General features: G+C 33.9%; 5 protein-coding genes and 1 pseudogene across 14 annotated transcripts; 3 read left to right on the top strand and 3 right to left on the bottom strand.

The window, feature by feature from the left end:
* Positions 1–19,405: 19,405 nt before the first annotated feature.
* Positions 19,406–19,885, bottom strand: LOC129877115 (60S ribosomal protein L27-3-like; annotated as a pseudogene).
* Positions 19,886–24,365: 4,480 nt separating this feature from the next.
* LOC129877103 (stigma-specific STIG1-like protein 1) lies at positions 24,366–24,923 on the bottom strand. Its single transcript, XM_055952588.1, has one exon. It carries the CDS (start codon positions 24,840–24,842, stop codon positions 24,366–24,368), a length of 477 nt encoding a protein of 158 aa, XP_055808563.1. The 5' UTR covers positions 24,843–24,923.
* Positions 24,924–34,623: 9,700 nt separating this feature from the next.
* On the top strand, positions 34,624–45,644 carry LOC129880743 (uncharacterized). 4 transcript variants are annotated; one of them, XM_055954924.1, is made up of 7 exons: positions 34,625–34,765; positions 35,901–36,014; positions 36,112–36,224; positions 36,547–36,686; positions 37,540–37,621; positions 37,981–38,066; positions 45,183–45,271. In XM_055954924.1, the coding sequence occupies exons 2-6, from the start codon at positions 35,975–35,977 to the stop codon at positions 38,020–38,022; spliced, it is 417 nt and encodes a 138-aa protein (XP_055810899.1). In that variant the 5' UTR covers positions 34,625–34,765; positions 35,901–35,974; the 3' UTR covers positions 38,023–38,066; positions 45,183–45,271. The 4 variants fall into 4 exon arrangements, with proteins under 4 accessions (XP_055810897.1, XP_055810899.1, XP_055810900.1 ...); XM_055954925.1 differs by lacking the exon at positions 37,981–38,066 and adding an exon at positions 43,873–43,911 and having other exon boundaries at positions 45,183–45,265; XM_055954922.1 differs by lacking the exons at positions 37,981–38,066; positions 45,183–45,271 and adding an exon at positions 37,792–37,973 and having other exon boundaries at positions 34,624–34,765.
* A 2,399-nt stretch (positions 45,645–48,043) lies between these two features.
* On the top strand, positions 48,044–49,903 carry LOC129880741 (lecithin-cholesterol acyltransferase-like 1). 2 transcript variants are annotated; one of them, XM_055954919.1, is made up of 2 exons: positions 48,044–48,354; positions 48,957–49,903. In XM_055954919.1, the coding sequence occupies exons 1-2, from the start codon at positions 48,162–48,164 to the stop codon at positions 49,862–49,864; spliced, it is 1,101 nt and encodes a 366-aa protein (XP_055810894.1). In that variant the 5' UTR covers positions 48,044–48,161; the 3' UTR covers positions 49,865–49,903. The 2 variants fall into 2 exon arrangements, with proteins under 2 accessions (XP_055810894.1, XP_055810893.1); XM_055954918.1 differs by having other exon boundaries at positions 48,044–48,538; positions 48,946–49,903.
* Positions 49,904–50,461: 558 nt separating this feature from the next.
* Positions 50,462–51,904, bottom strand: LOC129880742 (receptor-like protein 35). Its single transcript, XM_055954921.1, has one exon. It carries the CDS (start codon positions 51,865–51,867, stop codon positions 50,632–50,634), a length of 1,236 nt encoding a protein of 411 aa, XP_055810896.1. The 5' UTR covers positions 51,868–51,904; the 3' UTR covers positions 50,462–50,631.
* A 4,495-nt stretch (positions 51,905–56,399) lies between these two features.
* On the top strand, positions 56,400–60,542 carry LOC129877070 (uncharacterized). Of its 6 annotated transcripts, none has more exons than XR_008763469.1 (7): positions 56,400–56,564; positions 56,764–56,845; positions 56,945–57,008; positions 57,221–57,294; positions 57,533–57,635; positions 57,776–57,848; positions 58,169–58,402. XR_008763469.1 is itself a non-coding variant. In XM_055952572.1 (7 exons), exons 3-7 carry the CDS (start codon positions 56,974–56,976, stop codon positions 58,281–58,283), a joined length of 372 nt encoding a protein of 123 aa, XP_055808547.1. In that variant the 5' UTR covers positions 56,400–56,564; positions 56,764–56,845; positions 56,945–56,973; the 3' UTR covers positions 58,284–58,402. The 6 variants fall into 6 exon arrangements, 4 of the variants coding, with proteins under 4 accessions (XP_055808547.1, XP_055808541.1, XP_055808534.1 ...); XM_055952572.1 differs by having other exon boundaries at positions 57,221–57,266; XM_055952566.1 differs by lacking the exon at positions 57,221–57,294 and adding an exon at positions 60,365–60,542 and having other exon boundaries at positions 56,402–56,564; positions 58,169–58,229.
* Positions 60,543–72,089: the final 11,547 nt, after the last annotated feature.

The raw sequence follows: 72,089 nt of genomic DNA, 5'->3' as shown, positions 1-72,089 counted from the left end.
AGCACATAGTGGCATTTCTCCCCCTTATCCGTAGGCGTATTAATGCACTATGATTCTTTGTACTTTGATTTATGGTATTTATGCTACTATCTAATAATACCTACTGCTTTTTGTGCTTTGATTATTTCGTTATCTATTTATCTACTTTTAATACTCTTGTCTGACCTTTTTTTTAATGCTTTTATGCTTCTATTGAGCCGAGGGTCTTTCGGAAACAGCCGTCCTACATTGGTAGGAGTCAGGTCTGCGTACACTTTACCCTCCCCAGACCCTACGATGTGGGATTTCACTGGGTTGTTGTTGTTGTTGTTATTATTGTGTGAATATGCCAATTTGCATTTTGTTCTTGAATACTATGATAAGATGGACATATGTGATGCTGAGGTCATTTCTGGCGAGATTGTGATGTCGAGGTCATTTTCGGTGAGCTTATGATGTCGAGGTCATTTTTCTCGAGATTGTGTTGCCGGGCTTATTTTTGATGAGATTGTAAAGCCGAGGTCATTTTCAGCGAGATTGTGATGCCGAAGTCATTTCCGACGAGATTGTGATATCGAGATCATTTTCGATAAGATTGTGATGCCGAGGTCATTTTCGGCAAGAGTGTGATGCCGAAGTCATTGCCGACGAGAGTGTGTGATGCCGAGGTCATTTTTGGTGAGAGTGTGATGCCGAGGTCATTATCGATAAATGTGACTGATGTTCGGCTATTGATTGTGCATGAGTATCCTTGCATATTTATATATGGTGTATTGACTTTTGTGTATGATTCGTATGATACTTGTGACTTCTGTCTTGTGATGACACAACTGTAATTATGTGACTTATTTGAGCGGTGTGTTGGGAACTCTAGGTTGAGCTGATTTTTAGTGCAGGTTGTAGTTATGGAGGTTCGATTGGGATGAACGGAGCTCCCAAATTTTATTAGATTTACCTAATTTTATTAGTTGGTTTAATGAGTACTGTTTTATTTGGTACTTACTCCTTGCTTCTACACTTGTGTAGGTTCCGAGTCTGGACAGTGAGTTTGAGTTATCCCTTATCCTACGAGGCTTTGATGTGACTTTAAGAGGTAGTTGATTGACATCCGGCGATCTTCCTTGTCCCTTTTACTTATGCTTTATTTTATTTGAGATACAAAGACATTTGAGACTTGTATTTATCTTTCATTTTGTATTTACTAGTGGCTTGTAACATGACAATCATATGTTGGGGGTTATTCGAGATTATTTAAGACTTTCGCTTTTGTTTATATGATCTATTTAGTATTTTGGCATTGTTTTTCATAATAGTTTTTGGTTTAAGCTGACTTGTCCTAGTGGGATACGACGAGTGTCATCACACCTAGTTTTGAATCGTGACATCCACGCTAAACAGCAATAGCAATAGCAAGAGAGTAACGACGATATCAAATATTATAACAGTGTAAATATGATACAATAATAGTGATGACAACTTGATAGTATCAAAAGACGACTACTCTTTTATTTCACATAACTCACTAAAATATTTGTCACACACTATTTTTTCACAAACTAAAAAATAGACAGTGAATTACTTTCAATGTTCTCTATTGCTCTCTTTATTTTGTTATATCTTCAAATGAGCAAAATATGCTTCTATTTATAGCGAAATTTTATCCCACATTTAAGAGCAACAATTCAAAGTGGTAGATTTATTAAATCCGCCTTTTGACATTTGTTACAAGATCCCTTTTGACATTTGTTGTCTTGCAGCAATTGGAGACTTTGTTGCACTTGCAACAATTTGAGATTAAATACATAAATGGACCCACAATTTCTTAGTCACTTGTTTCTTGCTTACTTTCTTTCTTACTTTGTTCATTATTTTCTCATTGATTTGCCAATCGAGAAGAAGTTATGAAAAATCAATACTCTGATATCTTAAACATTTTATGACAGATTTCAGAACAGACAAGTGCTTCTTTTTTGCTTCATTCACGGCGCAACAAGTGGACCTTATAATTTTTTCTTCATTTTAGCTCTTTAGACTCTCGTAAAAATGATATCACAAGTTTCTAAGGGTTAAATTTATCCTCAATTTCAAATGTATAGGCAATATTAACCGCCTTAATTTTCATATTTCCTTCTTCAGAAAGATCAGATTCTGAAGATGGTTTTGGCTTTGGTGTTGCCGTTGTTCAAATCATTTCTCAGGATTATACATCAATTAAAATAAATAATAAAGTAAAATACTTATATTAGTTATTATTATGTATGGTGCGTGCAAAGTCTAAAGTAAACAAATAAAAATGAATAAAAAAAGTAATTTAAAAAATATTTTTAAAAATGTGGGCAAGTAATACAAAACAGCGCAGTAATACTTTAAAATATTCACATTTGGGAAAATATATTTCTAAACCATGTAAACCTAAGCAGTAGCGGAAGAAGTATCACCTACATTTAATGAATATGTTGATTTTTTTTTATTTTATATAATTTAACTTTGCTTATGTAAAATAAAAAATAATAATGAAAGCAATTCTAAATTTTCGTGGATGATTATTCAATTCTGTGTTAATTAGGCAGAAGTGATTTTTCTTTTTTATATTATATAAAAATCATATTACATTGGTCTGATCATCAAAAAAGTCACATTAATCAAATTTTATAAAATTCCTACCTAAATATGATGTATAGCCTTAATTAGTATCTGATTTTAATTAAATAAACTTAATTTGTTAATACATATTTTTACCCATTATTAACATATGATTCAAATTTTTAAATAGATTAAATAATAGTAGCACCTTATTTGTATATCCTTTGTGTTTCATCAAAAAACAAAATTGAGGTCAATTTTGTTCCTTTATTTATATTGTACTGAACAACCTAATCCCTTAAAATTACTATTAATAAAGAAAATTATTTTTAGTTATTTTAATTTTTTAATAAATTTTTGCCTAATTAATAAGTATTGTTAGACTTATAATCTTATATTAGGTTAAAGTGTCACGACCCAATCCATCGAGCTATGCGGGCACCTATTCTAAGACCTAGATAGGAGAACCGTTAGACCCATTTTGAAAACAGGTAATGCAAAATAAACAGAAAAACAATGTTTCCTCATTTTTAACAATAAAGAATATCTCAATCTTGATTTAAATAAAACACCTTTTATGGGTTAACGAAAACTTCTTTTAAAACACCAGCACAACCCTTCCAAAGAACTAATCTAAACAGATACAAGAGCTACTAAGAGAGTATAATATACGAAAGATAAGACACAACTCCCACTATAAGGAAAGGAGTAGAAGCTGTCGGAGATCATCATCGTCTTCACCTAAGAAACATCACTGATCCTGCAACTAGACTACGCCAAGTGGCATATCAAGAGTAGTATTAGTATAAATAACACGTACTAGTAGACATCATCAATCGACCCAAAACCCAACACATAATATAAAGTAAATATTCAGAAGAACACATGCAATAAGAAAATGCACAGTCCAAATCTTTGTCCACATGCTCTTATCATCCTGATTACACTAATCGTAACTAGTATATTTGATTCCATCCTCCTATTCAATTCCGCTGTCAACTCTACCATTGATCATTCCACTCTTTTATCATGCTAACGCTTTCCAAGCCTATCCCTTGATCAGATCATAACCTAACCCTTCTATCACCTAAGGGATTTCCCCAATACACACCACCACTAACTCTATCTAACCAGTCTACCACTTTACCTCAAGTTCTTACCTCAACACCCTGGCCCTTGACTACTTATTAAACCACTTGTAAGATTGCATAAATAAAACAATTTTGGAACTTTTTTATATTAGATCCGTGTCTAGCCCGCTATAACGACTCCCAATCCGCTATAGCAGCTTTGCCATAAAGGACTTTACCTCGCTATAGCAGCATTGTCACGATCCTGACCTGCCGTGATTGGCACCACTCTAACCCTCCGGTGGGAGAACCATTACTATAACCCAGACTAAGCAGCAATAACAAGAAACAAATAATTTAAGATGTGGAAATAGGTTAAATAAAAGAAAAGTGCCGAGTTTCCATAAAACTCAACCAACAAAACTAAAATATGTGAAAATACCTCTAGAACTTGAAAGACATTATACCAAAACTCTTACTAAACAACAAGTCTAAAGAAAAGGGAGTGCAATCCTGAAAGTCATAAAATAATATGTTTGAAAATCTAAGTCCGGATAAAAGGGACCAAGATTAAGAAGAATTCATGGTAGCCTGAAAGAGCTGGTTCACCCTTGAATTTTGTAAATCAACGATCGTCTACTCGAGGTCTCTCAACAACTACCTGAAAATGCCCTGTAATCAACAAGAAAAGATCAAGTGCAATATTAGTACACAAAATAATAATGTACTGGTAGGATCACACAACTATTTCTATAAATAAGATATATAATAGGTAACTACAACACAGTAAGCACACAAATATAGAATACTTTACCTCTTGTCATCTCTAAACAGTACACATATGTATACCCAAGTCAACAGTCTCAATTTATATGCAAGAGTCAAAGAGCGGTTCTCTCATGGAACCCACACTTCACATGTTAGTATGTCAGAATATGACACTCGATCCAATGTTGTGTCGGAATGAGACACCGAATTCAAATACGTGTCGAAATATGACACCTGATCTAAATACGTGTTGAAATATGACACCCGATCTAATTATGTGTCAGAACATGAAACTCAATCTAATCAAACACAACACACATAATCACAATTACAATTAATAGTCTCAAACAGTTACAAATACCAAGAATAGGTTCATTGCATGCAATTGATCCTAAACAGTCATTTCATCTTTCCCTATTCACATACATATATGCATATAGTAGAGTGGCTAACAAGCACATATGACATAAATGGGAAAACAAACCATCACATACCTCAAAATCAAGACTTGAAAACTCTAAGCTGTTGGAGCTTTCCCTTTTCGAAGCTTTTTAATTTGTTCTTGGTCTAAAAAAATCTCACATATGCAAAGGATTAATAAAATAATCTATTTTATCCAGATCATAACAAAGTATGAACTCTTGGCCAAATCCATGATCCTAATTCCCAATTAGAACTTTTTTCACTATTAATTTCAAGCCAAAACCTTCCCCCAATGATAACCAAACATGATTCTAAGTTCTAATGATCGAAATACGAATTTGAGGAGTAATTAACTTATCTTTGGCAAGAGAATTCGTGGAAAATAGATGGAGAACATCCCTAAGTTGCCTCTTATCTTTTAAGAACCGCTTTTTGCAGAAAGATAACATTTATGGGTTTTTTCCCCATTTTTTCCCTAACTAGCCCTCAACGGCCGGCCCTATTCCGCTACAGCGGCGTCGCCCTAGCGGTGCCGCCCTAGTGGGAATAATCCCAATCTAGCAGGATGTGCAGAGATAGAACATTGGGATTTGAGTTGCATGCTCCTATTTTGCAACACCTCCTAACCCATGACGTTTTAAATTTAGACATTCACGCCATAATCAATTACGAAAGTTCTACTCACCCGAATTCGATTTCATGAAGCCGTACAGGCTCCGTATCGTCTTGGATATCAACTCTAATGATAAAACTTAGGATTCAATTCCCTATCCATTACCAGATTACCTTAGACCTCGTCTCACTTAGATTTCATCCAATTCTGACTTAGGCTCAAATTTTCCAAGTTACTTCTCAAAAATTTTCTGGCCCAATATCCTTTCCTATTGGCATATCCATAATGACAGGAACAATTCATTATAATAGATACCAATTTACCAGTCACTCATGCTCGAGTGACCAAACTAGGAAAACTGGGCTAAGGTAAAGATAGAGTAGTACCTGGTTCATCGAATAACTGGGGATACTTGTCTTACATGTCCTTCTTGGAAGAATGCTTTCATTGAACTTTTACGGATTTAATCTCTTTGGTCCCCAGCTTCCGGATATCACGATCTAGAATTGCAATAGGCTCTTCTTCATACTGAAGATCTTTGGCTAACAAGGCTGAGTCCCACTTGATGATATAATCTCCATACCCATGATACTTCTTCAACATGGACACATAAAACACTGGATGGACTCCAGATAGGTAGGAGGTAAAGCCAACCTATAAGCCACTAGACCTACATAGTCAAGTATCTCAAAGTGGCCAATGTAGCGAGGATTGAGCTTGCCCTTCTTGCCGAACCTCATCACCCCCTTTATAGGTGATACTTACAAAAAAACTTGCTCACTAATCTGAAATGTCATGCCCCTTACCTTACATTCAACATACTCCTTTTGTCGAATCTAAGCTATTTGAAGCTTGGCTTAGATGCTTCTTACCTTATCTTGAGCATCTCTTACCAAATCGACCCCCAAAGGCTTCACATCTCAGTATCAAACCACCCTATTGACGATCTACATCTCTCTTATAAAGAGCTTCGAATGTTGTCATATCAATGCTGGAGTGATAGTTATTATTATAGGAGATCCCAATGTCCTCCAAAATCAATCATACATGCCCTCAACATGTCTTTCAACACTTGAATAGTCCTCTCTGACTACCATTAGTCCGTGGATGAAAAGATATGATGAAAGTAAGTTGAGTGCCCAACTCCTCATGTAATTTCCCCTAAAATTTAGACGTGAAATGCGTACTACGGTTAGAGATGATAGAAAGAAAAACCATGTACAGCCTTACTATCTCCTTCACATAAATCTTTGCTAAATGTTACGCATTATAATCTACTCTAACTAAAAAAAGTGGGCTAACTTCATTAATCTGTCAACCACAACCTAAATAGAATCATACGTTCCCAAGGTCTTAGGAAGACCCACTACAAAATTCATGGCTATCCTTTCCCACTTCTATTCAGGAAAAGACATTCTCTGAAGTAAACCTGCAGGCCTTTGGTGCTCATATTTTACTTGATGACAATTCTGACACTTAGCCACAAACTTATCTATGTCTTTATTCATGCCCAACCACCAATAAAATCGCTTCAAATCTTGGTACGTCTTGGTCACACCTCGATGAATAGAGTATCGCGAACCATGAGAATCGGCTAACACTTTCTGAATTAATTCATTTACTCGAGGAACAAAAATCCTTGACCTAAAGCTGAGCACTCTACCTGCATTAAGGACTGTATTCTAGGCCTTGCCCAACAAAGTCTTATATCTGATCTTAATGAAGTTTGTATCCTTAAACTGTTTGACCTTGATTTCTTCAATAAAAGCAGGTCTTAGCTCAACACTGTCCAGAACCCTACCTTTTTCCGAGATGCCTATCCTCATAAAGGTAATGCCGTCAAATCTTTAGAGCAAACACTACCACTGCCAACTCCAAGTCATGTGTCGGATAGTTTCTCTCATGAACCTTCAACTGCCGCGAGGAGTAGGCTATAACATTTTTATACTGCATCAACATAGCACCCAATCTGGAAGTGAAGCATCATAATATACAATAAAATCTTTACATTCAATTGGCAGGGTCAGAATAGGTGCCGTGGTCAGAAGAGTCTTGAGCTTTTGGAAGCTCTCTTCATATTTATCAGTCCACTCAAATGGTACCTACTGATGAGTCAGCCTTGTTAAATAGGTGGAGATAGAAGCAAAGTTCCTGACGAACTGGTGATAGTAACTGGCAAGTCCCACAAAACTTTTAACTTCAATCACAGAGCTGGGCCGGCCTCAGTTTTTGACTACTTTAATCTTTTGAGAATCTACCATTACCCCTTCTTTTGAAATCACATGCCCCCAAAAGGCAACTGAAGATAGTTGTAATTCACACTTAGAGAATTTTGCATATATTTTCTACTTTCCTAGAACACCCAGAATAATACAAAGATGATCTGCATGTTCTTCCTTACTCTACGAATAGACTAGAATATCATATATAAAAACAATTACGAAGGAATTCAAAAATGGCTTGAACACCCATTCATCAAACGCAGAAGGCTGCAGATGCATTGGTTAACCTAAAAAATATATTATTGAAAACTCATAGTACTCATACCGGGTTCTAAATACATTATTGGGCACATCCTCAGATCTAATCTTCAGTTGATGATACCTAGACCTTAGATCAATTTTTAAAAAGACCGACGCATCCTCTAACTGGTTAACAAGACCATCTATGCGAGGCAACACATACTTATTTTGAATGGTGTCCCTATTCAGCTTCCCGATAATTTATACACATTCCCATACTATTATCTTTTTTCTTAACAAACAGGACTGAATCATCCCATACGGAGGAACTAAGACGGATAAAACCTTTATCAAGGAGTTCTTAGATTTGATCTTTAAGATCTCTCAATTTTTCTGAAGCCATGCAATAAGGAGGAATAGAGATTGAGCGAGTGCTCCGCTCCAATTCAATATAAAAATCTATCTGTCTATCAGGAGGCATACCAGGCAAATTAGTAGGAAGCACTTCCTTAAATTCAAATACTATAATAATAGACTCAATAAAAGGAGACTCGGCATCAACATCCTGAATATGAGCCAAATATGCCAAACAACCTTGCCCCACCATTTTTCTAGTCAGGAGAAAGAATATGATCTTAGTTGGCTTAGGCTTGTACACTCTTTCCCACTTTAATATTTCTCTACTCTGAATCTCTAAAGTCATAGTCTTAGCACTACAATTAAGCACAACATAGTAAGGGGACAACCAAGTCATGTCTAAGATCACGACAAAATCAATCATATTTAGAATTACCAAGTTAGCCCAAGTTTGAAAAATCATAAACAGAATAAGACATGCACGATAGGCATGGGTGACTATAATAGACTCTCCAACAGAGGAAGAAACATGGATGGGGGAATCAAGCACATCATAAACCGCCTCAAATTCCAAGGTAAATTATACCATCACATATGAATAAGTAAAACCCGAATCAAATAAAATAATAGCCATTCGGTCAGAGATAAAAATAGTCTTTGTGATCACTGCATCAGATGCCTCAGCCTCAGTCTTGCCTGAAAAGGCATAAACTGAGCCATGTCATCGTGGTGGTCAACCTCTCTGCCTGGATACACTACTCCTCGACCTATATTACCATTTTCTTGTCCTCCACGACCTTTCTAGTTCCCTACTCGCCCACCTTGTAGACGTCCTCTACCATTATTACCTTCCTCATTGTTACTTCTACTCTAGTCTAGTTTGCAGCGGTGCAAAATCAATCACGCAAGGGTGGGGATTCTTTCTTTATATGACCTATATTTTCACAATTAAAACAACCATGCTAAAGGGATGACTTACTATCAGGCGTGAATGAAGCTCTCTGGTCCTCTGATTAGGATTTTGCTGTGGAGTACCTAAGTAACTGCCCGTAGAAGTGGGCATAGCTGACTGAATTGGCTAAACTATACCGGCCTGCCTAATCCTCTGGAATAAGAGTCATAAAAGTTACCCGCATTTTTGGGCTTCTTATCCAAAGCCTTGTTCTGCCCGTCTTGTTGAACTCCCTCCACCTTTTTTACAAAGTTTGTCACTTCGTTAAAGTTTTTACCTGCAGAAGTTATATGGACAAAAAATACCTGCAACTCGATATTCAATCCCTTCACAAAAAATAGTATCCTCTCCTCTTCTGTAGTCACCAACAGAGTAGCATACCTGGATAAGACATAGAAATTAGCCTCATAAGTGGCTACTATCAGACCACCCTACTCTAATGACACGAACTCATCCTTCTTGGAATCCCTCAAGGTCTAGGGTACATACTTCTCCAAGAAAAAAACATGGAACTGAACCCAAGTGAGTGGGGGAAAAACTGATAAGCGACATTCCACATTGGCTCTCCACCACTGCTTGGCTTTGCCTTGAAGCTGGAAGGTCATAAATTCAATCCCATGTGGGTGGAATATACCCAACTTATATAGCCTCTCATAATAGTCAATGATGAACTCATAGGCATCCTCGCTCTTAGAACCTTGGAAAGCTAGAGGCTTCAATTCCAGGAACTTAGTCAACATGTCATGTTCAGTGCCAATCATCACTAGGCCTATAAGGGATGGAAGAAAACATTAGTACCCAATATTCCATCCATCTGAGGAACTATAGTAGCAAATAGATGAGCAATCAGAGCATGGGCTACATGCATTATGGGAATGGCTCCAGTGCCGACTAAACTATTCAAGAAAGTCATGATCTGTTGAGCTAAAATCAGGTCTAAAAGGAGAAGTCCTGCAACCCCAGCCTGTGCATCCTCCACATGTTTAACATCCTCTTCTACCTCAACCTCCACATCCTTTTCGGCCTCTGCCTTATCTCTTTCTCTTGCTCCTACCTCAACCATATCCTCTAACGGCTGGCTCCTTCTCTGGATCAACAAGAGCTATGGTCTAGACATCAATATAACGCGTAATAACCATCTGCAGTCAAGAGAGTGAAAGAGGTTAGATACCAATTGAAATCAAGTTATAGAACAAAAGGAGAAAAGATATAATATTTTTTTCTAAAGCCCAGTAGCATTTCAAAGAAAAGTATAGACGTCTCCGTACCATTCCGCAAGACTCTACTAGACTCATTTTGGTACAATGAGATCAACAAACCTAGGACTCTGATACCAGCTTTGTCACGGTCTTAATCCGTCATGATTGACACCTACTTTAACCCTCCGATGGGAGAACCACTATTGCAACCCAGACTAAGCAGCAATAATAAGAAACATGCAATTTAAGATCTGAAAATAAGTTAAATAAAGAAAAAGTGTTGAGTTCCCATAAAACTCAACCAACTAAACTAAAACATAAGGAAATACCTCTAGAACCTGAAAGTCATTGTACCAAAACTCTTGCTAAATAACAAGTCTAAAGAAAAGAGGGTGCAACCCCAAAAATCATAAAATAAATAATGTCTAAAAATCTAAGTTCGAAAAAGAGGGACCAAGATTAAGAAGAATTCATAATAGCCTAAAAGAACTGGCTCACCCTTGAATTCTGTAAATCAGCGATTGTCTACTTGAGGTATTTCAACAGCCGCCTGAAGATGGCTTGTACTCAACAACAAAAGAACAAGTACAGTATCAGTATATAAAACAGTGGTGTACCGATAGGATCACGTGGCTATTTTAGCAAGTGAGATATATAACCGGTAACTACAACACAGTAAGCACACATATATAGAATACTTTACCACTTGTCATCTCTAAACAGTACACATACATATACACAGGTCAATAGACTCAAATATTATGCAAAAATCAGAGAATAGTTCTCTCATGGAACCCACACTCCACTTGTAAGTATTTTGAAAGGTGATACCTAGTCCAAGGTTGTGTCGGAATGTAAAACTTAATTCAAATACATGTCAAAACATGACACCCGATCCAATTATATGTCAAAACATGACACCTGATCCAATCAAACTCAACACAATCATAATTACAACGAATGTTCTCAAACAGTTACAAATACCAAGAATAGGTTCGTTAAGGAGATTGCTTATTGATTCTTTGTAATTGTTGATTCTTGTTAGATAAAGAACAATCCGAGAGACTTCAGAAAGGAAAACTCTAGATCTTTAAAGTTCCCAAAGTTTGGTTTTGAGGTAGGTGGTCGTTTATTTCCTGCCTGTGAATTATGTGCCTGTTAAACTACAATTGGTAGTATTAGCTACATACATGAGATTAGGAAAAGATGTACTCAACTAAATGAAATGACTACTATGATCAATTACATACAATGAATCTGTTATTTGATTGTGCAAGTGTGTGAACTACTTATTGTGATTATGATATTGGATTGGTGTCATCTGACACATATATTAGATCGGTGTAATGTTCTGACACATATATACTATATCGAATGACACATTTTGACACATATATTGGATTGGGTATCATATTCTGACACATATATTGGATCAAGTATCACGTTCTGACATATATATAGGATCGATTATCATATTTTGACACATATTAATAGTTTGAGTATGGGTCCTATGAGTGGACTATTATTGACTGTTGTGTTAAGATTGACATTGTAAACTGTGTAATACTTATGAAATGATAATTGATAATGTGTTTCCACATATGCCTGTCTTTACTAAGTTATAGTAACTTGTGCATGTTTCACTTACTAGACTGGCCGCGTGATCCTACCAGTACACTATTATTTTTGTGTATTAATACTGCACTTGCTTTTTCCTTATTGAGTACAAATATTTTCAAGCGGCTGCTAACAGACCTCAGCTAGAAGACCAGTTATTATTCAGAATTTAAGGGTTAGCCGGTTGTTTCAGGCTGCCACAAATTCTTCTAGGATCTTAGTCCAATCTTTTTGGACCGGGACCTTTTAGACTTTATATTATATTATTGTTTTTGGGGTTGCATCTCAGTACTTTTCGACTTGCTATGTAGTAGTTTTGGTACATTGACTTTCAGGTTTTAAGGGAATTGACTTCTGCATGTTTGACTCTTTTATGACTATGTTGAATTTATTTCTGAGTTTATGGGAACTCAGCTTTAAACTGTTATAAAAATTGTTTCCACATCTATTCATGCTTACTTTTGTATTAGGATGCCAGTTTTAGGTGTAGTTTGGTTCTCCCACCTAAGGGGTAGTATGAGTGTCACTTACGACCCAATTTGGGTCGTGAAAAAATTGGTATCAGAGCATAGGTTTGTTGATTTTGTTGTATGAAAGCAAATCTATTAGAGTCTTGCAGAACAGTACGGAGACCTTTGTACTTTTCATTGAGAGGCTACAAGCCTTTAGGAAATATCTCTTTCTTCTTCTCCCTTCGTGCTATAATTTCATTCCAATTGATATTTGGTAATCAAAATTGATATCTAACCTCTTTCGCTCTCTTGTCTGCAAATAGTTAACATGCGATACAATGGTATCTGGCCTGTATCTCCTATCAAGCCAGAGGAAGAGGCAGTAGTTAAAGGGCATGGCCGAGGTAGGGACAAAAAAAATGATGCGGTAGAGGCCAAGGAAAGGAAGCACCCATCAGAGGTGAGGCTCAAGCTGATAATGTCCCATAAGAAGAGGCCCCTCCTGCACACCAGGTGGAAGTAGATGAGAATGTAGAAGTTGAGGAGGTTGTTGAGCAAGAGGTGAATGCAGTGGATGAGGCTACAAGACTTCTCTCTTTGGACCCAGCTATAGCTCAACTAATTGTGACTTTCCTAAGTAGGTTGGTTGACACTAGATCTATTCCTACAATGCTTATTTCTCAAGCCTTATTTGTTCATCCCGTTGCTGCTACAGCCCCTCAAATGGATGGAGCATTGGAAATTGATGCCTTTTTCTGTCCACTTTTGGACCCGATGATGACTGGCATTAAGCACAAAATGCTAACCAAGTTTTTAAAGTTGAATCATCTAGTATTTCAGGGTTCTAAGAGTGAGGATGCCTATGAGTTCATCTTGGATGCCTATGAGTTCATCTTGGATTTCTATGAGAGACTTCACAAGTTGGGCATAGTCCACTAGCATAAAGTTGAGTTCGTGACCTTCCAGCTTCAATGTAAAGCTAAACAATGGTGGAGAGCCTTTGTAGAATGTCGATCACTAATTTTTCCTCCACTTAGTTGGGTTCAGTTCCATGCCCTATTTTTGGAGAAGTATGTGCCCAGAACACTGAGAGATCAGAAGAAAGATGAGTTTATGGATCTTGCACAGGGTGGCATAACTGTATCTGCTTATGAGGATAAGTTTTATGCCTTATCCAGATATGCTACACAATTGGTGACTATAAAGGAAGAGAGAATCTGTTTGTTCGTCAAGGGATTGAATCCTAAGCTACAGGTATTGCCTGTTCACATGACCTCTGAAGGTAGAAGCTTCAATAAAGTGACAGACTGCGTAAAGAAAGTGAAAAGAGTCTAACAGAATAGGTAGGTCAAGGCTTTGGCTAAGAAGACCAAGAATATAGGTAACTTTAATGGTTCTTACTCTAAAGGTTCAGGTAGACTGCATTTACAGGCCGGCTAATTCAGTCAGTAATGCCTGCTTCTTTTGCATCAGGCAGTAGACCATCCCTTGACCAAAGTTGTTATAATTATGGGAACCAGGGCACATGAAGAGAAATTATCCCCTCCACCATATGACTGATCTCGCGCATCAACAGATTAGAGCAGTGGTACATGCGAGTGGAGGTAATAATAGTATAGGACGTCTATAAGGTGGGCAAAGAAAAAATTAGAAAGACCATGGAAATGGTAATGTAGGTAGAAGAGCAGTGCAGCTAGGCAGGAAGGTTTTCTTTCATGATGACAGGGCATAATTTTATGCTTTTCTGGGCAGGACAGAGGTTGAGGCATTTGGTGCAGTGATCATAGGTACTATACTTGTCTGTTATCGGATGAATACTGTCTTGTTTGATCCGGGTTCTACTTATCCCTATGTGTCAGTATAGTTTGTCTTGGATTTTTATGTGATTTGTGATATGCTAGATGCCTCATCCAAGTTTCTACCCCCATTAGAGAGTATGTTGTAGTTACTCATGTTTATTGTTCTTATTCTATTATGTTTATGGGTTTTTAGACTTGGGCTGATTTGGTGATATTGGATATAATTGATTTTGATGTGATATTAGGCATGACTTGGTTGCCCCTCTATTTTGTTATGCTTGACTGTAATGATAAGACAATAACTCTAGAGATTCAGGGTAGGGAAAGGTTAGAGTGGAAAGGGGTGTACAAGCCTAAGCCAGATAAAGTCATATCCTTCATCCGAGCTAAAAAAATTGGTAGGGCAAGGTTGTTTAGCACACTTGGCTCATATTTGGGATGTTGAATTCGAATCCCTCGTTATTGAGTCTATTCCTATAGTGTCTAAGTGTACGGAGGTGTTCCATACTAATTTACTTGGTATGCCTCCAGGATATAGATTTTTGCATTGACTTAGAGCCTGTCACTCGCCTAATCTCTATTCCTCCTTATTGTATGTTTTTGGCAAAATTAAGGGAGCTTAAGTCTCAAATCCAATAACTCCTTGATAAAGGTTTCATCCATCCTAGTGCTTCTCCATGGGGTGCTCCGATGTTATTTGTGAAGAAAAAATGGTAGTATGAGGATGTACATAGACTATCAACATTTGAATAGGACCACCATTAGAAATATCCACATGTTGCCTCGTATAGATGATCTTTTTGACTAGTTGTAGGGTGTATAAGTATTTTCTAAAATTGATCTAGGGTCTGGTTACCATCAGCTGAATATTAGACCTAAGTATGTACCTAAAATGGCATTTAGAACTCGATATTAGCACTATGAGTTCTTGATAATATTGTTTGGATTGAACAATGCACCTGCAGCCTTCATAAGTTTGATGAATAGGGTGTTCAAACCATTTCTGGATTTTTTTGTAATTGTGTTTATATATGACATTTTGTTCTATTCGAAGAGTAATGAAGAACATAAGGATCATCTTCGTATTGTTATTGGTCTGGGGAAATAAAAACTAGATGCAAATTTTTCTAAGTATAAATTTTGGTTTCCTCTGTGGCCCTTTTAGGGCATGTGGTATCAAAAGAAGCGGTGATGGTAGGTCCCCAAAAGATTGATGCAGTCAAGATCTGGGTCCAACCTAGTTCTATGACTGAAGTTAGGAGTTTTGTTGGGCTTTAAAGCTATAACAGGCAGTCCGTGATGAACTTTGCTTCAATTAAAACATACTTTAAAAAGCTGACTTAGAAGGAGGTACCGTTTAAGTAGACTGACAAATATAAAAAAAGCTTCTAAAGACTGAAGACTCTTCTAACCACGACACATATTCTGACACTGTCAGTTGATGGTTAGGATTGCATTCTTTATTGTGATGCTTCTTGTATAGATATAAGACAAAAAATGGTATAGTTTATGCCTTGCGGCAGTTGAAGGTTCATAAGAGGTACTACCCAACGCATGATTTGGAGTTGGCAGCAATAGTATTTGCTCTCAAGATTTTGAGACATTACCTTTATGGTGTTAAGTATGAAGTGTTTATTGATTATCATAGTCTACAACATGTGTTCACTCAGAAAGACTTGAATCTGAGACAGCGAAGGTGGATGGAACTACTTAAATATTATGATGTCACCATCTAGTATCATCCAAGTAAGGCTAATATGGTGGAAGGCGCATTGAGTTGGAAATAGGTCAGTCAAAAAGAATAATTCAAGTGTTGGAAGATATGTGTAGGCATATGTAATCGACTTTGGAGGACATTGGGATAAATTCCTACCTTTGTTTGAATTATCTTATAATAATAGTTATCACTCCAGCATTGATATGGCACCATTCAAGATACTTTATGAGAGGGCATGTAGATCGCCCATAGGGTGGTTTGAGGCTGGAGATGTGAAGACCTTGGGAGTTATCTAGTAAGGGATTCTCAGGATAAAGTAAGGAGTATCTAAGCTAAGATTTTAATAGCCTAGAGTTGATAGAAAGAGTATGTAGACTGCAAGGTGAGGGATATGGCATTTCAGGTAGGTGGGTGGTTCTCCCGAAGGTATCACACATGAAAGGAGTGATGAGGTTTGGCAAAAAAAGCAAGCTTAGTCCTCGCTATATTGGCTTATTTTAGATCCTTGATTGTGTAGGGCCAATGGCTTATAGGTTGGCTCTAGCACCTAGTTTATTTGGAGTCTATCCAGTGTTCCATATATCTATGCTGAAGAAGTACCATGGGTATAAAGATTATATCATTAAGTGAGACTCAGTCTTACTAGACAAAGATCTTCAATACGAGGAAAAACCAATTGTAATACTTGATCATGATGTCCAGAAGCTAAGGACCAAAGAGATTAAGTCGGTAAAGGTTTAATATAAGCATCGTACGATTGAGGAAACTACTTTAGAAACCGAGAAGGACATGCGAGACAAGTATCCTCAGTTGTTTAATGATTCAGGTACCACTTTACTCTTATTTTAGCTAACTTTGCTATTTTCATCACTCAGGTACAAGTAATAGGTAAATTTGTATCTATTGTAATGACATGTGTCCCGTCGTTATGAATAGGCCAAAAGGAAAGAAATTTGGGCCAGAAAACTTTTGAGCAATAACTTGAAAAAGTTGAGTATAGGCTAGACTTGGACGAAATCCAAGTCAGGTGAGGTATGAGATAATCTGATAATGGATAGTTGATTTAATTATCAGTTTGACAATTTGAGTTGATAGTGAAGACACTAAGGAGCCTGTACGGCTTTACGAAATCGAGAGTAGAACTCCCATTATCTATAATAATGTGAAGGGTTGATTTTAGAATGTCATGGTTTAAGGGCATGTTGCAAAATGAGGGCTTGGGACACAAATCTCGTGTTTTTGTCCTCTTGTAACCTGTCACAACGGGATTATTCTCTTTAGGGCAGGGTAATGGCGCCATGGCAGGGAAATCGTAGATTTAAACGAAAAAAGTTCCAAAATGTTATTTTTCTGTAATTTTCATTTTTGGAGAGCAAAGGGACAAACTAGAGCTATTCATTTCAGTTTTCTACTCATTGTGCATCAAAGGTAAGTTAAATACTCTCCTAACTTGTATTTTGATTCTTAGAACCTAGAATCCATGGTAAATAACTTAAGGGAGGGTTCTTGGCCTAAATTTAATGGTGGAAAATAGCCTTAGATGGGTGATAGGATCATAAAAGTGGCCTAGGTTAGGATTTTGATGTAATCTGGATGTTGTAGGACATTGTTTGTTGATTCCTTGTAATTATTGATTATTTTTTTACCAAAATCAAGACGAGATACTTCGAAAAGGGAAAGCTCTAGCTCTTCAGAATTGTTAAGGCTTGGTTTCGAGTTAGGTGACGGTTTATTTCTTGTCTGTGAATTATGTGCCTGTTAAACTGCAATTGATAGTATTGCCTGCATACATAAGACTAGGAAAAGATGTACTGGACTTAGAGTTGTCAGAATGGGCTTGGATCGTGAGGCCGACCCAACCCAATCCTTGAGTTAAGTGAGATTGGGCTAAATATTTCTAGCCTATTTAAGAGTGAGGCTTTTTAGCCCATCCTCATTTGGCCCGCCAGCCTTATGGGCTCAACCCGCGAGACTCAGAGGCCAGCCCGTGCATCATGAATTTTAAAAATATTTATTATATATATTTTAAGTAGTGTCTTATTTTGCCAAATCTTCAGCAACTACGCAATTGGAGTTATTATTACTATGAATCTTTGACCTCTTTTACTTTTATGTTTTAATTTCTCATTTCTCCTTTCTTTTCTAGTTTATGAAAAAATGATAATGTAATCTATGTTGTTATAATGAATCTTATGATTGTTGACCGTTGTATCTTGCATGTTCTATTGTTTTGTAAGTACTCTACTAAAATGTGTGAAACTTATGGACATGTGAATTTTTGATGTATTGGTGTTGTATTGATTAATGTTCGATAGTCTTTCTAAGAGGCCAATGTTATCCATTTTTTGATTGAAAGGCTAACCCGTCCCAACTCGTAGCCCACTTTGGCTGGGTTGGGCTGCTATTTTATAGGTCCTTTAGTTAAAAGGGTCAGCCCATCCTAACCCATTTAACTCGCTAGCCCTTTAGGGTTGGATTGGGTTGGGTTAGGCCCGCCCATTTTGACAGCTCTAACTGGACTTAATAAAAAGACTACCGTGATCAATTACATACAATGAACTTGTTACTTGATTGTGCAAGTAAGTGAACTACTCGTTGTAATTGTGATTGTGACATTGGATTGGGTGTCACGTCCCGACATATATATTGGATCAAATATCACTTTCTGACACATATATACTAGATTGGGTGTCACGTTTCAATACATATATTAGATTAGGTGTCATGTTCTGACACATATATTGGATAGGGTATCACGTTCCGATACATATATTGGATCGTGTCACGTTCCAACATATATTAACAGTTTGAGTATGGGTCCTATAAGAGGAATATTGTTCGTTATTGTATTGTATTGACATGGTGAATTGTGTAATGCTTATAAAATGATGATTGGTAATGTGTTTCCATATATGTTAGTCTTTACTAAGTTGTAGTTACTTGTGCATGTTTCGCTTACTGGTCTGGCTTGTGATCCTACCAGTACACTGTTGTTTATGTGTACTAATACTGCAATTGTTCTTTTCTTGTTGAGTACAGAACATCTTCAAACGGCTACTGATAAATTTCAGCTAGGAGATCAGTAACTGTTCAGGATTTAAGTGTTAGTCAGTTCTTTCAGGCTACCACGAATTCTTCTAGGATCTCAGTCCAATCTTTTCGGACTTAGACCTTTCAGACTTTACTTTGTATTATTGTTTTTGGGGTTGCATCCCCGTACTCTTAGATTTGTTATGTAGTAGTTTTGATACAATAAACTTTAGGTTCTAGGGTGTTGACTTCCACATGTTTAACTATTTTATGACTGTGTAAAATTTATTCATGAATTTATGAAAACTCATCTTAAAGATTATATAAAAACTATTTCTGCATCTTTTTATGCTTACTTTTGTATTAGAATGCTAGTTTGGGGGTATAGTTTTGATTCTTCCATTGGAGGGGTAGTGTGGGTACCACTCACGACCCTATTTGGATCGTGACAAATCTCAAATTCAATTCTCAATACCTAAGCTTAGTAACAAACCAACGATTTTTCCCATCTTAAACCTTTCTTCAAGCTTGCCTTTAAGTTTTTTAGCAGTAGTTACCTTCTTATCCCGAGAATGAAGCGAATCGGTATTGAAAATATCATTAAAATCTACATCGAGTGTGTAACGAGTAGGCATAATGTGATTGTAATTCACCAGCCTGATGAAAACCATAACACGAGATTTCTTCGCCTGTTTTTTCGTTGAATCCTTTCGAATCACCTTTTCTGGGTACTTACTTATACCTGCAACCAAACAGTGACCGTAAGGTCTGTCTCTTTTTCCTTCATTGAATCCCTTCACGATCATTGCTTTTCGGCTGGCGTATCGGCCTTGAAGAATGATTTGGCTTCAGGAATTTCATCATCTTTGCTGCCTCCGATGAGTGAATGCAACCAAAAGAAGTTAAAACCCTATGTTCTTGTGTTGCTATATATATGCCTTGAGTGTAAATCGAAGCCCTAGGAATGAACTTGGGCCTATAATGTTGGGCTTGACCTTGCCTTATTAATTGGTCTGTTACTTAATGGACAAGCTACATAATTAGACATTTTTCACTACCATAAAAATTATTAATATTATCTATACTTTTAAAATATTACATACATGCGAATTACACTAGACACACTTGATATATGTATCTGTATGTATCTTATGTGATTTGCATGTATATGGGATACCAGATACATAAGAGAGTAGCGAGGGAGGCGAGTGAAATTTGTCTATGTATCCCAGATACATGTGAATCCACTTAAATAATGTATTTAAAACAAATTAGACCTAATTTTGACCCCATATATCCTGAGATACATGTATCTGGACGCACCAAAATCTGGTAAGATTCGTAACATTGCAAACTAGAGTGTATCTAAGTAATTAGCTCCTAAACTAGTAAAATTTTTGTAAGTTTCCCTAAAAAAAGAAGGAAAATTTCGTAAATAGTGTTATTTGTGTTAAGATTTGCGAAAAATAACGAGATTTTGTTTAGTTAGAAAACGTAGTAGTAGTTTGGTTTCAAAATGTAGTAGAGTACACTACATTCACGCGCATAATTTATAAGTGTATTTGTGTGTATTATATTTCTATTGTATTCGCACGCATAATAATAATAAAATATAATGTATTTGCACGCTTAATAAGTACATTCGCGCATATATAATATTTCTGTCTATATATTTGTACGAATAATGAGTGTATATGCGCGTTTCTTCTATAAACCCAAACTCTCATTTTTTTACTATCACTGTTTCAGGTAATTAGAAGGATTTAATTTGCGCGGTCACATAATTATTTTAAAAATAAAAACCAGATCAAACAGACTTCAATACATACATGGCCAATCCATCTCAATTTATATATTATATATCATGTATATATCTACATTGGGGTGTCATCTCAAAGGTTAAACATATATCTTTATTTCATGTCAATGAGATTATCATAAATAAGTCTTAGAATTAGTATTTTAAAAGAGATTTAGAATAACATGTATTAATATTATACGCTTGACCATTACCCTTTAAATCTTTTTTACGTTGTATAGTCAATCTAATTAGTCGATGGATTAATTAAACTTTTGATCCCTCTTCACATTTTTTTATGATTGTTTTGTCCTTAATTTTCTAAGGGTTGATGCAAAAAATATTTTAGATATTTAGTAGTAATAGCTTTTATCTTTTTTTGGTCAGCTTCTTATGTTATTTTCCTCGAGAATTTGACACTTCATATCAAATAAAGTATTAAAACTTCACTCTAACAAATATGTCTTCAAATCCTTTTTATAAACATGATAATCTTAATATTACACGGATAAAGATTTTAATGTTTCATTAATTTAGAAGCTGATATTCTTTCGACTTAGTAAAAGTAAATAAAAGGATGTGGGAGATTTTCTTTTAATATGATAATCCTTATAATTCATAAGATTAATAGAAAAGAGAATATTAATACTAGGCACCATATACAAATAAATATATAGTGTAAGAAGGATTAAACTTAACATCTTCTATATCTTGTACATATTTAAGTCTAGAATGTCTTTTCAAAAGTTAAAGACAATATCTTCATCCCATAACAATGCATCTAGATCATCGAAAATGGGTCCTGGAATCTCGTATTCTGAAAGGGGTTTAGAGTACCAATTGTTACATATTTGATTAGCGTTCTTTGAATTTTTTTCCTGATCTCCTTCTTGTAGCCAATCCAACTAGTTGATGGCTTAAACTTTTGATTCTTCTTAACAGTTCTTAATTTTCTAGGAATTGATGTAAACCATTTTCTAAATGTTTAGTAATAGCTTTATCTTTTTTGGCCGCCAACACATTACGTTGTTTTCTTTGAGGTTTATTTTGACACTTTATCATGAATAAACTTAATAGAATATTAAAACTTCTCTTTAGCTTGTAGATGTTCAATAATATGATTAGTGGTCTTGGAAACCTTTTTATAAACATGATAATCCTAATATTAGATGGAGAAGGATTTTACTTTTTATAAACATGATAATCCTAATATTAGATGGAGAAGGATTTTGATCTTTCATTAATTAATTTAGAAGCCCAAGTCCTTTTGACCTAGGAAAAAAAAAGTAGGAGATTTGTTTTAGATTTTTTTTTTTTTAATATGACAATCCTTATAAGATTAGGAAAGAGAATTCTAATTAGGCAACTTTAACATTAGAAGCATTACCATATTTTGTAAACTCGGTTCCGAGCGACTGAGCCTATAAACTATGTATCAATTGAATTTAAATGAAAATTAGTATTTCTTCCGTCTCAAATTATTTGTTTGTAATTTTTTTACACGTATTTTAAGAAATATCAATTAGAAAGTTTTTTACAAATTCTATTTTACCCTAGTGTATGTCTTAAGGTATAATAACTATTTATTAAGTATTTATTCTATTGAGATATTTGTAATAATTCAGAACAATTACTATTAAAGATAAAATGAAAAAATGATTAATTTTGTCTTGAACTTCTAAATGACAAATAACTTGAGATAATTATATTTTTAAAAATCACGATAAATAATTTGAGACGAATGGAGTATATTTTAATAGCATGTGAGGTGAACACTTCAAGGCTAACACCCCATGGTTTAGGGAGGAAGTAAGCATGGGATTAAACTTAAATAGAGTATAAAAAAAACTAAAAAGAGAAGCTTATAAAATAAAACAAAAAGATACATGATCGTAATTTTTTTAATTATAAACAAACAATTATCTTAAATTTAAATTTTCTTTTTGCGTAATGAATAATCATGATCGCCACCTTTGCTTGTTGAATTAAGCATATAACAAGAAAACTGGCAAAGAAGAGAAATAAAATAATAAAAGTATAAGTATACCATTCCTTTTTTTTAGGTATTAATAAAGTAAACTTTGACTATTGATTGCTTCCATAAAAACATTTTGCTAGATATTCACATTTCACATGCATGTTTACGATCCAAGAAATTAAGATTACTTTTTATTATGCAAATTGGTAAATTAAAAAAAGGTTTCCATGATTAGTGTTCAATTTTTTTGGACAAAGAATAGTTTTACAAAAGAAAAAAGAAAGAATTACAAGTTAACCTTGTATGTTGTATGATTATGTAAAATTATGGAAGGAGAGTATCTATACACAAAATATAATTGTTAATTAAAGTTTCAATACTTTGGAAAACCCATTAATTAGATCTCTTTTGAAAAACTAATATTTATTCTCAACTAGAAATTTACTTTTATATATATATATATATATATATATGTTTGTAATTCGATATATGATATTCGTATTGAGGTTCAATTAATAAATTTAAATTTATGTCAGAAAGTCTCATGCTCATTGAGAGAGGGTGGGGTATAAAATTCCTAATAAAGGCGACTTCGTACTTAAATGACTTGAATTTGAGACCTATGAATAAGAATAAAGAAGTGTACTTATCATTCAACCACGACCTCGACCAAACTACTAATGTCTTGTATCCTATGATTAGTGTATGCATACTCAATCTCCTAAGACTCTCTCTTTACCCTTTCTCCCACACCTTGGCTCCCAAACCCTATATATATATATATATACATACGCGCGCGCTCAATTTGATCATGAAATACCTATGGTTGTATTCAAATTATAGGGGACAATTGCTACTTAAAAGAGAAGTCAACAAAGTTCTTATTCAGGATTTCAAAACCCAATAAGAAATAGTTCATATATTTAAAAGAAACTCTTTAAAAAATATTATCATAGGTAGATTCATAATTTAAAATTTCATGAACTTTGTTTTGAAATTTTACCTAAACCAATTTGATTTAATGCTTTCTAAATCTATTCTTTGTACCTTTTTAATGAAGTTTTTGATACATATACAAAGTTCTGAATAAAATTACTATAGTCGAATAAACTCGTAATTAACTACATCCACCCTGATTTGGCCAAACTCATCCAAACGGTATTTAGTAAACTAAAATTCATCAACTAACAAATAGATAAATAGTCTTAGTAATTAGGAGCTTAAAATTTGTGAATAAAAAATAGTCACAAAGAATAACATCAACATTACATATTCAAAAATTGCACAAAATTGGCTCATTGCACAAAAGAATCGACTTGTTAACAAAAACAAGTTATAATCATGAGTATACAAACTCTTATGGTACGTAGAATCAATCAATCCTTGAAATTATTACATCAATATTTGGTTGATAAATCATTAAGTAAATAATTATGTAGAATGTATGATGTTCTTGAGGGACGTCAACCACTAAATATCTCAAATGTGGTTGTTTATTTTCAACGTAAATAATAATAATAATGATAGGAGCTTTATATTATAAATCATTAAATTGCCAAACCTTATAATTAGGCGTAATCACACATTCCATAAAAACAGTATCCACCAGTCATGCACCTGTTGTTGCAATATCCACAATGCCTTTTATCATATGACAAATTTACACATTCACCCCTACAGCAAGTCTCCGTAAACGGACATTTCTTCTTGCAGGCACCGCAATTATGGTCATCGTACGATAAATCGATACATTTGTTGTTGCAGCAAGTTGTGTTTGTCCCGCCAATTTCGAGAGCGGTACATATTTCGTTGTCCTTGTGGCAGTGATCGGCTGCTCTAGGGTTCTTCGGTTTCTGTTGTTCGATGAGAAAACGACTTGCAACTAATTTCTTCTTCAACGGTGGCAACTTTGGAGTTGAGAGCCTTTCATGATCCATGTTTTCGAATTTGTCAATAGTTTGAGTAATGGTAGTGGTGGTGGTGATGATAGCTATGGCGAGCGCCATGGTAATGGCGAGGGAGATCAAGATTTTCATCACCTTCATCTTTTGGAGAAGGTGAAATGTACGTTGAGGTGTTCGATTTCGTTATTTTTGTTTGAGGGTATGGGAAAGAAGAATGAAATGTTTGAGAGACTTGATGAAGGGGTACTTAAATAGACATACTCCCTACCTCCCAACTCATTTTATATTGAAATATTTGAGTAAACGGCTTTAAAAAAGAAAGGAAAAGTTTCACATATAAAGAGTTTTAAGATTTAAAGTTTTTAATATATATGTATAACAATAATTTTACCTCACACAAGATAGGAGTAAATTACTAAGGTCAATTTGCCTATACCTCATTTTCTTTGGGCCTCACTTATGAAATCACACTGAACTACTTTTTCTTGTTATTATATATATATGCATAGTTTGAACTAAAGTTACTGGATTTTCGTGACTAATTAATAACTTGTATTTTGAGGATCCCCCATTGAATCTTTTAATCTATCGTTTTAAACATATGCGTGTCATGATTTTTTTTGTGATTATAAAAATATGTCCTTAAGAGTTACTATAACGCTACATCTTACGAATATAAAAAAAATATCAATTTTATTTCAGTAAAATAATGAGCCATTGGTATGCGAGATGGGATAGACAAAAATACATGGGATTAACTATCTCACCCTCTATATAAGATAACAAATTGCACCACTTTAGTACAAATATTGGGCTAAAATGATTTGCATTTCATTCGTAACTTTTTTTTACATTATCAAGTCACCAAAATGTTGTTTATAGGTAATTATCCTTTGTATAAAGTAAACAAAGATGATTTGATAGTTTCAATATTTTTTACATAAATATTAGTCAAACGCAAGTATACTTTGATTTATCGTGAAATAAGTTAGCGGTTGACTTTTGAAAGAGCTGGCGAAATGTGAAGAAGCAGCCAGCAATAAACTTAGGAAATAAGTGAAGAAATAATTAAGAATTAATTAATTAATTAACTAAACTAGTACCTTTGCTTGCTAGAAAAATTGCCGAGTTGAAACAGTTTATGTGCATGAATGGTTTTGCATGTTTTAGAATTGAAGTTAATTAGTAGTAATATCATAAAGTTTATATATAGATAAATATTATTGTTTGGTCATGGGGTTTATTTACATATGTCTATATAGGCATTGTTGTCTTTAATTTGAAGACTCTAGCTAGTTTACTTCTATAATTAAGTTGCTTGGATAGTAGGTTCTAATTAAAGTGGTTTAGAGGAAAATTAATTACACCTTTTAATAATTAGGAGTGACCATTATTTTCTACTGTTGCATAATTTTGATTGTTACATAAGTAAAAGAAAAGTCATGTTTTTTGGGAGATCATATGAAGGAAGATGTTTGCATGTTTTTAAGTTTCTCGAAGAGTGAATTACCTAAAATCGATGTTTTTCATTTTCACTTGACGCGTAATTTAAAAAAGAAAAAAAAAACTTTCTATACATACAATTAAAAGTATTATTTTAAACTTATGATCAAACATATCAAATAATGATGATTCAGTCAAGAGAAGAATGCAAGCTTAGAGCCAATAGACCTAGTGTTCCTCCATCACCGACTTTTGAAAAACATGATTTAAGATGTGCACAGACAAAAATAGCTACTTAGATTGCATATGTAAAAATAAGAATCAAATCCACAACTATTTATATTGAATTTGATGTTCTAAAACACATTAAGAAAAAGTAAACACATGAAGAAACTGCTCAAATATAAATATATGTATATATACAAAAAATTACCTATTGACACAATTCGATTTTTCAACTACCAAAATAATCCTTTATGGCTAGAACCTTTTGGGTATAGAAAATGTGTGGCACATAACTAACTAAATAGCCGTGTTAGACACACTTGAAGAAATATTTAGTGTGTAAAGAATTGCTAATAGAAAAAAAATTGTTAAAAAAACTTGGATACAAGTGAACAAAGTATATATTCAACCTAATTAAATTAGTGCAAATATTGCTACAATGCTACTACATGAAAAGCTAATAATGCAACAATTTAAGGTTGACATTTACATTAAACTAAACACAACAAAACTTGATATAATTGTGAGAAGTAAAGTATATCACATTTTAGAAAAAGGAGAAATCCCAAGCTATAATTGATTGTGTCATAGTAAAGATCATATAAAGGAGATAAATTTTTGTGTAAGAATATTACTCTCATCATTCATTAAAAGATCCAGTGATATATGATGATACTAAATTTATGTATACTTTAATTTTATTTTATAATTAAATGAATATTTTAAAATATGTATGAAATCAAAAAAAAAAAAATACTATATGGCTATATATTTTTGGATAATTGACATTGGATTTTCATCGAGTGGATTTAACGTATGAAAAAGTAATGTACAAAGAAATCAACAAAAAGATTATCAATTAAAAGAACAAGAGAAAATAGCAGTTTTAGTCTCTGTGTTACTGCATATAAACTTCATTTATTTGAAGTGTGAGATTTTAGTTTTTGAAGTTAACAAAAGTTAACTATTTAACAAAATGATTAGTTGATAATACATCAATAAAATAAAATAAAATAAAGAATTGATGATTTTAAATGCTTCAAGAATTATGTGGGTAAAAAAATTAAATTTAATAAAAAGGTTAGTTAACACAAAGAAGTCTTGTAAAATTTAAGGATATGGTGTCACCTCATTTAGATGGTCATTGAATTTTTGAAGATGCCAATTGGTAATCTTAAGAAGCACTTTGCAATAAGTGATATAAAATATTATACTTAACAATTTTACGTCAAAATCTTCATAGCTAAAGTAAAAATCATCAATATTATATATTGAAATGTCGCGCTTGACACAAAAAGCAGATATCCTTCATCCCTTAGATTTTGAAGTTGCCTCTTTTCCACTTCAATAAGTAAAACAACATTTACAATATACCGTTTTTTTTTTCTAATGATGCGTTAAGTTCATTTGTGATCATCAAAACATTCTCATTAAGTGCAAGAAAACAACCTCAAATATTTGGTAAGTTCTAAGATATTCTTTTGCCTTAGCTCTTTCTTCTAAATATCGAGCATCACCAATAATAATATCAAAAACATCAATAATAAAGTCAATATGTTAATTAAAGTTTTAACAAATTCATGATGCGAACCCCAACAAGCAATTGGCAGTTATGATAGGTGCAACACATCTTGGATTCATCATTCCTGATTTTTCCAGATTTGTAATAGTTTTCTAAGTGCCAAAGAAAGTTCTTAATTTCTTGTACATCACGAACCTCTTTGAGCTCTGGTGGCTTGGGAGCCTCAATCTTTGTCCTCCTCATCACAATAATATTTCTGTTATTTCAGCTACGCCATCATTGACTTGTTCCTCAAGTGCCTTTATCATTGCTTCATGGCATCAATAGTGTTCAACGCTTTTATGAATCTGCACTCTAAGGCAATGAATATTTGCCTTAGCTCTATCTCGACGTGCATATGATCCTTAAAGTCATTTCGGATGCTCTCAATCTCTTCAAGAATATGCCCCGGAAGGACGCTAAGGGTGCCCTCCACTATTCCCAAACGTTGGAATAAAGATCTCGATGATGTCCATCCCTGCAATAACATTCATAAACCCCATTCTACGGAGTGAGACGTTCTTGGGAAGGACCTTGTAACACCCCGGAAAATTTTTCGCAAAGACTCGAACACTTCTCCACGTGTGGGTAGACTCGGACCGAAGGACTTGTAATTTTATATATGAGTTAGGATTAATTCCTAAGTATTTTAAGTGTGTTAGATGTGTTTAGGGGTCATAAGGGATCTCTAACACCAAGTCGAGTCCAAAGAATTCCAATCGATTAAGTTTTCGGAGGAGTTAGTATAAGGGTCAACTTCAAATGACCAAATCTCCTAGAATATAATGAACTGGGTGGACCACGACCTACCAAATTAAAGCTCTTTGAGTCTTCTTTCCAACACCACCAAGATTGTAATTTTTGGAGTTCGGAGTCAAAAGTTATGACCATTTTACTACAGACTAGTACTGCAGGAATTTCAGGCCTGGGCGACAACTGCAAGAAATTTAGGCTTGGCGCTCCAGTGGCGCCCGACGCCACTATAGCGCCAGAAAACAGCCTCAGTAGTTTGGTCCTTGGCGCGACGCGCCACTATTAGATGTGCAGGGTTTTAAGCCTATTTTGGCTTGGCGCTGCAGTGGCGCGACGCGCCACTATAGCGCCAGCAAGATTTTTGCCCAGTTTTCCATATTTTGAAGAGGGGCAACTTGGACTTTTTTCCTAATTATATATACCCAACTTGAAATGTTTTGGGATGATATTTTCAGCCTCCCCACCTCCCCAAAACCCTAATCTTCATCCCCTCTTCTCTCCCAAACATCTCCAACAAGAATTTGCCCTCAAAAGCTCAAGGATTCAAGCTTCCCATTGAAGACCCAACAACAAGGTTTCTTCAAAATCTACTCTAAGGTATGTAAGGCTAACCTAAAATATGGATTGAGTTCTTCCATATGCCCCATAGATGTGTTGGATGAAAATGGTGAAAAGCTTGAACCTCCCATGGAGGTTTTCTTGAATTTTTCCCAAAATTATAGAAAGATTTTCTTTTTACTATTAATTGATTGATGATTTTCATGACTTGAATTACTAAATAGTTATCTTTCATATTATTGACTACAAATGAATTTTTGTATATAAATTCATATGTATTGATGGTGTTCTTGAGTTGAGTTTTGTTGAGTGTATGGATTCATGTATTCATTCACATGAACCCAAGATGAGATTTCTTTTGTCATAATTTATCTTGAGGATGAGATTGATGTTTTTTATGTACATAAAAACAATATTATTTTCATAGTGAAATGAGGTATTCTTTTACATGAGTTTGATGAAATTAATTTTGAGTTATATGAAAATTGGGATAGTTACAATATGAATGGCATAAAAAGAAATGAAACGTTGGTAGAGCTAGAATGTCACTTTTGTTTCTATAAATGGAATATAGAATTAAATAAGGATTTTGGAGTAGATGTTTGATGATGATGTGATGATGATATTTGATGATGATGTGATGATGATGTTTGATGATGATGTGAATGATGATATTTGACGATGATGTGAATGAAGAGGTTATGTTGATGAGGATGTTGTGTGATAAAGTGGATTTGAGTCTAATGTGAATATGTGATTTGCATAATTTGAGTTGATTGAAGTCTTATGAACATTTTGAAAATAAATGATCTTTTGAGAAGGAGTTTTAAATAAATGATTTGTGAACATTTTTGCATAAACTATTTATACACTATTTTGAGTTTAAAGAGTGATTATTTTCATCTATGATTTAATAAAAGAGTTTAAGCATGAGTTGAGTTTGAGAAGTCTTTTAATTATTTTTGAACATGAGTATAAACGAGTTGAGTATTTTTACATAAAAATGTCTATTTTGAGTTTGAGTTAAGGAGTTGAAATTATATTTTAAATGCATCTAATATTTTCTGCATTCATTGAGTTGAGATGGTATCGAATTCAGAAAGAAGAGTTTGATGATTTAAATGAGTTGATTGTGAAAGAAGGTCCAATGAGACCAGATGGATTGAGTTTTGAAAAGAGTCCAATGAGACTAAATGAGTTGATTTGAAACTAAGTCCTAAGAGACTAAATGAGTATTTTGAATATTTTACTCACTTAATGGATATGTGCATATTGAGTCTTGGAAGGAGTATCGAGCACCGAATTGGGTAAGAGTATAGTCTATACTCGAACCCCATAAACTACGCCGCCAACATAGGAAGGGATTGAACCGTTAAAGTCGGATGCTTCCCATGGGATCGAACCGTTAAAGTCGGATATTTTCCATTTTATTATCCTGAAATGATAGGACTTGACTGATCGATGGAATCCATGATTGATTGATTCGTTCATGCCCTGGCAAGGTATGGACGGACGTGGCAACGACGTGGCTCATTGTGCATCACCTACTTATAGGTGGTGGGATTGTTGTCGGTTAGAGAAACTCCCAAATTGAGTGGATTGTGCATGATTTGATTGGTTTGATTGAGCTTATTGATAATTGAGTTGGATTATATCACATTACTAAGTTCTAATTTGCATATTTATTGAGTTGAGTCCTTTGACTTGATTGTTGAGTTGATTGTTGAGTTTATGGTATATGATTGGATTGGATTGGATGATATATGATTAGATTGTGTATGATTGAATTGGAGTAGGTGATATGTGGTGGATTGGATTAAATGATATATGATCGGATAGTGTACGATTGGATTGGATTGAATAGAATGATGTGTGATTGGGTTGAATAGAGTGGTATGTGATTGGATGGGATCGAATTGTAAATGATTTGATTGAACTGTATTGTACATGATTGGATTGGATTGTATGGTATATGATTGGTCTTTGTCTAAAAATGTATCCTTACTTTAGACTTATGACACTTTGATTGAGTCTCTCTTATCTTTCTGAGTTGAGATATTTGAACCAACATTACTCTTCCTTGAGGTATGTTTCATTCTGCCATATTAAATACTCATACATTCTATGTACTGACGTCCATTTGGACCTGCATCATTTCATGATGCAGATACAGGTTTAAGAGATCGTCAATAGGAGCACCATTGAGGATCTATACACACTCAGCGTATTGGTGAGTCCTCCCCTACATTCGGAGGATACCGCTTATGTTATTCTTGCGTCAGTTAGCCCTTTTCATTTTGATTTGAGGTAGCCACGAATATGTCATTGGCACCAATTAGATAGTAGTGATAGAGGCTTCATAGACTAGATAGTGATGGGTTGATTGAGTATTTTATTTCCTTAAATCATTCTTGTCAAACTATTTTAAACGACATAGATTGAAGTTGAATTGTTGGCTCATGGCCTTTATTCCTTGAGTTAGATTGATGATTTGGATTGCCCACTAAATTATTTCTTTATTTTAAACTTTCTGCTGATTGATTGATATGAACGGATGTGTGATTGGACCAAGTGGTTCACTTTGGGACCAACAATGGTCTTCGAGTGCCGGTCACGTCTAGGGTACCCTCTCGGGGCGTGACAGACCTCCACTTTATCTCTGCTCTTCTCTATGACAGATGATTCCTGGGACGTAAGCCCTTCACTTGATACAGCCTCACATAACAACTTCTCGTTCTTGTTGGCAGCATTCCTCTTCTTGTTACGTGCCTTCTTAGTAGTGACATCTTGGGTGACGTTGGATAGAGTATTAACAACATTGAATTTTGCATCGTTTGTAATTTACTTAGTTATAACCTTGGTTTGATACTATGTTGTCACACCCTTAGTCTTTAACTAAGCTCACATGTGATACTTGACAACTGGCTCACATTCTTACACTATTTACTCACGATTTTACCATGTCAAGTCAACGTAAGACACTAAAAATTGCAAAGAAAATAGTATAAAGAACACAAAAGTATTGCTAGACAGATTTGTATAAGACAACTGAATAATTTGCTTGATAATTTTACAAATAAATGTTCCTCTATTTATACTACTTATTTAGGAGCTAATGGATTGTCACAATTCAAATCAGACCGTGAGTGGCACCTACACAAACCCTCTGGTAGGAGAATCAAAACTACACCTCAAACTAGCATCTTAATACAAAAATAAGCATAAAATGATGTGAAAATAATTTTTATATAAGTTTAAGTTGAGTTCACATAAACTTAGAAAATTAATTCAAACACAATCATAATATGGTCAAAACATGCGAAAGTCAACCCCCGCTAGAACCTGAAAGTCATTGTACCAAAACTACTAAGCAACAAATTTAAGAGTACGGGGAGTCAACCTAAAAAATAATAGTACAAAAATAAGTCTGCAAGTTCTAAGTCCTAAAAGATTGGACTGAGATCCTAGAAGAATCCATGACAGCTTGAAAGAACTGGCTCACCCTTGAATTCTGAATAGTCAGTGGTCTTTTATCTGAGGTTTATCAGCAGTCACCTGAAGATGTCCTGTACTCAACAAGAAAAGAGTAGCAGTATTAGTACACAAACAATGGTGTACTAGTAAAATCACGCGGTCAGTCCAGTAAGTAAAATATATACAAGTAACTACAACATAGTAAATACAGACATATACAGGAACACATTATCAATTATCATTTCATGAGCAATAACAATTTACAGAGTCAACTCCAAATATAACAATCAAACAATGGTCCTCCCATGAAACCCATATTTAAACTGTTAGTTTCTGTCGGCGTGGTACCTGATTCAATATGTGTCGAGGTGACACCCGATTCAATACGTACCAGCGTGATACTCAATCTAATTATATGTCGGCGTGACACCCGATTCAATTTGTACCGACGTGAAACACGATCCAACAATCACAATCATAATCACAATCCACAATGAATAGTTCATAGCTTGCACAATCAAGTATTCAGTTCATTGCATATAATTGATCACAATAGTCATTTGATCAAGTTCATTACATATTTCCTAGTCTCATATATGCAAGCAATACTATCAATTACAGTAGAAGCACATGTAGCACAGACAGGAATGTAAACCATCACCTACCTCAAAGCCAAGCCTTTGAAACTCTAAAGAATTGGAGTAATCCTTTTCCGAAGTCTCTTGACTTGTTCTTGGCCTAAAATCAAACAAGAAATACAAGAATCAGTGAACCATTGGCCTACAATATTCGGGTTATATCAAAATTCTAGCCCTTGGCCATCTTTCATGATCACCTCCCTCCAATTAAGGCTTTTTCCACCATTAAATTCAAGCCAAGAACCCTCCCCTAAGATATTTACCATGGATTCTGGGTTCTAAGAATCAAAATACAAGTAGGAGAGCGATTAACTTACCTTTTGCACGAAAATTGATGGAAATAAAAACAATTCTGGTACTTAAATTTGTGACTGTTCCGTCATAGCATTACTTACCCCGCGATAGCAGGTTGCACAAGAATAAAACCTTGGGATTTGAGTCACAAGCCCTCATTTTGCAACACACCCTCAAATCATGACACTTTAAAATCAACCCTTCATGCCAAGATCCATTACGAGAGCTCTAATCGGTTGAATTCGTTCCATAAAGCCGTACAAGCTCCTTAATGTCTAGACTATCAACTCAAGCTATCAAACTCAGAATTTAATCATCTATTCATTACCGAATTACTCCAAAACTCACCTGACTCAAATTTCATTCAAGTCTATCCTAGACTCAAATTTTTCAAGTTACTACTCAGATGTTTTCTGACCCAAATTTCTTTCCCATTGGAGTATCCATAACGTCGGACCATGTCATTACATGGATAAGTAATAATTGTTGTACAAATCTTTACATATTTACAACAAAGTCTCTTTTCTGTAATATTCTACAAGTCTAGAATATTCTAAGGACTTTCTATGCAAATACATGGGATTATAGAATCTTCCAAGAGAAATCCTCCACATTTCTCTAGAATCTTCCACGAGTGCTAGTATTTTGATAAAAATGTGTGTCAAGTGACACTTATGTGTAATAATTAGATTCATTCTCTAATCTTTTTCTCAGAACATATTGATTTGACCCAAAAATGAGGCCAAACATATTTGCTAGAAGCAAAATCTCGTATTTCTTTTAAAGAATATCGTTTTTTTCTAGAACAATTAGAAAAAGATCTTTTAACCAGTAAAAAATTTGGCTCAGTCATAGGATATCTATCCCAAAATTTTCTCTACTAAAAAAAAAAAGACGTGTACGAAGGAAATATAACATGTCATAATATTTACCCCTCTTAAATTATTGATTAATACTTGACAACAAATTTTAAAATTATGTATTTATTATCAAATTTATCCCTTCTTGGGTGGGCAACAAGCAATGCAACCCAAATTCTAATTTCCGGCCCTTTCAATTCACATTACAGTCAGATTTTCTTGCTCGACACCACTGTCTCTACCTCTCGGCCCGGCACTGTAAGTTGTTGTGTTCTCTCTCACGGAAAATACAAATACCCTAATATCTTTGTGTTACAATTCAAATTCTATGTTTCTGCTTCCATATTCGGCCTTATTTGCGCAATAATGTCATGAAATTTTTCTGTTTTTGGTGTGTTGATGATATGTATGTATGTAATTTGAGGTGTAAATGATTCCCCGGGAATTTAAGGGAAGAAATTGAGATGGGTGTTGTTGAAACCTGAGAAAAAATGATAGGGGTGTTGCAATTGATTAAATTTACTATAAATGATGATGCCTCAGTAGCAGCTAGCTGACTTTTGTTTCTTTTTTTTTGTGTGTTTTTTCTGAAGCCATATAATTTTGAATGGTTTCAGAGAAGGAGAGAGTATTTTGGGAAAAATTGAGAGATTATGTGAAAAGAGACTTTAAGAATTGCAGGGAAGGGAAGATTGGGTAATGGACATATAAGGGGAGCTATAACTCTAGACAGATAGTATATTACAAAAGTATAAGAGAACTTAAGATTATTTCATAAATTCTTGATCTCACTAGTTAGACTTCGTTGGCTCAAAATCTTGACTTTAGACTAGAGTTCTAACAATTGAGTAAACTTGCACAAATTCAATTCATATATCTAATTTGGGTTTAAGTTAACACTGTAATTAACCTATGGGATAACCACTATGTGCCATATAAAATGGATAAAATGGGCAGACCCTTTTTTACCCGACCCATTTGTCCCTGTATTAAAATGGTCAGGTTGAGTTATAACCCGGTTTTGTTCAACCCGTTTTCAACCCACCCAAACCCTATCCGCCTTTTGCCACCATTATTCAGTATATTTGTCTTGTGTATGCATATCTCTGGTTTTGGCTAGTTTTGTTTGTCCTCCCTAAATAAGTTAACAAGTCTGTACATTGCTTTATGATTTGCAGTTGCATAACTTGTAATTGTATGACTCATCCTTGATTGTAATATGAGTTCTTTTATTTCAAAAAATGAAGGGTTTTCAAAAGTGTTCTTTATTTGATGTAACACATTTTCATTCATCACTATAGGTTGCTGTATGACTGTACTTTTGAGCTGTATGAGTACCATTACTATGTCTCTTTTGATGTCAGATAATTCCTTATTGCAACCCCTTTTGCAGTCGTCATACACTTGTTCGGAGACTTTTGCCGGTGCAAGTGAGCAATTGTCCTAACGTTGTGATAGATCACTGAGATGGTCAGTTTTTCCAGCTGGCGCTCGGATCTGGTTACAGGTTCCATTCTCCAACACACATATGTAGTTTGGTTCTTTGCGGCTTCAATTAATCTAAAATAACTTTGTAAATCTCCTAAAAAATCAATTGACATCAGATGTCCTCTGCCCCAAAATTGGTGGAGTCTATCCAAGATTACCGTCCCATATTGTGAGTTACAAGAGGAGCACACTCAAAAGTCATGATTGCGTTCAGCCTGTGTCTAGAAAGGTTTATTTAATTTTTCTTCTTTTCTTATTTAGTAGTATTAGTTAGTATTTGCATAGTATCTTATTCTTCAATTTTAGCGACCACCTGGTTCTTCATTTGCTTTGTTCATTTTGTTATTTTGCTGTCGTTATTTTCCTTTTAATACTTCTTTGATTACACTTCATTTGAGTCGAAGGTCTACCGGAAACAACCTCTCTACCCCACAAAGGTAGGGCTAAGGTCTGTGTACATCCTACCCTTCCCAAACCCCACTTGTGGTATTCCACTCGGTATGTTGTTGTGATGATAATACATCTTAAAATGGGAGTTTTGGTATTCGCAGGTTCCTGGTAGAAGCATTACGCATTTATCTCTTGCTGGTCGTGCTGTCAAATGTGCTTCATTTGTAGAAAGAAACTATCAATCTAGTGTCAATGATGACGAAGATCCATTTTGGATAAATGCTACGAAGCAAGGTATCAGGTACTTCAATTGCATATGTGTGTGTAAACTAGAGCATTAAGTTCTGCAGCTTGATCTGATGACTTGAGGTTTTACTAGTTTCTCCGATATTTTCTCCTTGGCTTGAATATCCATTTTTAACAAATAATTTGCTTGGATATTATCTACCACGAGGTAGGGGTAAGGTCAGCGTACACTCTACCCTCCACCGGGTCGAGTACAAAATATCAAAGTAGGTATGAAAAAGGGAAACAACTGTGAAGAAAACAAAACAACTAATAAAGAAAAAGTAACAACCACAAAATAGTGCGATAACCTAAACACAATAAACAACCGATAATGATGGAATCAAAAGCAAGACACTATAAGAATAAGGCTAAACCCCTCAAAAAGCAAGACAACACTCTATACATACTAACTTTCTACCTGAATACGTGAACTCCACACTCTCCTATCTAAGGTCAGCGTACACTCTACCCTCCACCGGGTCGAGTACAAAATATCAAAGTAGGTATGAAAAAGGGAAACAACTGTGAAGAAAACAAAACAACTAATAAAGAAACAGTAACAACCACAAAATAGTGCGATAACCTAAACACAATAAACAATAGATAATGATGTAATCAAAAGCCAGACACTACAAGAATAAGGCTAAACCCCTCAAAAAGCAAGACAACACTCTATACCTACTAACCTTCTACCTGAATACGCGACTTCCACATCCTCCTATCTAAGGTCATCTCCTCGGTAATTTTGAGTTGCGCCATGTTATTATAAGATCCTCTAATAATATGAATTGTGAAAGTTAAACTAGATGAAATGTTTTTGATGATGTGTTGATACTGTTCTGAAATTTTATTTGTTAATGACTCAGGGCTGCAAAATCTATACTAGAATTCTTGGTTGAGCAGCCAAGTCAGCTGAAGTACATAGAATGGCCTGGATTTCAAAGCACGGTTAGTATGTAAAACCTTTTCTTTCTATTTGGTAATTATCATTTACCTTCTGTTGTGTGTATGTGGCCAATACAATGTGCTGATAATGTGTTATACCCACTTGTTATCATTCTGTATATTTGTTGCACTGGAGTAACCAGCTCTACATTACATGTGGCTTGTTACTTCAGGATACTCAACTGTTGGTCATCAAGACAAAATCACAAATGTTAAATATAGTTGACGTCCTTTATGGGCTAGCTGTTGAACTTGACATGTGGATGCAATGTAACTTTTGTTTTAGATGCAATACACTAATATGAAATGCTCTTATACATTTCCGTATATTTTCACAACCCACTACAAACACCAAAATTAAGGTCCATGAGATGGACAAGGGTGGGGCCAAGTGGACAAGGTAACCATGGAGTGCAATGGCTTGCGGGATGCATGGCACACGCCTGAGGTAAGGCATCCATGGGAGTGAGGGGCATGCTCGAGTGTTTTGCATTTTGCACCCTTAATGTATGTCTTGTTTCTTTGATTTGTTTATATTTTTTATTTCTTTTTACAATTGTCCTTACTGTATACGACTTTCTGTTTTGCACCTATTCCTAATTCCTCTTAGGTTTGCCACCTAATGTATGCATCATTTTCCAGCTTGCACCCTATCTATGTCTTTTATATTCACAATCAGAAAGGAATAATACTGTTCTCCCAATTTTCAACCCCTTTTTATGTTCACCTCACTAACTTCGTCAACTCTCTTAATCCAGATTAGATCCTTATTTAATTACAATAATTGATTTTCCAAATCCTTTGGAAATTCACACCCCAGAAGAAATTCATTATCTTTTTATTCAGAGGTATTGCTATCTTCACAAGTACATAATCAACCTCAAAAGCAGAATATTTAGCATAGTTTTAATTGAGAAGTCCTTGAAGAACATGTCTTTGTGAAAAAAGAGTTGGAGATGCTAGAACACGTCTTTGTGAAAAAAGAGTTGGAGATGCTATAAAGGGGATAGGATTAGGAGTGTGCAAAAGTCGAACCGACAATAAATCGAACCGAAAAAAATGTTATTGGGTTATTGCTATTGGGTTATTGGGTTAATGGGTTTTTAATGGTTTTATAAAAAAATATATCGGGTTATTAGTTCGATATTGGTTTTTAATATTGAGTAAACAGATAACTCATTAAGACAATAATAATTTACTACTTTACCCCTAAATAAATATTAAATAGTAATATCAATACCTTATTGGTTACTACATTTGTCTTCAACCTTCAATTCATATTATTGTCCTAGTTCTTTTATTTGTGTTGCACTTGTAGAGTTCTTTTCATGTTAGTCACTATTGTTTCTATTTTATGAGCATTCCGTTAAGTTATATTCTTGTCTTGTCACGTCAAATTGTTGGAGAAGTCATAATTATTTTATGTGCATTTTCTTGTTGGTTAACCGAAAGCCGAACCGTTACGGATCAAAACCGATAAACCGGAAACCGATAAAAAAACAACTTATTGGTTTGTTATTGGTTTAGCATATTTCAAAACCGAAAATCGATAAACCGAACCTATAATACATAAAACCGAACCGAACCGACCGATGCACACCCCTAGATAGGATATGAACCTATATGTTTCTATATTTCTCGGTAGTTGCTACAATGACATTGATATACATTATTCCTATCTTATCCTTGAGATGTGAAGTGTTTTGTGATATTGCAAAGGCTACAGTGCAAATAAAAAACATGATGCATACGTTAGGTGACATATTAGAACAAGTACAAATGATATCGTGCAAATGAAAATGATGTATACATTAGGGGAAAACCCACTAAGTATGAGGTGCAAACAAAAAGGGGTGCATACACTAAGGATAAAAAAAGCAAAGAACTAAAATTTTCTTCTCTCAGTGAAGTCCATGAGGTGGCCAAGGGTGTTTACACCAGAACATCAGGGGTGTGCCAATATTGGTGAGGTTAGGAACCCCCTCTATGACACGATAGCCAAAAAGAGGCCCACCTTGGTTGGCTATTTTCAAGGATGACTCACTCACTTCTGAAGAAAAAACACTCTCTTAAAAAAAGCAAACTAAAGCCCAAAACTTTATAAAAGATTTACTCAAATTCAAGATGATTTACATTAAGTCTTAAGGGCCTTTATATAGGCTTACAAAAGCTAAGAGAAGATGTTCAACAACTAATGTGGGACTAAAAGCCTACTTAAAATAAGGACACAACTAAGAGATAAAGATGACAACAGAAAATAAAATAACAACTAAGAGATAAGGATTGCAACTAAGGGGTCGTTTAGTTTAGTGTATAAAAATAGTGCTGAGCATGGTATATTAGTAATGCTTGTATTATTTATGTTTGCATTAGTTATGCTGAAATTATTTCTTATGCGGTGTTTGGTTTGATGTATTAAAAATTACATGCATTGCATAATTTCTAACGTTTTTATTTGTTTTTACAAAAATACCCTCCACAAATATGGTGGAAAGGATGAGGAAAAGGTTTGAGGTGCAATTGTGTCTTTAATCATGCTAATGCATGCATTACAATCCTTTGCATTACTAATATCATGGATTTTCATGTATTAGTAATACACACCTCAATACACAATAGTGTGTATAACTAATGCAAGATATAGGTTTAAAAAGAATACCAAACAAGATATTAGTAATACACAAAGCTAATGCTTGCATTATTTTTTCTATTACACTCTACCAAACGACCCTTAAGAGATAAGGATGACAACAAAAAGAAAAGGTGATAAACTGCTGCATTCTGCATCACTGTGCCATTAAAATGAGCTAGCCATGGAGTGCAAGGGTGTCGTTAGCCCTAGAATATGCTGCCATGGAGGAACACACATGAGATAAGGCAGCTTTGGAGGACAAAGCATATGCACGAGGTACTTTTTTCAAGCGCCCCCAGAGATTAGCTCAATTGACAACGGTTGAGGGACTTGCGTGTCTGGTCACATATTTGAGCCACGTGCCAAGTGAATTAACTCTAGTATTTAAGTGGAGAAGGGTAGAGGGATGGTCCTATCTTCCCCGAGTTTCTAAAGGAACGAGGCAGTTTGTTCAAGCAATGCATGTCATTCTTTGAAGGCATAGTGCCATAGCAACATGAAACATGCACAAGAAGTTTGGTGCATCAACAAGGGGGTATTTGGCATGTGGAGCGGTGTAGAATTATTTATGGAGTGCAGGAGGGTACATAAAGAAGATGAGCCAGAGGAGTGTTATGGGTTCACAAGTCGTTACGTGCACAACGTGAGGCATTAAAAAGTTCTAGAGGGGCTTGAAAGAGTGCTAGGATGTATAGTAGGAGTACCATGGGCAAAAGAGGTTGGCTTGAGTTAAAGTTGGACATTGGTCAAGGTGAAGAGTAGGAGGGAAATGTTGCCTACTCCTTTACCGAGAGGCTTAACTTGCTTGAGGCAAGCTTTTTGACTTGACTCACTGAAGCAGGAGCTTGTCACCAGTGTTGTAAGCACACTTAAGCCCTGAAGCGAGGCTCAAAATGTGTTGAGTGCTTCTCCTCGTTTTAAGTGCGCTTCAGGGTGATCATCAAGGTTCTAAGGCAAACGTTTCCTTGCCAATGAGTCTCTTTTGAAGATGTGACACTAAACAATTGATATTTCACTTTATCATATTTTTTTTAAATTTCTTGGTCATATATTAGTCATTCATGTTTATAATTATTGGTCTTGGACTAAACATATATATTTGTATCTTTTTCTCCCTTTGCGCCTTTTTTCATTAAAGCCCACACTTTATTTGTGCTCTGCGCTTAAAGCCCCAAAGGACCTTAGAGCTTTTTTGCGCTTTTCGCCTTTGATAACACTGCTTGTCACTTGGTGATACAATCACTTACTATATGATCATGCAGTAGCTTATCGCCTTCTCTTATATTTGTCATCCTTATCTCTTGGTTATTATCTTTATCTTCAAAGTTGTCATCCTTATCTCTTAGCCGTGTCTTTATCTTTTAATAGGCTTTTAGTTCCACGTTGGTTGGTGAACATCTTCCCTTAGCGTTTGGAAGCCTATATAAAGGCCCTTAAGCCTTAACGCAAATCATTTTAAATTTGAGTAAATCTTTTATACAAAGTTTTGAGCTTCAATTGCTTCTTTTGGAAATGTGTTCCTCTCCTCTTAAGAAATAAGTGAGTTATCCTTGGAAATAGCCAACTAAGGTGGCCCCTTTTTTTTGGAACCTGTCATTTAAGGACCTTTGGTAAAAACTATGCTCTTTCAACCGGTTTAGTATAGTAGTAGTTTCAAATCAATAGGAACCTATGGTGTGATAGTGGGGGTCCTAACCTTGCCAATATTGGCATAGTCCCGACGTTCTGGCATCACTCATAGGATATAGGCCATTAAGCATAACCATTCAACACTTCCATCTCACGCTTATGTGGAGATTGATGATTTCAAGGGTGAGATAACATGGATGTTTAACACGTATAAGGTGCTCAATAATCACAAGTACACACCTTGGAGGCATATGTGATGGAGGTAATTGTTGCCATGTATGCACATATTACTTTAGGTGTGGAATAGTATTTTATAGGTTCCTACATGATGGATGAGAGTGAAGTGTGCACTTTCTCGATATAACTGACACATCTCACCATACTTTGACAAAGAAGTAAGTATCTAACATGGAGAATGGCATATGCCACAAAGACCTGAGAGCAATTTAAGAAGTAGCTTAAGATATGGATCTATATAGTAAACATGGCATATGCGGCACTATGTAAGTTGATGGGCACGATATAGGAGTACATCAAGGAGTTAACCACTCTAATGTACCAGATTCCTAGTATGTTGATTAGGAGAATCTCTTATATCACTTAGAGGACAACATGGAAAGTTGGGCCAAGTGGGAGGTTACACCGTGACGAAGTAATCGACCTAGACGAGTTGTTGTGTTGGTTACAAATAAGAGACTACCAGTCCAAGGAAGAGGTGAGGCCGTCCATATTTTGGGTGATATGATAAAAGCCAAGATCATATGCGAGAAGGAGAGAGTGATGGCTATAGGCCAGTCATAATGGACGGTAAGCCAAGATGAGAATACAAGACCAATCCGATCATCTTTGCATCAAAGTGAGTTTTTTGCTACATATCCAAGAGGCTTCGTTTGTTCAAGGATTTTTCGAACTTGGTCGTCTCTCAGTGCAGTATTAAGGAAGCACGAGGGTAAAGGCCAACCAGAAGCAGGGATATGCATCTATGAAGGATGCAACTACATGGATTAATGAAGCTTGTGGATTCTAAGGAGTTGATAACAACTATGCGAGACATAGTAAGGAAGAACTTGTGCCAAGGGTGTCACGACATTAGGTTGAAGTGTGTCACGAGATGAAACAAACATGCGATTTTTCGCATGCCACAATGTTCACAAGGTGGTTAGTGATGGAGCCAAGAAGAAAAAGGAAGCCATTGAATGAAACAACATGGATGTGTGGTTGGCACACATTGTGGTGTTGTTCCAAAAAGAGGTTACCATCTAGGAACATACATGATGTAAGGTTACCATAGGAAGTGCATGTACCCAAGCAGGGAATAACACCTAGGGGAGGGGTGGGGTTATAGCGGCCCAGTAAGATGAGGCATGTGGCAGTGTTTAGAAGCATCTAGAGTGCACAGGTAAGATGGCCCAAGTGCTGGTTCTCTATGAAAGTGTCCAAAAGGCATCAGAGGCGCCTAGGCAGGGCCATGTTGATCGAGGTTATGGTTAACTGACCTTAGGGCCTCTTCATCTGACCATAGGGGCTGTAGAGGAGTCTTTGAGGACTCATAAACAAGTCTCGCACTAGCCATAACCAACAAGTTAGTGAGTTGAGTTATACAAGAGAGTCTAGGCAAAAGTGTAGTGAATGTACTCACTAAGCCTTGCACTAAAGGTTTGTGTCACTACACAGTATATTTTCTGACACTTCAAAATCAATCTTCTAGATTTATAGCCTTCTTCGCCTTGCATTAGAGTGAAGTTTATCCAGCATCTATAAAAGTTTCCTAACGTCGTGGAGCTATGCATAGTTTTGGTTTAAGTTGTTCGGTGAGTCTACTTATCACAATAAAAAGAAGTGCTAGAGTGAGTCAAAGCCACGCTGTGGAAGAGGTTTAAGCTAGGTCTGTTATGAGACAGTATATAACAGAGGGGCAACTAAGTTAGGTGCCTCATGTAAGCTTTAAATTGTATCGTGGTCTGTGATAACATGTTTCCTTTTGTCTTCGTAGAGCCGGGCTCCGGTTGGGGTGACGTAACTTCCCCTCAAGGTAAGGGACTAACTTTGAGTTTGTCTTGCTAGTGATTCCACAGTAATTCCACGTTAATTTCAAATAAAAAAGGTAAGTTTTGACCTATGAAGTAAAGTTCAGATTTCTTCAGTTTTATGTTGATTGCTGTTGAGTTATATGGTTTCCCATATCTAGTATAAAAGAGCATCCAAAAGGATCAATAAATTTCATTGGTCACTTCATCCGTTATCTCAAGGTTTTAGAGTCAACCTCTGGCTGTCTCATTTTCACTCTTGTTTATGGGTTCATATCTATTATTTGTTGTAATTTTAAGTGGATTTTACACATAAATTTATGCTCCGCGTTGAAAACACTGGGTTCAGATAAACCCAATAATATCAAGCTACTACCACCTTTGTGTTGAATCTTTGTCTCAGGTTTGGCAAATATGAAGTAAAGGCAATCATAAAATAGTGAAGATTGAGTTAAATTATCAAGAAAGTGAACAAAACTTACCACATATTGGTTTTGGGCCACATATTGACACGTGCTATTAAAACTAGTTCTAGTTTGTGATTCTGAGATAAAACTGCGGAGTTAGTAATTTTTAATGCTACTTTTATCTTACCTTATCCAAAAGAAGAATAAGTACTTTGAATGCTACTTTTGTCAGTACCTTTCTGCTGGTTTCTACCTATCTTTTTCTAATATAAACATTAACAGTGGTCGCTCTCTCTTGAAACCAGTCTATACTGTTCATCTTCATTTAAACACTGTTGTGTGGCAGCATTGGTACTCTTCTTTTTTGCTGAAGGGAGATAATGTCACCTGCTGGTGCATTTAATCCCTGAGTTGAATCATTATGCTGGTAGTTTTAGTAAATTTTCCTTTCTCTCAAGTAAAGTTGCTCATTTTATTTGTTGCACTACACACACGGCTTATAACAGTTCAGTGTGTTAATATCTAAGTTTGCCTGAAAATAGCTGGAGCCATAGCTTTTCAAATAGAAGAATTTTTGGATCAGGGTGGCGCCTTTTGAAGTTTCTCCGCTGCTGTATTTTGACTTTCAGAAGTTAATTGTTGGAAATCATCTTACATTGAACAGTATCTTCCATTTTTTTGATGAAGGGACAAACTATTTTACCCAAGTTCTTTAGTTCTTGAGATTCTACTATGTGCTAAATATGATGTTGATTTGCACTACGTGCTTGACTCATAAATTAAGCATAGTTTCAAAGAATGTTCATCCTTTTTTTTTTGGTCGAAATCAATACATGAGTAAAACTAACCCTTTCTCCGTTTGCTTGCAGCTGAAAACTGCAATACTGGCACTTGTTCTAGTTGGGCTGTTTATCATTGCTTTATTGTCGGTTGATTCTGCGTTGTCTTACATGTTGGCACTATTTTTGCGGAGACCAACATGATTCAAGAAATAAGACTGATTTTCTGGCATCAGGCGAAGCCAACTTATGCTAATGGTGCTCCATGTATTTTTTCACTTCTGGCATAAGGCTATGCCCGAGAATACAAGATCAGCCAAACTTGAGCAGCATGAGACTTGCAGCTTTATGAGCATCTGCTGAATATGTCACCACAGAGGGGACCATTACGAGAGTATAGGGTTATACTTCTAGAACTACTGCTATGTATGGTGGTATGACAAGAGTGTACATCTATGTCTTGCATTGTAACAGTGGATATTGATTACTCATTTGTAGCCTTTCTTAATCTGATGGTAGACATGTTAAACATGTTAATGGTTCTCTTGACTAGCTCTTTGCATCATGTTTACTAGAATTGGCTTCTTTCCTTGAAGCGAGAATATAGGAGGTGGTCATCTCGCATTACCTTATTCCACACAGAATCAAGATAATTATTTCATCTTGGATTGTATGTGCAGCCTTGTGAATATCAGACGTATTTGCACAAGTGGTCAGGGGTGAGTCATCTAGACCTGGTAAGCTTCCTCGACATGTCTCTTAAGTCCAAGATAATCCTATGAAGTAAACATATGCATGCCTGCTCTACAATAGCTGCATGCAATTGTGCTTGAATGTTAAACTGAACAGAACTGATGTTGTGCTGGAAGGCTAAACTGAATGTGCACCTGTGAACATGTAACTGGAGAGAGTTGCAACATGACAGTGACCTATGTTGTGTTTACTCCATGATTCAGAGCATCGATGAATTCAAGGCTAAGACTGCTAGCTAGTCCCTGAAACTGGCCACTGTCCGGTGGCAAAAGCTGGCCAGTCAATGAACCTGCATGTGTGGTTCTGGGATGATGCCAAGGTCGCTGGTTGAAGTGATCATCCGCTCACTAAATGCAATACACATAATGCAACCACATAGGGGCAGAGTTGGGTAGGGCCACCGAACCTCCTTTTCGTCGAAAATTATACTTTTTATACATGGTTGAATCTGAAGAGGAGCCTTGGAGTAACTGGTAAAGTTGCTGCCATATGACTATGAGGTCACGGGTTCAAGCCTTGGAAACAACCTCTAGTAGAAGCGTAAGGTAAGGCTGCGTACAATAGACTCTTGTGGTCGGGCCCTTTCCCGGACCCTGCACATAGCGGGAGCTTTAGTGCACCGGGCTGCCCTTATACATGGTTGAATCTTCTTTGACTTTTTCGCGAGTTTACTTCTTTAAATTTTAACCCCTGTAATGAAAATTCTGACTCTACCATTGCAACCACAATGTTCATTATCAAATATGATATGTAAAACCATGCATAATATACCTGTGTAGGGCTGTACAGGACAAATCGATAAACCGCACCAAACCGATAAACCGAACCAAATCGGAAAAAAAATCCGACTAGTGGTTTGGTTTGACTTGGTTTGGTGTTTGGAAAAAAAAATTCGACCATTAAAGGGTTGGTTTGGTTTTAACAAAAAAAGTCAAATCGAACCCAAACTGACCTGATTATAGATATACTACTTTTAAATTATGTTATACATAAAAATATTTATTAAAATGTAATTTATAAATATTTTTAAATTTTTTTTCATAATTTTTGTTTTCTTTGTTACATTTAGATTTGGACTTGAGAAGCCTATTTAAATAATATACAAAAAAAGCCCATCTTATAAAGTTATATTATAAAGTTAAAACTTCAAACAATGTTCTTCCTCCATCTTATATGTTGATATTTTGTACTAGAACTCTTTTTAAGAAGCACTGCTCTGTGTTTTTTATTAGATACTATGAAAAATTCGAGAAATCCGAAAAATTCGAGAAAAATTGATATCGAAAAACCCGACTTTTATTGGTTTGGTTTGGTTTATAGATTTAATAACCCGACACAAATGGTTTGGTTTGGTTTGTACAAAATTCGAACCAATCCGGTCCATGTACACCCCTATACCTGTGTATGAAATATTCGACAATGCAACTTTAGAAAATCATACAGTAAGCTAACTGAAGCTCAAACTGATCTCAACTATTCGACGAATATTTCTCACAAATAAGGTCATATTCCATGCTTTTCTACTTGCAAACCTATGAAAATTATGCACCAAAATTGTATACATATAAGATTGATAATCAGGTTTAAAATATCATAGAAAAAAGGGAAAAGAGGAAGGAGAAGAAAAAGGAGGCGACTTTTTGTAAACAAAGTTTCGAATGAAAAGGAGTGAAATCATAACAATGAAGAATAAGAGAAGCAATGGAAAGGAGAAATTTATACAATTAAAAAGATGTGCTTTAGTATTTATGTGCATTTGAATAATTACGATGGAATGAGTATTTAAGTGTATTAATTGTAATATAAGTTATTTTAAATGGATAACTAAGGAAAAGTTGAAGAAAAATGAAGAGATTTAAAGAAACTTACTATAACTACCTTACTTTTACTTTCAAAAATAGATTTTTATTTTTACTTGTCACTTTTAAACATATTAAGAAAAGATAATTTTTTCTCTCTATTTTACCCTTCACATTAATTAGTTATTCTCCAAATTATTTTTTCAAGAACTAACACCATACATCAATTAATATAACCAAATAATCAATAAAGTGGTTGAGAGCTATGTGTCAGGTTTAAATTTTAGCAAAAACAAAAATACTAGATAATTCTTTCCATATGTGCTAACATTGAAATAATAACGTAAATCATATTTGTACGTTTGTCCCAATAATAATTAAAGATGTCAACACATTATCTACCACAAAAATAAGGAACAAAGTTTCTCCATATCCTTATCCAATCACAAAACTAATTACACCAATGGCCTTGGACATCTTCCTTCCTCTTTGTCCATTGACATTTTTGTAATTAGCCATGAAAATCCTAAGCATATTCATAATGTCTATAATGTTGTACACTAATTGCCAAGCAATTAGTACTAACCTCCACCCTCTAATCTTGATACCAGGAGCTGGTGGAAACCAATTAGAAGCTAGGTTAACTTCAAAGTACAAGTCTACAAGCTTGTTGTGCAACAAATGGTATCCGCTAAAAAAAGATAGTGAAGGTTGGTTTAGGATATGGTTTGATCCAAGTGTACTTTTGTCACCCTTTACAAAGTGCTTTAATCAAAGGATGAAGCTTTATTATCAAACACATTTAGATGATTATTATGATGCTCCTGGTGTTCAAACTAGGATTACACATTTTGGTTCTACTAAGCCCCTTCTTTATCTTGATCCTTATCTACAGTAAGTTAATTAAGTACCACTTATTTATTTATGAGCTTTTCTTGATAATATATTGAGTGCTTGGTCATTTATTAATTATTATTTTGGCATAATATGTAAACACACACTCAAATTTGATCACAGTTGGTAAATAAACGCTCTAACTTTGAGTATGCACATCTACGTCTAGACACCTCAACTCGTCTCTATTGTGTCAGTTAAGCACTCAACATTGGTGTCCACGAGACATGGTGAGAACAAGTTGGAATGTTTAGTAGCCAGTTGAGACCAAGTCGAGGTGTATAGATGTGCACTCTTAGACAACCCTGTCGTGTCAATCAATAATTCAAGAAATTCCATAATTTGTTTAGTAGATTGATTGCCTTGTAGTAACTATTTTTTAACATGTATGTACTAAATATGTTTAGGAAAATTACAGCATATATGGAGCCACTTGTGAAGGCTTTGGAAGAACTAGGCTATAGAGATGGAGAAAATCTGTTTGGAGCACCATACGATTTTCGTTATGGTTTAGCTGCAGAAGGTCATCCTAGTCGTGTTGGTTCGAAATTTCTCAAGGACCTAAAAGGACTTATAGAAAATGCAAGCAATTCAAATGGAGGTAAACCTGTTATTCTTGTTTCGCACAGCTTAGGAGGTTTATATGTCCATCAACTACTCGTTCGGAATCTGAAATCCTGGAGCCAAAAATACATCAAACACTTTATAGCATTGTCCACACCATGGGGAGGAACAGTTGTGCAAATGCTCACTTTTGCTTCTGGTTACACACTTGGATTGCCTTTAGTTAATCCATTATTAGTAAGGGAAGAACAGAGAAGTTCTGAAAGTAACATGTGGCTTTTGCCTTCTCCAAAAGTGTTTACCTCCAAAACACCACTTGTTGTTACCCCAAATGTTGGATACTCAGCTCATGATATCCCGAAATTCCTAAAGGATATTGGGTTTTCTCAAGGGGTTATGCCTTACACATCGCGTATTCTTCCCTTGGTTGACAATTTTTCATCTAGTACTTTCCCTGATGATCAAGTGCCTATCACTTGTATAATTGGTTGTGGGATTAAGACTCCAGAGACATTATTGTATGGATCAGATGGCGATTTTGATAAGAGGCCTGAGATTGTGTATGGGGACGGAGATGGAACGGTTAATATGGTAAGCTTGTTGAGTCTTGAATCAAATAAGAGTACTCACCAACACCTTGAAGTCCTTAAGTTACAAGGAGTTTCACATACAGGTACACTAACAGATGAAGTTGCACTTGAGAAAATAGTTGAAAAGATTTCTTGTATTAACTCTGACATTTCACTAGTTTCAAAAGCTTGATGACGATTCATTATATATATATATTTCTTATTGTATTTAGTGTACTTGCCCGTGCTTCAGATGGTTCTCAACATGTATAACACCATGAACATGATATCATTCTGTACTAACATGTGAACATATGATGTACCAGTAACTACAATATGTGCCGAAGAGGACGTAAAAATGTTGTATTGTTGGGCTGGTATATTTCATGTAAGGTTCTTCTTTTGTTGATCTTCGCGGTGTCTATGATAGTCAAATATTAACAGAATGACACCCTAATTAAGCTGATTTCAATCAACTAGTTGTTTGAAGTCGCCCTCTAATCAGATGTTTGGATGGTGAGCTATACTCCGTGAGGAGACAAAGGGGGTAACATATTTTAAGTCATACTCTGTTTGATGGTGAGCTATACTCCGTTGTTTGAAATCGCCTTCTAACGAAGATATTTTAAGTCATTAACTTATATATGTGATGAACGATTGAGAACACGCACAAAAACTTTTCAAAAAATTGAGCCGAAAGAGTGTCTAATAGTAACACTTATCATGTGTTCAGGTACTCAATAAGAAAATGTGTTGTAGTTCGAATGTCTAAATGAAATACACTGCCAAATTTAAGGAGCTTTTGATGCTACTCTTTATTCCTTGAAATAACAGGCTGCAACTTATAAACTATATTGGGAACTAGGAAAAACATTTAACCTTGAAACAGACATTAGATATTCCATATAAAATAAAAATACAGTAGTATTTTTCAAAACATTTAAAAGATAAATATATCAACTATTTATGGTCTCCTCCATGACATTCTGAAGCTGTCCTCTGTCCATGACATAGCTGCAAGCCCTTTGGACAAATGAGACAGTTGTGTTCAAAACTTCCCTGAACCCCTTCCAAAGTCCTGTTGAGCTCTCGAGGCACCGATCCCTCCAGGTTATTATATTCCAAGTTCAGAGTTCTCCATGAAAACCCGAGTCTTGACCAATATTCTGATGGAATCTCACCTGAAAACAAGTTATGTCCAAGGTTTATTTCCGTTAAGTTTGGGTAAGTAATCAAGTTCACAGGCAAATGACCATGTAGACGATTGGCATGTACGTCTAACGTGCAAAGCTGTGATTCTTTATCAGAGAATTCCACCACCTCCAACGTTGTGAACTGGTTTACTGAAACGTTTACGTGACTTAAGTCAGGTAACTTGAAGATCCCTTTGTTTATTCCTCCTGAAAATCTGTTATCACTAAGGTCTAATGTTCTGAGATGTCTAAGTTTATTCACTGGAGTGATGTGTCCTGATAGCAAATTGTGGCTTAGTGATAGTGTCTTGATTTTCAATGGGAATTGTGGCAAATTCCCATAAATTTGGTTATTGGAAATATCAAATGAAGAGAGTTGCCATAAACCATTAAGTTGAGGAATTTTCCCTGTAAATTCATTGTTAGACAGGTCTAATTGTGTCAAACTTCTAAGTGATGTAATCGATGAAGGGATCGAACCAGATAGCCTGTTATTCGAAACATCAAGAATTTCAAGTTTTGTAAGGACACCAATGTCATTAACAAGACTACCAGAGAAAAAATTCTCATAAAGTTGAAGACTTGTTAGTTTCCTCAAATTAGTAATACTCTCAGGAACTGGTCCTCTGAACTTGTTCCTGCCTAGATTCAGAGAGACAAGTTCTGTTAAGTTCCCGATGGACGATGTCAAGAACCCCTCTAGTCCATCACCTTCTAGATCAATTTCCATTATCCGGCTCGTGGCATTAGTGTCCACTAGATCAGGAACTGTGCAAAGAATTCCCAAGAAACTTGCCCCCGTCGTGTCACAAGGGTCTAAGTTGAAATCCCAACTACGAAGGAAGGAATCCGGGGTTATTGAAAAGGGGTCTATCAACGTCTTGATGGCTACTAGAACTTGAATATCAGACTGTAAAGTTGTTGCATTGACAAAACATGAAAGTGTATGAATGAAACTTATGTATAGACAGGAAATGAAAATGGGATTAACTAGTCTAGCCATTTTGTTTAGAGAACTTTGAGTGATTAAAATGTATCTTGTTAAAGCTCCTTATATGAATTGTTGTGAAATTTTTTAGGTAAGACATGGAAAAAGTGTACATTTTTTTGTACAGTGTCATGCAAAAATGGATTCTTGAAAGTAGGTGATAAGTTGAAGAGTATTTTCAATACACTAAATATGTACAAGTTGATCATTGTAAAGTTGTGAAAAGTAAGTATCGAAAGAGAATTAGGACCAAACGAACGTTCTTTCTTAGCTTACTAAATGTATATATCAAAAATCATGAGGTCGTTAAACATATAATACACGAAGGCACATTTAGGATTGGACTGTAGAAAGGGAGAGTTAAGAGTATTAACATAACAACAATGACAACAACGCCTCAGTTCCAAACAAGTTGTGTTCAACTATATGATTCTTCATATTCCATTTAAGCTTAACTCCTATCATCATCACACCAAATAAAAATAAAATCGAGCAAGTCTCTCTAACCTTGTGTTTAGACTTGTATTCTTGAAATCCTACTAGGTCCTCAATAGCCCAAGATGGCAATGTGATATTTGACAAAGGCTGTTTTCTCCTGCATTCGAGAATAGTTTAACATCAATGTCCATATTGAATAGCGAGTCAGACATAAATAACTATTAATTGGATAGATACGATCAATTTATTCTACACAAGAAAAATTCAAAAACAATTCACCCCCGTTTTTTTTAAAATAAAAATATCCCCCTTCCTTGGATTAGTAGTAGGACGTATATATCAAAAGCTAAGTGTAAAATTTAAATGAGATATATCTTCTTTTTTTTCAAATTCAAAATGTTCATAATTCAAGTTACACTTAGGCTATTAAGAGGTTATATCAGAAATGTTTAACAAATAAATTTTATATTTATTTGGACTGCTACACACCTCAGGTTTATTACTTTTTTCAAATTCAAATTCTTTGGAACAAAAGAGGTTCGGCTGGGTATTGATCAGACCAGGCCATGAGAATAAGAGGGTCCTTTCGAACTTGCGCTCTAAAGCTGTCTTTTTGAGGAAGACCGGAGAGAACCTTTATGACATTCTTGTGGATAAAGCAGTCGGTGAAGCTTTTGGACCTTGAACCCCTTTCATATGACGGGAGTTGCCGGTGTATTGGGCGCTGCCAAAAACTAATGTGCCTGGACGAGAACAAGAACTTTTGTTATATACGATTAAATATCATGCATGGGTATTATGCGAGCGGCCTAACGGCGATGAAGAATAGTTATTGTAGTTTGAGTCCTCTCGAGGACGGGCCCCCTTTTTTTTGGGAAAGGATAGTGGGTAGGGCTTATCTTCAGAAAAAAAAAACATTACCCTTTGAGTAGGAACTTCCAACTATTTTGCAGCAGCTTTTATGTTAACATGTGTTACAGAGACACCAAATAGGGGAAAAATTTAATAATTCCAAATATAAATCAGCGCTTAAATAAGCATAATTATTTAAAAGATATCATCATAGTAGCAGGTCAAACTAAAACAAAAAACCTTTTCTCACTAAAACGGATATGATTGATTGACTAATCCTTCAAAATTTAATATTGGTTCATTAGAATCATATGTAAAAGCAACATCCAAAAGAATATTCGAACTTCAAATTTTTTTATTTTTATTTTTTGCATTAGTATTCAATTTTTTGAGTTAAAAGAGACCATCGTTCCATTTCAACATGTGAAGAATATTATTGCCCCATCCTTAAATATTAAGGAATAAAGTAAAATATGTTAGCAATATAATAATTATTTTAAAAGATTTACGTGTATTTTTCGTTGGGGATTTTTAGGAAAAAATTATCGCATATTCCTCCGATTTCTTATAAAAGATATTCAGTTATTTAGAATAGAAGTTAAAGAGGATATTTATGTTCGTCATGTTCTTTATATGGACATTCGAGGCCAGGAGTTCATTTCCTTGAACCATATTGATGAAAATTTGACTTCACAAGAAATTGCACAAATACAGCTGGTGCATAAGCCCTGAGAGGAGAAATTATAAACACTTTTTCATATTTTGTATCTGGAAAACACTTTTCCATTCTTTGTATCTGGAGTACTTCATTTAATTTCTTCTGCGAAATCTTTCATTTTTTAAATTTTTTTATTGTCTTTAGTATGATCTGGCTTCACACCTATGTGGACAACAAGTTACTTAACAAAATAATATATTTTACATGTGATCCTTTTATTACTTAGTCATCCAACTTGATGAGTAAGTATTATCTTTTCTTTGTCCCAAAGTTTATCACTTTCAATATTTTTACAACAGTTATTTTTTCCATTCTTTCACTCCCTCATCTTCTCTATATAAATGATCAAATGTCTCTATTATTGAGAAAAATCAATAGAGAACAATCAACCAAAGAAAAATAAAAAGCACTCTTCTTTTCAATTGTCTGTAGTATTTATATTTTATTATTTTTTATATTATTTAATTAATTAGAAAAGACTTATTTATTGTTAGAAAAATATTTTACACTGTTGAAATAGTTTACGAGGACAGTGCCAAGACAACTCAAGTATTATTATATATCTTATTTAAAATATTATTGTAGTAATATTTATTTTAGATTTCAATATTATTATTTTGATAATTATATTATACTGTATTTACGCGTATATCCCAATATAATTGACTTTATATTACATGTTGGAGACAATTGTAATTGCTATTAATATGTTTCTTTTTTATTTACCATAGGAAATGTTAGGGATGTCTTTATACTTTGAGAGCAATTGTATTCCTTCTTGATTTTAAAAATAATAATATTATATACATTTTTCTACTTTCTGGGAAAGGAAAACAATTTATTCCTTCTCAAAAATGTGTTTTCCTCTTTTATTTACGTTATGATTTATGAATATCTAGAATTGGGGGAAATTTGACTCATTCTTGAAAATGTATTTTTCTTATTATATTAACTAGTATACGTACCTGCGTGTTTCACGGTCAGTTATTAATGTAATTTTAAATACTGATTTATTGACAACTTAAAAATTCAACCTATTATAAAATGGTATTGTAAAATTTACATTAGAGAATGTTAGCATTTTTTTAATTAAAAATATAATACTTTTCTTAGAGAATGTTAGCATTTAGCACCTTACATGTTATAATAGAATACTTATGAAAATAAATCAATATATAAGCTTAATTCATAGTCTAAATTTGATAATAATTATTTTTAGCATTATTACTTTAACACAATTCATATTATCTTCTTGTTAGAATAATAAAGATATAAGAAAATTTAATCGTTAGATTAAAATAAAATGTAATTAAAAAAAGTCCTATGATTATGATAATGCAAAACTTAAAACTAAGAAGTTTTAATCACTTGAATATCAAATTGTAGACATGCTATTCAAATTTTTAAAATTTTAATTTTTCTAAAAATCATGCATCAATTACATGACATTTAAAAATAATCATATAATTATGTGGTATTTTAGTACGGTTGTGGATATTTCTTTTTATTTTTTTTGTTTCAAATGAATTAATTTAAGTTTTTTCGTTTTTTTATTGTTGGACAAATGTCCATTTATTTAAATTATTTTTTTATGTAATTTTTTGTTTCATATTTTTTTAAAAAAACATTTCAAAGACTCCAAATCTTATTTTTCTTACATTGTTTCAATTTTTTTAAAATAGTTTATTATGTGAGTTTTCTCTTTTTAATAAAGTTCCATAATCTTAAAATATAATTGGTGAATTGAGATTCAAAAGTTCATGATAAGATCTTCAAAGTCCAATAGCAATTGAAACACACATTTACAGACACGTATGATCGTAAAAACATGATAAAAATCTTTAATCTTTTTCGTAGATTAGAAAACTAATTAAATAATCTCTCTCTTAAGAAAACTAAGATTTTTTAAAAGAAATAAAAAAAAATATGTGAATGCTACAACAGTTTTAGCCATCAATTTTTTTTATAAAAACTTCTATTTTTATAAAACATAAATCTTTCGAAGGTTTGTCCTATAACTATCAATTTTTTGTAGATTATTTGGTAGTTTTTAGGAACTGAGGATAATTGGATTCCTTTTTTGAAAGGTATTTTCCTATTTCATTTACATTAAGAATTTTGGGATTTATTTTTTTTCCTTTTTTTACCTACGAAAGGAACGTTGGCAATAATTGTGTTTCTTCTTTTTTATTTACGAAAGGAACTTTGGAAATAATTGTTTTTTTAAAAAAACAAACTTAATACAATTTAATTATTGTTTGTAAAGTGCTAAGTCCATTTTAATTTCATGTAGGAATTTAGATTATTTCTTGAAAAAAGAATTTTCCTGTATTTATTTAGGGATTTTAAGAAAATTTTCTTAACTTCTTTCAACTTACGTTATAAATTTAGGAAAATCTTTTAAAATTTTATTTTGAACAAAACATAATTTAATTTCTTCTAGAAAAGATATTATATTTTAGGGATATTTATTTTACCTAATATTTTCTACATTCCCTGATATTTAGTATAACTAGGAAACAGAAAGCAAACCTGTAAGTAGTTGGAGAAAACCCAATAAACTTGCCATATCTGACAATTTATATTCTTTTTAAAATTTTATTTTATACGAATTCTTGACTCCGCTACTATTGTGGCATGGCTAGGGTTTAACAATAGTGGAATATTCTAATCATTCTACAAGATTCTTTTTTTTTTAGGTCAAGTAAGTTCTTAATAATTGATAATTCAAGTCGTGGTAAAAAATTGATATGAAAATTTTAATTTATGGTACAATTTGGATAATTGTGGAACTTTAGTAGTTCTTATTCCTCCTTTCAACATATTGATTATGAAAAATTAATTAGTTTTCTTAACATATACTATTAATGAAATTTTAAGATTCATGTTTATGTTTTGATCAGGTTAATCAAGAATGGTTTGGTGCAATTATTTTTGCGATCATTGTGCAAGATTTATTCAACCCTATTATTATGGTGACTTAGTGTAAGTTAGTTTTTATTTTCTTGAAAATTTGTTTTTTCTTCTTATGCAAGTTTAATTCAAGATTAATTCTAAATATTTGTTTTTCCCTTGACACTGCAGATGTTGTAGTTTATGTGGGAAAGTCATTCATGAAGACAATTTTGTCAAAACTATGGCACGCCAGGTTTGTCTTTTTACTCAAATTATTGGTTATTGATGTTGTTTGTTTTGATAAAATTGTGAAAATCTTTGATGATTTTCGAATTATAATTCGAAAAAGAGGAAAGAAAAATTTGGTATAAACAATTTTTCTTTGCATATTCTCGTTGAAAATATAATTTAAGAAACTAAAATGTGATTTGATCACTCACTAATAGCCTAAGTTTTCATATACAGATCGAATGATATGCTAAAGATGGGAGCTTTTATATCAGAAATAATGGTATCTCCAATTATAGCTCCTTTGAAACGTAAAATATATCTCTTCATCATCATCACTAAATCTTGCTAATTCTATTAAATCAAAGAATTATGATGTTATCTCAAATAAACTCCCCAATACTTCCACCCTAATAGCGAATAAGGAAAAATAAGCACATCTTATAGAACATAAGAGGAGTTAATTACTTGTTTGGTCATTAAGTTATAAAATTTATTAGTGAAGTCGTTTTCTTTATTGTAATTTCAATAATATCCTTATATATGCAGAGTAAGAAAATTGATCCTGAAATAGAGAAAAACTATGAAGAAATGGTTGAGGAAGACACAGAATATGGAGAGAATAAAAATTACACAAAGATAGAAGAAGAATGTGAGTAAGATCCAATTTATCATTAGGATGAACGAATTGCAAGGACATATTTTTATGGGTTAATTTTATCACCTTTAAATTCGATTATTGATTTTTTTTCAAGAATCTCAATGGTATTTTTTCTTTTGAATTTAATTCAGGTAATTCAAGAAGAGTTTGGTGCGATTATTGTGTGAAATCAATCAGTCCACCACAGTATTTTGTTAACAAAATGTGAGCTTTAATTTATCTTATCCAACGTTACTTTATTCTGTTCATTTTTATTTATTTATTATATTAAAGTCGATGTTCATTTTTACTTGTTCAGTTTAAAAAATCAAGAAATAAATTATCACTTAGTTCCTAATTTATTTCTTAATGCATTTCTCAAAATATTAAATTAATTAAATTCAAAAAGTAATATACTAAAATTATTCTTCTATTCATACTTTTAAATAATTGTATCAAGTCAATACTGAACAAGTAAAAATTAACAGAAGGAATAATATATACTCTTTATGATTATTCTAAATATTTTTTCCTTCACATTCTAGATGTTGTTCCTACTGTGGAAAAGTCCTCCTTGAAGATAATTTTCATTTGATGGCAAGACAGGTTTGTCTTAATTTGATGCAAATCAATATTAATTTATTTTCGAATCCTTGTTAGTTCTGAATATTTATTTTAATTAACCACGAGCGTCATTGTTAATTTGTTATTACTTTTTGTTTTTTTAATTTATGTGATATTATTTGATTATATATAAAATTTAAGGAAAATTTATAAAATTTATGGTTTAAAATAAACTTTAGATATTTATATGATCTATATATAAATTATTTTATTAAAGGTAAAAGAAGAATTTTAAAGTTAAATTATCTCTAACTGTAAAAAATTGACATTCTTATTGGGATATAACAATTAAATTTACCCATATATTATTGAGAAATTTTAATAAATAGCTTAGACGTGAAACATAATAGGATTTTCTTAGCTAGAGTTTGTCTATTTACCAATTATAACTATATTTTAATAGTTAAATATTTTTCTTTTGTCTATTACGGTTTTTAAAATTGCCATATACAAATCCTTTTTTTTAATTAATGGAACATATTTTCCGATTTTAAAAAGGAAAGAATCCCTTAAGTTATGGTTATTAAGAGTGATTAGAATTCTTAAACAAAATCAACTTCTTGTTCAAGAAAACCGTATTGATGTTTGTATTTGAAGTGATTGTTCTGTAATTCATGCTTTATTTTACAATTTCTTCGTTTTTTTTTTTACTAAACTGTTCTAGATTTTATGCTATTTCTGAGAAATTATATTAGGTAATGTTACGGATTGATTAAAACATGATGAATATCAGTAGATAGATGTTCTTACGAAAATAGATTGTTATGTAATTGTAAATAATGTATATGTATAACGATGATATAAAGCAACAAATGCAACTTATACAGTTAAATAAAGTAGAAATGTTGACAATAACGTATATATACATGAACAATTGTTTATCGATTTCATATACAATTTTTATTCTTATATTGTGTTTGGATATTTAATCATTTATAATTAATTATTTGTACATGTATAAGTAACATTTGTATATCGAGCATAAAAAACTGGAGTTATTGGAAGTTGGTTTTGTCTATTATAATTTTTGTATAATGTAATTGTGTGTCCTATTTGTATATAATTAAATGAATTTCTTTTTGACATTTTACAATTCTATTTGTTTGATTATATTTTGTATCATTAGTAATGAGAATAACTATATAAACAAGTAGCATTCATGTATCTAGTGAATCTGAATATTTTTTCTTCAATTTAATTTGTATATTTAATTGTTTGTATAAAGTCTTGTCTATACATATATAAGTAACAACTATATATATATTGAATAGCAATATGTAGTAGCGTTATACTGAGTTTGTATATTATAATGCTTGAATAATTAATTTGTAAATCTTAGTTGTATATACTTAAAAAATTATGTATAATTAAATATGTTTGTCAATAATTTATAATATTAATTTATTTTTTTAACTAAAACAACGATTTCTGCGGTAGCAATTATGGTAATGCATTCAGAAAAGTGGAATGATGAAAATTGTTATGTAGATTACAATATGGATGGTTGTGTGTTTAAGGAGCACGCATCGTATGAAGAATTGTATATTCTAATTGGAAATCAAGTTGGTGTTGATTTGAATGCAAAAATAATGCCAGTGGAATACAAGGTTGAAGAAAACAAAAATCAATAATGATACATAATGACATGGGAGTTAGAGTGTATGTGATTCTCAAGAAATTTATAAATTATTTTTACTTAATACTTGTATAATGCTCAAAAAAAGAAAATTATATAACTAAAACTTAATACTTGTATAAATGTTGTTTGACATATATGCATAATCCTTTGAATATGTATAATACTATGGAATTAAACTGATACATATACAACTAAAAATAAATTAATAGAAAAATAAAAATACCTCCTTGTCACCACAACCACGTAGCTCACTTGCATCATCATCATATTCACCATGAGTTTTGGAATCATCTTTACTAGAAGATGTTTCTTTTGCTTTCCTTTATTTTTGTTGGAAATCGTAGAATCGGCTTTAGAATATTTTTTTGCACTTTTTGTTAGTTCGACACATTCGATTTCGATTTCTAAATTTTTTCTTCAATGATTTTAGGGTCATTGCAGAATTTAGACCTAATCTCTTCTTCTGTTTTATTTTCAGACATGGCTTTGGATTGAGCAATAGACCCTGCAGATTCTTCGAAAACTTGAGTTAGACCCAAGGAAAATGATGGATGTTGAATGAAATTTGGTACATGCAAATGTATACCTCTAGTAATCCATAATGAGGGATCTTGTTCATCCATGTGTTACAATGAAAAATCCTGATTTTACTGAGATATTGCAAATTTTAAGATGGAAAATATGAGGCAAAGGAAAGAAATCGAAAAAAAAAAACCAAATATAAAAGAGATTGAGATTTACTTGGAATGGATTCTTCAAGATTTGGAGGGGAAATGATTTATTTTTTAAATTTTTTTTTACCGTGTTGAGAGATTCACGGAGAAGATGATCCTTTTGGAGAAAAATAAGGAGTTTGAGGGGAGAGAGAAAGTTAAAAGCTTTGTATAAAAGTTGAAAAATCTTGATTTGATACAACCGCCTAAAACTTTCAGACGTGGGACCCACCTAATAGCTAAACTCTTAAACTATAACCCTTATTTATAATTATTTTAAATTATAATTATATATCATAATTAACCCTTATATGTTAACTTAGTCATTTAATTTTTTTCTATGTTTTTAGTTAGACTATGTTGAGAATAATATAAGGACGTAATGTCATGTAATTACATTGAATTACTACTTTCTCCATGAACAATAATTTCAGGATGATTCCAAATAAATTTTAAATTTTGATTCATGGTAGAAGGGACCGCACCAGCCATATCGATCCATGGCCTCCCAAGCAATAAATTGTAACTAACATCTATGTCCAATACTTGAAATTCCACTACTAATTCCTCGGGTCCAATTTGCAATGGCAAATCAATTTCGACAATGACTCCCCTTTGTGTCCCATCAAAACCTCTAACCCTTACATGACTTTCACGAATTTTTCCAATATCAATTTCCAAAGCGCGAAGGGTAATGAAAGGACATATGTTAATGGCTGAGCCATTATCAATCAGGACTCTAGAAATAAACTTATCCCTACACCTGACAGTAATGTTCAATGCTTTTTTATGCTCCAAACTTTCAAGTGGCAAATCATCTTCATGAAAAGAGATTTTTTTAGCTTTCAAAACTTGCCCAACCATGGCTGAAAAATTCACACTTATGATCCCGGCCGGGACATAAGCTTCGCTTAGGACTTTCACCAAAGTGCTCCTATGAGTTGCAGAATTCATCAGTAATGACATTAAAAAAATTTGGGTGGGAGTCTTCCTCAACTGTTCAACAATAGAATATTCCTTTGTTGGCATTTCCTTCAGAAAGCCTCTATTTCAGCCTCTGTCACAATCCTTTTTTGGTTACTCTCCTTATTTGGTCTCGTGCAACCTTTTTAGGAGCATAACATAGCCCAGATCTTGTCATTCCCGCAGCAGCAGTTTCTATAACTATTTTTCCTTTTTCTCTATCCCTTGCGTCAGTCGGATAACTCCAAGAAACTGCTTTGGTGTCAAAAGAAGTTGATTAGGCAACCAAAACTGTGATCTTAGGCTTGGGAACCAGAACTTCCACTTCAATTGGCGCTCGTTTTTGGACTGTGATAATGGGAGCGATAAAGGCCGATGTCATGACATTTTTCTCTTCTTTGACTGGCATAATGGTCCCTTTCAAATTTCATTTTTCATCAATGATGATCATGTTCACATTCCCATGATTTGGCAGAGGATTGTTATTTACATTAGGGACAGCACCTTTGAGTTTAATGACTCCTTCTTTGATCAATGCCTCAATCTTATTCTTGAGAGTAAGACAATTTTCGATATCATGTCCAACAGTTCCAGAGTGATAAGCGCAATGCTTAGTCTTATCATACCATCTGGGAAGGGGATTGGGAATTCTTTCTTGGATTGGTTGGAGTACCTCTATGGTTCTCAATCATTCGTATAATTGGGATAAAAATTCGACTAAAGGTGTATAGGTTTTGGCTGGTCTTCTTTCAAAGTTTGGGCGAGGTCTGGGTGGATTTGATGGGCGATTTTGTGATTGATAGTGGGATTGAGATGGGTATGTAAGCTGGTATTGTGAGGGATTTGGATAGGTAGGTGCTTTGGGTGGATAATATATTGGCTGAGTGGTGTAAATTGCGTAAGGGGCGACAGAAGGCTGGTAATATGGCTGAGGAATATGGGTATATTGAATATAGTATGAAGGTTGGGTAATGGGTTTTGGTATGCTAACATTTGATTTGGCCTACGTTCCTGGATGGTCATGACAGCGGACACTCCCTCCTTCTTCTTTTTAAGGGCTCCTCTAATTGAATTTGACTGAGTTGCCTTACTTGTTGCTACAACATTTATCATCTTTTTATAATACGTTGCATCTTTTTGAGATTGTATAAAATGAGAGGTCACCTCAGTTTTCATCATCGGAGGTTGAAATTTTGCAGCGTCTTCTCTCCACCTCATGGCATACTGCCCGAAAGACTTCGTTGACTTCTTTTCTAATTTTATCAAATAGAACCTATCTGGTATAGCCTCAGTGTTGAACTTGAACCTATCCATGAACTCTTGTGCCATGGCACTCCAACTACGCTATTTCTTTGGATCCTGACTTGTGTACCAATCCAGGTCTTCTCCTGTTAAACTCCTTATAAATAACTTCATTCTAATGACCTCATCTTTCCCCACTCCAATTAGCTTGTCACAATATGATCTTAAATGAGCTCGAGGATTTCCCTTCTCATCAAATTTTGGTACCTTATGTCCCGCAAGCAACTCGACATCAAGATGAACACATAAATGCTTATACTCAAGCCCTTTACACTCCTTGTGAACTTGGATACTTTTGAATGCTTTCTTTAAATTATGAATCTCCCTAGCTACACTTTCATTTATTTTTGATCTGACCTCTCTCTCCATCTCCTCATACGGATTGACTTCTGGCGTGGCTGACATTGGAGTAACAAAAGGTTGAGCTTGCTACATATACTTATGGCACATATTGCGTGTTAGGAATTGCAGTGTGTGTCACCGGTATATGTTGGATCGCTTGGTATTTTTGGGTGAGCTAGTTGGTTTGGGTGAGCGGGGTATTTTGGGTAAGTGAGATAGTTTTGGTGAGTGGAGCTTGAGTAAGTGCTATAGTTTGGAGGACTGGAGTTTGGAAAATATATTGTAACACCCCCTAAAATATTGTATGTGGTATTGATTCATGGATCATTTCATTCATGAAGCCCAAATGAATTATCAAAATTTTCTATTTAATTCAAGTATGAAACTTTATGAATTTTCATATCATAATTCCAAATGCATAGATTATTAAATATTTGAAGTTTAATTACCTATCTTATATTAGCTTATGTTGGCTCTTAAATGCATTGAATTGTTGATTTATCAAAGGTCCTTATATGAAGGCATGAAAAGGTTTTAAAGTATTTTGATTATAATTATGTTCTCTTATGTCTAAAGTATTTTGATTATAATTATGTTCTCTCATGCATAAAGTATTTTGATTATAATTATGTTCTCTCATGCCTAAAGTATTTTGATTATAATTATAGTATTTTGATTATAATTATGTTCTCTCATGCATAAAGTATTTTGATTATAATTATGTTCTCTCATGCCTAAAGTATTTTGATTATAATTATAGTATTTTGATTATAATTATGTTCTCTCATGCCTAAAGTATTTTGATTATAATTATGTTCTCTCATGCCTAAAGTATTTTGATTATAATTATGTTCTCTCATGCCTAAAGTATTTTGATTATAATTATGTTCTCTCATGCCTAAAGTATTTTGATAAATTATATTCTCTCATGCCTAAAGTATTTTGATTATAATTATGTTCTCTCATGCCTAAAATATTTGGGCATAACTTTTCATAAAGTAGTCCAAATTAGGTGATTCAAATTTTTAAATAACCCCAATGATATTATCTACAATTTTCATGAAGATCATGTCTCAAGCTTCGGAGAATAAGTAAGTCAAATAAATTAATTTTTGCAAGACATGGTGCTGTAACAAAATAGAGTATTTGTAAAATAAAAATTATATCTCACGGTAGGATGCTCGAAATTGATTGATTCTTGAATGACATGAAACTAGACTTCTAGATCTACAATTCTTATCAAGACACTAAATCCTAATGAGGAATTTATCTTGTTCAAACGCAGCTTCGAAAAAGGGTATTTTGTTAAAAGAGAGTTCATATCACTTACCAAGGAAAGATCTAGAACCATTTGACATCATCCATGACATCAAAATTTTCCATTGAATTTTCAAGATCATCCTTTTTAATTATTTTTATTTATTGTTAGGTCCCTCCTCCACACCTATAAATACTCACTTTATTTCTTCATTTTATTAATCAAGCTTTCTCAAACAACTCTTCTCTCTATACACTTCTTTACTCATTCTCAAATATAATTTTAGTTTTAGTTTTAGTAGTATAGAAATATTATTGCGGTGATTCTTATACTCCGAGTAGTACACAAAATGCTTCGGCGAGGAGAAAAGGCTAGGAGTTCAAGAGTGTTCCAATTCGGAGTAAAACTTCAAATTTCAGGTATGTAAGGCTATTCATAACATTGGATTGAGTTCGTCCATGCTCCCAATATTTAAATTCATCGTAATTGAGGTATAGTTGAGCTTTACCTTAAATTTTAAATTCTAAATGAGTTAATTCTTCTTCTATTGAGTTAGATATATTTATGCATTGAGATTATTATTATTTTTATCTCTCATATTATTGAAATTATTGTTTGTGGCTACTTTTCTCTGAACTCTAATTGATTTGATGTTCATGAATATTTTTACGTGCGTTTTGAGTAACGATATTGGCTTTTAATATTCATTGACAAAAAGAGTGATTTGAATTAATATTATATATGTATTTTATTGAGTTTTTAAAAAGCAAAAGAATTGAGTTTAAATGAATTTAAGTAAATGATGTTTTGAGCAAGATGTTTTGATGAGATGTAAATGATGTTTTTGAAGTATAATGATTGATCAAGAGGTAATGAGATGAGTTTGATGATTTAAATTAAAGTACAATGAGACTAGATGATGAGGTTAATATGAGTACATATTTTGGGAGTAGTATTGACCATTGAGTTGGGTAAGAGTTTAATTGACTCAAATCTCAAAACTACGTAGCCAGCGTAGGATAGAAGCTTTGCCTCTTAAGTCCCCAAAAGAGGACTTTGATGATTGGATCCAAGATGATGATGTCCTTTACCTTGGCAAGGTATTGAATGGATGTGGCAACGACATCATTTTGTTGTATCATCACTAGCTCATAAGTGATGGTTGTCGGTTAGAGAAACTCCCAACTAAGTAAGCATTGCTTATTATTTTTTTTAATTGAAATTACATATTAATGCTGAGATGATGTTGAGTTCTGAGCTGAGTCTTCCTGAAAGGAGTTTCTTGATATCTATCCTTACTTTCCTGCCATTTTATATACTCGTACATTCCACATACTGACGTCATTCGACCTGCATTATTTTATGATGCAAATACAAGGTGTTAGATATCCTCAACAGGCGCATCGTTTGAAGATTATTATTTTTCAGATATTTGGTGAGTCCTTCTTGTATTCGGAAGAACTCTTTATCCTTTTATTATTGTTAAGTATTATGTTTTTTTGGAGGAAGTCATGAACATGTCATTTAGAGACTTCGTAGACAGAGTTTGATAATGTAATCGGAGTAGTTCTCCTTTGAAACTATTTCTTCTAAGAATTATTTTTTTCCTTTGATGTTGATGATGGCAATCCCACGTTAGTATTCTTAAGTCTTTTGCTGATCCAGAAATGGTTTTTGAGTGTCGGTCACGCCTAGGATACCCTCTCAGGGCTTGATAAACTTGGTATCAGAGCACAGAGTTTAAGAGTCCTAGGGTGTCTATGAAGCCGTGTCTAGTAGAGTCTTGCTTATGGGTGTGTTATGCACCACACTTATAAACAGGAGGCTATAGGACATTAGGAATTGTTTTACTTCATATGGGTGAGTCTAGCCTTAAGACTCCAAATTCGTTCGCGCCGAATACATAAGCAAAGAGAAGAAAAAATAAGAATTAGAGAAGAATAATTTGATTCTTAAACATGCATAAGGATGCCAACAAATAAAATTAGAAATCAAAACTAACAGCAACAAACACAATCTCCTAATAAAAGAAGAGAGTAAAAATGACAAATATTTAGCCAACTTGACAGTGAAAATTTAATGGAAAATCTGCATAGATAATCAATTATCATTCTCTAAGTTTACTAAATAAAAACCAAAGTTAAACTACACCTCTATCAATGTCTTACAACATACCATTTGCAAGAGAAAAATGAAGTCATGAAGCAAGTTTTCAATTAGGAAGTCTCAACAAAGCAATTTTTCATGGCCAGAAAATTAATAATCCAATATTCAGATACCCCAAATGGACAAACGCGTTTATGTACAACTTTCAAGTAAATAAGCATTCTTTTACTAACTCAAATCCATTCGACAATCTTTAATAATTTTAGAACTTAAATTTATAAACATATCTACAACAGGGAACTAACAAACACTTAAGAATGTTTTTATTTTTATTTTTTATAAACACTCATTTAGATTCAGTCGATTACTAAGAAGAGAAACCTCATGTATATTCTTATAATTAGTCAAAACAGCTAGGAGTTAATAGGAAAGTAGGTAAAAACATCGTTCAAGTAGGCTAGAGAAAATAAATTTTCTTTTCAGAAGAGGAACAAAATTACTTGAAATTTTGCACATCTTTGACGAGCTCAAACTTATATGAATCAGTAGTTGCCCTTCTAGCGTTCATAACTCATTTTTAAGTCTTCTCATATAGATTCCAAAGTAAGAACAAGCAAAATAAATTTTAGAACAGAGAAAATAGACCAACGATAGAATTAATCACATGTTCGGTGAGTGAACAAATCAATAATTTCTCTTAAAAAAAGTATCCATAATTATTATTATTTATGTACACTGATTCTTAGATAGAAAATTCATGGTAAAACAGAGACTAAAATATTAAAACAAAACAGAGGCATGACAAGAATACCCCAAACAAAATCACACACTTAAGTTTGAAAATAGCAAACTGAAAAGAGGATGGATACTAACCTTTTTTGGAGCAGTGAACTAGGGTGTAGGTCTCTATCTCGACCATAGATATACAAGCTAACTCAGATGGATGTCAATAGCCGAAATTAACACACAAGTTATTTCTACTGAAAAGTCAAATGCCATAAGGGAACCCGAACAATAATAGAGAGCCCCCCTTTAGAAGAGAAAATAGCCAGTTTAAAGAGATGAGGCACGGATGAAAAACAAATAATGCAGAATGGACGGAGGAATAAAATAACGCGGAATGGACGAACGAATAAAATAATGTAAAATCGACATACGCATGCGTTTGAGTATAGGTTTTCTCGAGTTTTGGGAATGATGTAGTGTAGGGGGGAAATAGGTGCTGGTTAGGGTGTATATTATATTTAGTAATAGTGTTGGATGGTGATGGGTTAATTAATATAGTATTATTTAATGTAAGTGTATAGGAAAATAAATAGGGGGAAAAGGGGAATAGGCCTGTGTGGTGTCAGAAAAGTGTAGAAATTGAGGGATGGATATATATTAATATCGAGAAATAGATGCTCAGCCTGCAATGTCCGATAACGGCGCGACTGAAAAGGAGGCTCGACCTACAGGGAGTAATATTATATATTATTTGCTGAAATATTACATGATGTAGTATTAAATGTTGTTAATATAGTATTAATTAATTGCTGAAATATTGCATAGGAATTAAATATTGGATTTAAATATTGTAGTAGTCACATGGGAGTGTGAAAATTGAGGGGATGTGTATATATTAATATAATATTATTTACATGATGTAGTACTAATTATTAATGTAGAAATTAAATATTGTTAATATAGTATTAATTATTTGCTGGAATAATGCATAAGAATTAAATATTGGATTTAAATATTGTAGTAGGTGTTGTTTAGGGGAAGAAATGGAAATGTAGTGAATATAGTAAAGAAATGAGATAAAAAAAATTAGCCAAAAAATAAAATTAATTAGTGAATTCGATTTAAAAAATCAAATAAGATGAATTAATATCAATTAATTAACGAGCTTCTTAATTCATAACAAAAATAAAATAATTAACCTAATTGTAACAAATTAATTCAAAAAAAAATACTAATTTATGAAATAATTAATAAAATAAAAATCCCTTTTATAGGTCAATTTTGAATATTCCTAAAAGGTAATAATTATACAAACTATCTACATTATCTTAAAACAATAAGGATGACAAAAATTGTTTTAAAATAACTTGAAAATATTTTAATTTTTATAAAAGCTAAATATTTTAATTTATTTAAAATTGAAGAAGGCTAAAATTAAAATAGGATGAATAAACATCAATTAATTAACAAACTTCTTAATTTTGACAAAGTAGAATAATTAACGTAAGTTTAAACTAATTAACTTGAAATATGAGTCTATTAACTAGGCCAAACTAATTACAAAGTATTTAGTTTAAGATAAATATTCTTTTTGAGTGATTCTCAAATAATGATACAAAGTAATAATATAAGTAAAAATATATATTACTATTCAAGAATTATTAATATATATATATATATATATATTGTGTAAGGTCATTGAAATTATTTAAAATTGAGAAAACTCAATTTTTTTAAAATTACGTTGTGGAGGGCCAAAATTGGGTGTCACAATGGTCATTTGAAGTTGATCCTTATATAATCTTATACGAAACTCAATCGGTAAATGATATTTGAACTCGACTTAGTACTGGAGGCTCCTCATGACCCTAATACATTTCAATTACTTAGTAATTGATCCCAAAACATACGTTCAATTAGGAGTCATCGGGCTTGGGCCTATACGCATAAGAAGAAAGGCTCAGGTCTTAACTTAAAAGAATTTTGGGGTATAACAATATTCCCCCCCTTGGGATCATTCGTCCTCGAATAATGAGTAAACCGAGGATGGACTCGAGGCACGAATAACATTCAAGACTCAATCATTCAACCAATCAAATGCTCAAAATAAGTAATTATTCAAACTCAAAGATGGACATATCAATCCAAATCAAGAGTAGAGACATTTCCTTCAACATTCTCATCATTAGACATGAATAGAACATCGAAACTCTATCAATCGAATCACTCAAACATTTATATCATCAACCGTCGAACGCAAGAAAGAAGATATCAACTCGAATCAAGAATAGGATGTTACTTTCAACATCATCGTTGATAGCATGAATAGAAGTAGATATTTGATCTTCATATCATCCTCATAGGACAGACTATCCTTGATTTTAGCACTATCAATAGGAACTACCAACAAAGAATCTCCCAAGAACTCCTTCGATCATCGAGACATGAAGCACCGGACGAATAACGACTAACTAAAAAGGTAACTCTAATTCATGAGTGACATCTTCAATCCTCTTCACACTTTGGTAAGGCTAATATATTGGTGCCCAAGCTTCCCATTCTTTCCAAGCCTCATAACACCCTTCACGTATATCCAATCATTCACCTCAAACTCCAAGTTTTTTCCTCTCATACAACTTTATACTATCTCAGATATACATCTTAAGCCTCTTCTTACCAAATGACTTAGCCTTAATTCACTATTTACATCTAAGGGTCATATACACCACACTCGTAGCATCAAACTTCTTGGAAGATAATATCTTAATCTCTCGCATACACCATGTCAAGCCTACTAAATCAAATCATAAAACTAGCACTATCAAACGCATAATGATATCCCCTCTTTCTTCACACTACTCATCTTAAATTCAAGGTTAGGGTCTAGTAATAACACGCACATCACACACTGTTTGCATACTATACCAACTTACAACTACTAGGTGAAATTAAGAAACACTCTCCTACTAAGGCCTCATGACAAGTAATCGATCCTCATCTCATTGTCTGTCTAATTATAATTTATCACCTCATCTCCTTTCTTAACCTAAGTACTATTTACCCATTCATTACACCTCATTGTCTAGTTATATTCATATCCCTCTAAATAACATGGGGCTCTCTTTTCAAAATCATAAGCCTAGCTTAGATCTATCATCTCATGACTACTCCTCCCTTCCGTTCAACACCTATACTAGGCCTTTTACTAACACAAAGACACCTCAATATAAAACTTCTCTTATGATTTGAGTGTACTCTATCTCATTTTAACTATCAACTCTTCCTCTACCTCTTGTCATGAAAGCTAGACGATACTTACTACATCTTTAGTCAAAGTCAAAGGGACTTGACTTCTAACCCCATTGCTTACCTTATAGATACCTAACTCTAGGTACTTGCCTCAATCAATCACCGTTCCCATTATTTGGTTTCTACTCCTCTAACTCCATCTTCCTAGATCTAGGATCATTCTATGAATCATAGCTTACCATGCCTCAAATCACATTCCATCAAATGATGGCACTAATCATTTAGAGACATAACTTTTCTCTCAAAGATAACATCTAAAGCATGGTTTAAGAAAGAGAGTCTGGGAGTACATCTTTTTTTGGCTCAATGCACAATTCATGTGAATAAGAGTGCATTCTTTCAAATCAAAAAATTTACGCAAAGTAATGGGCTCCTCTCATGCCCTCGTGCAGTCTCTTTACTCTCTGAATATTTTATCTAAAAGTAACTCATCAATAAGGATCTGAGTTTTATTGTTCCAACCACCTTGAGTATGAGGGGTAGTTGAATGGATTTGAGAAACACACGAATTAGAAGGGAACTTTTATAGAGTTAAACTCTATCGCACGAACTCAGAATATGAAAGAAGTGAAATAATTCCTAATGTCCTATAGCCTCCTGATTATAAGTGTGGTGAACGACTTACCCATAAGCAAGACTCTACTAGACACAGCTTCATAGACACCCTGGGACTCTTGAACTCTGTGTTCTAATACCAAGTTTGTCATGCTTCGAGAGGGTATCCTAGGCATGGACGACACTCGAAGACTATTACTGGTCTCCAAGCGAACCACTTGGTCTAATCACACATCAATTCATTTATTCATGCACTCAGTGGAAAACTCAATAGAAATTTAAAAAACATTTAAGTGGGCTAATCAAATCAACATTTCGAGAAGAATAATGTATTTAAAACAACTCTCAAATCAACTCCATATCATAAGGATAGTTTTGAAAATCAGAACATCTACTCGACACTATCACCGATCTGTCTATGAAGCCTCCATCACTATCAAAAAGGTGCCAATGAAAAGCTCATGGCTACCCCAAAAAAAATACCCAAAATAAAAGATAATAACTCAAGAGTGCCTCCGGATGCAAGAAGAACTCACCAAAAGCTGAGAGTAGAAATGATCTTCAAAGATGCGCCTGTTGAAGATCTCTAATACTTGTAGTTGCATCATGAAGCGATGCAGGCCAAATGGCGTCAGTACGTGGAATGTATGGGTATGTAATATAGCTGAAAGGAAACTTACTCAAAGATATTCAAGTCAACTCAAGGGACTCAACACAATAAAAATGCAAGTTCAAAATATGCAATGTCTTTCAATCGACTTAATCATAGTTTTTCAAATCGACTCAATCGTATGCAATCTCAATCAAGTCAAATCATTCATTTTGTATTATTATTAGGGAGCTTTTCTAACCGACAACCATAACCATATGAGTGAGTGATGTACAACGAAGTTGTGTCATTGCCACACCCGTCTAATACTTTATTAGGA

This window comes from Solanum dulcamara, chromosome 2, assembly GCF_947179165.1.
Source record: "Solanum dulcamara chromosome 2, daSolDulc1.2, whole genome shotgun sequence".
Lineage (NCBI taxonomy): Eukaryota > Viridiplantae > Streptophyta > Magnoliopsida > Solanales > Solanaceae > Solanum > Solanum dulcamara.
Note: the sequence above shows the minus strand (reverse complement) of the source record. Positions and strands in the feature narration are given on the sequence as shown.

Bases quoted from the DNA above. Each gene is read 5' to 3' on its own strand.
- LOC129877070 (XM_055952559.1), top strand. From the start codon at position 56,775: ATGGTTTGGTGCAATTATTTTTGCGATCATTGTGCAAGATTTATTCAA. The intron at 56,846-56,944 runs GTAAGTTAGTTT...TTGACACTGCAG, and splicing joins TATTATTATGGTGACTTAGT to ATGTTGTAGTTTATGTGGGA. The intron at 57,636-57,775 runs GTGAGTAAGATC...AATTTAATTCAG, and splicing joins CACAAAGATAGAAGAAGAAT to GTAATTCAAGAAGAGTTTGG.
- LOC129880741 (XM_055954918.1), top strand. From the start codon at position 48,162: ATGAAAATCCTAAGCATATTCATAATGTCTATAATGTTGTACACTAAT. The intron at 48,539-48,945 runs GTAAGTTAATTA...AAATATGTTTAG, and splicing joins TATCTTGATCCTTATCTACA to GAAAATTACAGCATATATGG.
- LOC129880742 (XM_055954921.1), bottom strand. From the start codon at position 51,867: ATGGCTAGACTAGTTAATCCCATTTTCATTTCCTGTCTATACATAAGT.
- LOC129877103 (XM_055952588.1), bottom strand. From the start codon at position 24,842: ATGAAGGTGATGAAAATCTTGATCTCCCTCGCCATTACCATGGCGCTC.
- LOC129880743 (XM_055954922.1), top strand. From the start codon at position 35,975: ATGGTCAGTTTTTCCAGCTGGCGCTCGGATCTGGTTACAG. The intron at 36,687-37,539 runs GTACTTCAATTG...TTAATGACTCAG, and splicing joins GCTACGAAGCAAGGTATCAG to GGCTGCAAAATCTATACTAG. The intron at 37,622-37,791 runs GTTAGTATGTAA...TTGTTACTTCAG, and splicing joins GGCCTGGATTTCAAAGCACG to GATACTCAACTGTTGGTCAT.